The sequence below is a fragment of the Primulina eburnea genome, unplaced genomic scaffold (assembly GCF_022965805.1).
Source record: "Primulina eburnea isolate SZY01 unplaced genomic scaffold, ASM2296580v1 ctg567_ERROPOS1600000+, whole genome shotgun sequence".
Classification (NCBI taxonomy): domain Eukaryota; kingdom Viridiplantae; phylum Streptophyta; class Magnoliopsida; order Lamiales; family Gesneriaceae; genus Primulina; species Primulina eburnea.
The window spans coordinates 273,154-345,242 of NW_027331355.1; the positions used below are offsets into that span (position 1 = coordinate 273,154).

At 38.3% G+C, this 72,089-nt stretch overlaps 3 protein-coding genes and 1 pseudogene across 5 annotated transcripts; 2 read left to right on the forward strand and 2 right to left on the reverse strand.

The window, feature by feature from the left end:
- Positions 1-13,546: 13,546 nt before the first annotated feature.
- LOC140821452 (uncharacterized) lies at positions 13,547-15,240 on the reverse strand. Its single transcript, XM_073181956.1, has 2 exons — positions 14,230-15,240; positions 13,547-13,960 (listed from the first exon to the last, which is right to left on the reverse strand). The coding sequence occupies exons 1-2, from the start codon at positions 15,238-15,240 to the stop codon at positions 13,547-13,549; spliced, it is 1,425 nt and encodes a 474-aa protein (XP_073038057.1).
- Positions 15,241-22,343: 7,103 nt separating this feature from the next.
- LOC140821444 (calmodulin-binding protein 60 A-like) lies at positions 22,344-42,599 on the forward strand. 2 transcript variants are annotated; one of them, XM_073181943.1, is made up of 5 exons: positions 22,344-22,707; positions 23,425-23,468; positions 23,628-23,646; positions 41,418-41,885; positions 42,459-42,599. In XM_073181943.1, the coding sequence occupies exons 1-4, from the start codon at positions 22,624-22,626 to the stop codon at positions 41,754-41,756; spliced, it is 486 nt and encodes a 161-aa protein (XP_073038044.1). In that variant the 5' UTR covers positions 22,344-22,623; the 3' UTR covers positions 41,757-41,885; positions 42,459-42,599. The 2 variants fall into 2 exon arrangements, with proteins under 2 accessions (XP_073038044.1, XP_073038045.1); XM_073181944.1 differs by having other exon boundaries at positions 23,628-23,640; positions 41,412-41,885.
- Positions 42,600-50,678: 8,079 nt separating this feature from the next.
- LOC140821443 (uncharacterized) lies at positions 50,679-52,871 on the forward strand. Of its 2 annotated transcripts, XM_073181942.1 has the most exons (3): positions 50,679-51,245; positions 51,345-52,066; positions 52,236-52,871. In XM_073181942.1, exons 1-2 carry the CDS (start codon positions 50,934-50,936, stop codon positions 52,038-52,040), a joined length of 1,008 nt encoding a protein of 335 aa, XP_073038043.1. In that variant the 5' UTR covers positions 50,679-50,933; the 3' UTR covers positions 52,041-52,066; positions 52,236-52,871. The 2 variants fall into 2 exon arrangements, with proteins under 2 accessions (XP_073038043.1, XP_073038042.1); XM_073181941.1 differs by having other exon boundaries at positions 51,345-52,871.
- Positions 52,872-67,332: 14,461 nt separating this feature from the next.
- The window catches only part of LOC140821453 (uncharacterized), a 21,668-nt pseudogene continuing 16,911 nt past the window's right edge, over positions 67,333-72,089 (reverse strand).

Consider the following 72,089-nt stretch of genomic DNA (forward strand, 5'->3'; position numbering starts at 1 on the left):
CATCTATTCTAGTATTTCTATCTTGGTTTTCATCTTTTAAACATTGTTGAGTCTATCTTACTATGAATTCTAGTAGCTAAACTTAATATTTGTTGGGATTTAAGGGGAGCCTACCCCAAACTTTGATTTGAATTAATTTATATTCGATTGATGCGTTATTCTTGATTATACTATTGTTTGATTGTGATGTTAGAGCGTAGATAACTTTAACAACGTTTTTATATTGCGAGTGAGTTCGAGAGAATAACTTGTGATAGGAACGAGTAGTATAATCCGTGGATCTACAATTTACATAGATATATGAAATTGGATACGCCCCGATAGTCATAGTCCTTAGGGTCGAAAACTAGGGGATTTCATAAATCGAAATGTGATTCACTTTTGATAAATAATTAAAGACATTTAATTACTTCATTGAGTCGAATTAGTTTGGCATAGCTCGAGAGAGCATGTTCAATTGAATAGGAAATCCTGTCGGAAGCATATAATCACTATCGAACGAATTAATAAATTAACGAGGGGTAGGTGAACTGATATTCCCAACAAATTCATTTCTCATTGAATTTTACTCATCATTTTAGATATTAATTTTCATTCATTGCTTATTGAATCATTTTATTTGCATATTTATTTGAGCATAGTAGTATTAATCACTCAATCAATTTTCGTTGCTAAAGATCTAATAACTGGAAAAGAATAATTGTTAAATACAGTCTTCAGTGGAACGATACTCGCACTCCGGTACATTATACTATTACTTGACATCGTGCACTTGCGATTAATTTTGAGCATACAAAATCATATTTTTATTGAGGATTCCATAGTGCAAGTTTTGCTCGATCAATCACATCTTCAACTGATCTAGAATTGTCCAGCTGAATATCAGAGGTTACTGATTTGATGACCTCATCAAGATTTGCCAGTTATTGTTCAGCTTCAGTATATAGATTTGGATCAGGAGTGGAAGATTGAGGTGCTGAATATGGAGATGTAGGTTAGGCACCTGAAATGGAAGGTTCAGTTGCCTGTTGAGTAGCTTCAGCAGCTGAGTCTTTGGGTGGCTCTTGAACTTACTGTTCAGCTAGCTTTTCTTCAGATGACGAGTCTTGGGGAGCCGCTTGAATGATCAGTTCTTGATCCATTTCCTAGTTCTTGATTTCCATATGTAAAGAAAGAAGATCCGAGTCCAACTGGTCATGCACAGCTGTATCAATAAAAGTAGTGGGACTGGTAGGATCAAAATTTTGTCGCAATTCAGCAACTATCTTTTGAAGTCTCTTGGCTCTCAGCTGATTGAAAAAGTAATTCTTGGGCTCTAGAGCCTCAACAACTGTTGATGTCTTGACTACTCTCATAACTACAGACTCCAGTTTAATAAATTTATGCAGTTTGGATTTCTTCTGAAGCTGTTTGGCGAAGACTTCTGTTCTAAACTTCACCCATTCAGTGTAGGCCTTGAGCATATTTTTTGCAAATTCGTTGATCTCTTGCCAGATGAGATCAATGTGCGTTTATATCGCATTAGTTGTCCTGGGCTCTTCTTGCATCTTTCCTTTGCCCTTAGAATTAGTTAGTGCATGAGAAATGCTTAGTCCTGAGGTAGTCGCATCAATATTCTCTCTGATCACTATTCCCTTAGGTCTTGCAGTAGGAAGGGAAGTGTATCCAACAATGGTGATCAGTGGAGCCTTAACTCCAACAAGCTTCTTCTTGTCACTAGATTCAGTGAATTTCTTCTTTGGCATGAAGGCAGATAGATGCAACTAATCCTCAGTTGAAGGTTCAGTTGGAATAGCCTTCAGTGGCATAGCCTTGATAGGCTGTTCAGCTCCTGACTGCATCAGTCGATCAGTTGGGATGGTTCCAACTGCAGCAGTAGGCTCGGTCTTCAAAGTTCATGGCTTCTTCACAACTTTGGGAGAAGGAGTCTTCTCAGAATCGCTTTGGTTAACAATCAGCTTGCGCTTGATTGTTTTCTTCTGAATAGTCTTCTTCTTTTGAACTGATTTGGGAGCCTCCTCTGTCCCATAATTTAAATAAATTATGGAATTATGCATGTTGGTTACGTATGTGTTATGTATGGAACAATATGCCTCCTAGACGCATTCTTGAGCGTACGAGAGATGATGAGCCTTGCCAGGAGGACAGGGAAGATCTAAGGCAGGAGAGGAATATACCTTCACCCCTCCACCTGACATGAATGCCCAGATGCTAGTTGGGATGACTCAGTTCTTTGCACAGTTTGCGGGGAACAATGCTGTAGCAGCCAGGCCGACAGGGCCCGAGGCTACTTATGAGCGCTTCATAAAGATGGGTCCGAAAGAGTTTTCAGGGACGACAGATCCCTTAATTGCCGAGGGCTGGATTAAGTCCCTCGAGGTTATCTTCGAGTTCATGGAGCTTGGGGACGCAGACCGAGTTCGTTGTGCGACATACCTATTTGGAGGAGATGCCCGCTTATGGTGGGAAGGAGCATCAGTAGCTTTCAACTTGGCTACTATGAGCTGGACGCGCTTCACGGAGGTATTTTACTCCAAATATTTTAATAACGAAGTGCGATCTAGATTGACCAGGGAGTTCATGACCCTGAGGCAGGGAGACTCGACTGTTCGGAGTTCATCCGTAAGTTTGAGAGGGGTTGCCATTTTGTGCCCCTGATTGCGAACGATGTCGGTGCCAAGCTGAGGCACTTTCTGGATGGTCTGAGGCCGATCTTGGGCCGTGATGTTAGGGTGGATGTCCCTACTACTTATGATGTTGCTGTCTCCAGAGCTCTAGCTGCAGAGCAGGACCAACATGAAATTGAGAGGGATCATCAGGGTAAGCGACCAGTCCCAATACCACACCGCCCTCCTCCTCCTCAGCAGCAACATCAGAATAAGAGGCCTTTTCAGGGCCCGCCTAGAAACAGAGCTCAGCAGCAGCGGGGACACCCAGCCTCGAAGACTTTTGAGCATGCACACGCCGCCATGCTGGAGCGTGTATGTGTGGCTCAGGGAAGTGTTACAAGTGTGGTAGTCCAGACCACTTGCTGCCACAGTGCCTTCAGAGGAATCTGCCTACCCAAGGCAAAGTTTTTGCTCTCCATGCTACGGAGACGAAATATCTCCCACTTCATTATCATGGGATTATTACTTCACCCGGTGGTCACTTACCGGTTCAGTTCAGTTCATTTATTGGTACGGATATCCAGGCCAAGGGCTGCGATGATCTCTACCGCCCAGTATACTTTGGTTTAGTCTGATCAGGCGATCCAGTTCAATTCAGTTCAGGGGCCACTTGCGTAGAACATATTCTCAACATAAAAATTATGACATGTTATTTCATGACAAGGCTCTATCGAGCAACAGTTTACTTATGATTTTCAGTTCAGTTATGCACATATTATAATTACTCATGGCATGATATTTTTACGTTACGCCATACTCATGATATTTTTACCATGCATGCAATTTTATTATTATTACTTGTTATTTATGATATAGGCATGCTGAGTCTTTAGACTCACTAGACTTGACTGTTGTTGAATTATTTTAAATTATTATTTTGCAAACTATAATTATTTCCGCTGTGCTATTTTGAACATTAAACTCTATTTATCAATTTATTTTACGAACGAGGCATATTACTTATTTTAATAGAAAATTTTTAGTTTTTCCGCAAATTTCCAAATACGAATTTCGGGCCATTATAAAATCTTACTCTGGCTAGACTCACTACATTCACTAGACCCGCTGGACCTCTCGGAACCCCTCGAAGAGCTAGACTCGAAATCTGAATCGGAAGAAGACATAAGTGTTTTGGATAATCAAACAGGAAAAAGAGAGAACTTACCCGGACGGGACAAGGAAAAAAGTGCTCGAGGGTGAAGACCACAAGAGCGAGCAGGTGAGGAGCGCGTGCTGGGGCGTGCGGGACGAGAGGCACGCCGGGCGAGCATGCGGTTGGGCTGTGGTTCGCTGGTGAGCGCTCGTGCAAGGGGAGAGGCGCGACGGGCGAGCGCGGGGTCGGACGAGCAGATGAGCGGGCGAGGAGCAATGGGCTATGGCGCGCTGGGCGAGCGCTCATGCGGGGTGAGAGGCGCGCCAAGAGAGCGTGCAGCTGGGCGAGCGTGAAGGAAGAGACGAGGGCGTGATGGGCGAGGCGAGAGCGGCGAGGGCGAATAGGTGCTCGGCAGGGGCGAGCGTGTAGCAAGGCGAGGCGCTTGGCAGGAGCGAGCATGCAACATGGCGAGGCACTCGGAAGGGGTGAGCGTGCAGCAGGACTCGGCGGGGGCAAGCAGGTGAGGTTTGGGGCAAGGCGCTCGGCAGGGGCGAGCGTGCAGTAGGACTCAACGGGGGCGAGCAGGTGAGCGTGGGGGCATGGGCGAGGATGAGAGTGTCGGCAGGGGCGAGGCGAGTAAGCATGGGGGCAGGGGCTCGACGAGGCTGGGGCGAGGCAGTTTCTTGGGGCGATGCAAGGGATGTGGCGAGGAGGTGAGGCTTGGGGCTCGGCTAGGGCAGCGTGGTGAGGCATGGGCGAGGATGAGCATGTGGGCGGGGGCGAGGGTGAGCGTGTGGGCTGGGCGAGGGCTCGGCTGGTGCGCCAAGCGTGGCGAAGCGGTGGGTAGGGGCGAGGCTGAGGGTGAGGCCGTGCGAGAGGGAGGCGATGCAAGGGTGCGTAGACGAGGGATAGGTGCGCAAAGGCGAGCCGACGTGTGTGCGAGGGTGCGACGACAGAGGAAATTTTGCAGGGAGAAGTGAAAATGAAGTGGGGAAGGAGTCTATACTTATAGGGGGAGCCCAAATTTGCCTTTTCAAGACAAGATTTTGATTTGATTTCCTTCCCTTCAGAACAAGATTGCGATATGATTTAATTTGTTTCCAAAATTTTGGAGACTGACGAACGGCTGAAAGAAAATGCACAACTCGCACCCGGTACCCCGAGGACAGCACAACTGATCGAACTTCGAACCTGCGATTCAGTTCGACTCGGGAGGGGGAGACTGGTGATACCACCAGGAATGGGCCCACTACCCCTGTCCCATCCCAAGCCCAAGTGGAAGACAGGCCCATCAAGGGCCCATGTATTCTCCTATAAATATCAGGTTTAAGCGTATGTTAATTCGTTAACTATATTGTTTTCAGCAGCACCCTTAGCTGCTCCCCCCACATATCCTCAGTCACTGACTTGAGCGTCAGAGGGGCTACGCCAAGACACCCTCCTGGCTCTCTTTTAACGGTCTTTTTCGTGATTTCAGGCTCGGGACAATTTCAAAACTCTGCGTCTGTACTAGTGACACTTGCTAGGAGCGGACACTAAATTTTCCGTGAGTATCAATATATATATATTTATTGAATAAACTTTGGAATGTATTTAACGTAATCATTGCAGGCTTAACACAATCAAATCGAATGAAACGTCATTTATATTTTCATGATTTTCTTTCATGCTTTATAAATGAAAAAACTAAACTGAGTTGTACATTGAAATTGATTTTGGGTTTTAAATTCTAAGACTATATATAGGATTTTTCTGTTTTTACAAAGACTATATATAGTTAAACAACGTGATTTGTATCCCTATTTTTATTCTTTTTCTAATTATAACCAAAGCAAAATTCATGATAAGTAGTAATATAATTATTAAATAATTAAATTTAGTTAATTTTTAAAAGTAAACATTAAAATTCCGATTCTATATCAATTTGAACTAAGACCATCAATTGTAACTTGTAAGAAGTGTTTTAAAATGTTTCCCCTAGAGTTTGTCTGGGCGGTATATAGGCAATGAGCAGTCATTTATTGTCTTGATTTTTATAAAGGTGACGCGTTTGGACATTGCTGCAAAAATTGACCTAGGCATATATATATATATATATATATATATATATATATATATATATATATATATATATATATATATATAATCGGATTTTAAAAAAAACTTAAACAAGATTAGTGCAAGAACTAGGACAAAAGAGTTGATTGTTGATGTTGAAGATGAAGATGTTGAGATGAAAGTTGAACAAGAGGGAGATTCCATGGAGTTAGCTACCGATGTAGTGACGGTTGTCAAAACTGTGTGTAACGAAATCACCAAGTTGCAAACTTTTTTTTTTTTTTTGTTTGTAAGAAGAAATATTGAGATGAACAAAAAGAAAATTAGAGATATAAGCTTAAATAAAATAGGCTAGGCTGTTGCTCGCCTACCACCAAGCTCTTTTTAGATCACTATTATAAGTAAAATTTTGTTCAAAAAATTAAGTTAAAAATAAAAAGTTTACTATTTTTTAGAATTAAAACATTTTTTTAATTCAGACCAAAATCAACCCTTTTTCCAGTAAATTGTTCTATTTTCTTTCCAAAGTTTACAATTTTTTTAACAAAATATTAACATATAACATAAGAACGTTGCTGAAATTTGAACGAGAATGATTTCAACTACTGAAATCTGGACTGTAAAACATAAAAACTGCTTGAACTATTACTAAGATTTCTACATGGATTTGCAAGAATTTGTGCGTGATGTGTGTTGTGTCTTTCATCTTCTGCCGACGAATTCTTTTGTTTAAAAAATTACGAGCGGTTCCCTCATTCTTCCATGATCAACGTTCTTCCCACGATGTAGCCCATGATCTTCCCTTATTTGATTAATTCAAATCATTTTAAATTACCGATGAACTCATATCCAATCTTTTACCTCTTATTCCTAGGGTTTGAGCTTTACAAACTTTGGGCCTAATTAAAATATAGCCCCAATAAATGCGTGGTAAGCTTGTTATAGGCCTATTTACTCTTATTTATCTGTAACACTGAAGCCTAGGGATGTAAATGATCCAAACCAAGCCGAACAGTATCAGACTTGAGCTTGGCTCGTTTAAGATTAATTCAAGCTCGAGCTCGAGCTCGAGCTTGATTCGAGCTTTTATTATCTGGCTTGAGTTTGGCTCGCTTAAGATTGATATAGCTCGAGCTTTATTCTAGCTTTTATCATCAGGCTGGAATTCGACTTGTCTTGAAATTACTAAGCTTGTGAAAGCTCGAGTTCGACTCGTTAAAAGCTCGTTTATCATGTTAATCAAGCCGGGCTCGAGCTTGGTTTATTAATAGCTCGTTTATCATATTTAACAAGCCTGACTTGAGTTCGACTCGTTTTCGACCTCGTAAAACATACAATTGAGCTCGAATTTGAGCTTGATTCGAACTTGTTAAAATTAAATATATCTATGAACTAATTTATATTAGACATAAAAGTTTAAATTTTATTAGTACAAATATTTTTATTTGTCAACTCAACAAATGAGTCAAGCTCGAGCTGACGAGCCACCTAAACGAGCCGAGTTCGAGTTCGCGAGCCTATTAACGAACATGTTTGCGAGCTCACGAGATGTAACCCGGGCTAAACGGACGAGTCGGGTCGGGAACTCTGTCAGATAAACTATCAAAATATCGAAGGAAATATGAGTTAGACGCCGGACTTGGATTGTGACTTCTTGAGCTCCTTGCGAGATCTGCGAACAAGAAAATAACCACGAGAATAGGCGCCGGAGGGGTGTCCAGCGTGGGCACTCTGATGCTTAAGTCAGCAGGGTACTCAAGCAATAAAACCAATGTAGCCGAGTGATAGCTGTGATGATTGGTGTGTTGTAAATGAGAGTATTAAATGTTAGTTAATATCTGAATAGATAGTAAATGCGAATAAAGGACCTGGTATTTATAATAGGAGAAGTAATGATGACCTCGTTATTTGTGTGAGAGCATTGATTATAATAGGGTGGCTGATTATACCCTATTGTTCTGACATGTCAAATCGCACACTTGTCAAATCCAGGCCACTTGATTTATTGACCACTTGTAATAATGTCAGAGATAGATCGGCTATAAACACTGTTTTATCGGCGATATTAAATGCTTCACTCATATCGAGGTGGTCAGGGTGAGGTATTTCCTGGGATTCCTCATAAGAGCATAAGTGTATAGCGTCTCAGGGAGGTTATGTTTCGGATGCTCACATGGCCTGGTCTCTGACTGACCGACCTTTTCGCGGGTTCCTCCAGCCATCCTCTCGTTATCCCGGGTAATTTCATGACTCGGGTGCTGATCCATCCAATCACTTTATCGGTATAGTTAGAACCTTTTATTTTCCTGACCTCGGCATTAACCGTGTATATACTCCATGTCCCGGGAAGTCCCAGGGCTTATCTGTGTCCCGGGATATCTCGGGGCATCATCACTCCTTCCTTAATTAGTCGGGCTAGAGTTATACTCGCTGTCCCGATAAATCTTGTGTGCTCGGTCAGGAAAATTGCCTTACCACTCGTTCTTCTCCGAGATAGTTTGTAGCGTATTGACACGTGGGTAATGATGACGTAAACCATAGGGTTTGTCAGAGACTCTTCTTTTCCCAATAAATCATTATGGCACCTTGATTCATGGACTTGTCTTTCAAATACCTTTACGTCTTTTCAAATACCTTTACACGATTTCCTAAGTAAATATGGACCATTTGATTCATCGTCGATCAATGGTGTAGATTGGTTTACCTTTCCTATATAATAATCTACCTCCTGTCCAAAGATATCAACAAACTTATTATTCAAGGAATTTTAATGGCAAGCGCAAGCGGTTCGTCGTCCTCGGATATGTCTACGTCCTTCAGGAAGTCGGCCTTAGAAACCCGAAAGGCTGCTATAGAAGATGAAGTTTTCCGCAAAATTCTTTGCTACTGGGAAAAGATTCAGAGATTGAAGTTTCTTTACGAGACCGGGGAAGCTAATGCTTCGAGACTGGTGGTAAAGATGGAGGAATACCGGGAACGCCTGCACGTTTCCGAGACAGCAGATCTCTTCGAGGATGACTATATCTACGAGCTGCTGCTTTACAAAGAAAGGATCTTACGGACATGGCCAACTCTAATAGCTTTCTTAAGACGTCTACTAGAGGAATAAAGGGATGGATGACCCTGTAGATGGCTTTCGTAGAGGAGGCATATTATGATGTAGTCCGCAAGAACTTTTTCAAATAAATAAAGACTATTTTTGTTTTACATTTCCGTTGTTTTCTAGCACCTTGGAGTGTCATTTGTCGACATATATATTATGTACAGAATAACAGATAAAATTGAACGACCTTAATCGGAGGTAAATAACGGATAATTGACAAACCGAGATGCCGGGATCTCACACGTCCCAGTTTTAGAACGAGGTGCCGAACCTTATATCTCTGGCTTAAAATAGATCACTGAGCTCTCTCATAGCCCGGAATAAGAATATAGTACTGAGACCTGATTTTTCCCGTGTTGACATGTTTCTTCGGTGAGTATTCCCAAGAATTCCACGGGGGTCTGTAGCATGCTCTTAGTATCTATAGGGTAGGAGACCATTTCATATTCCGAGAACCTGATGATTATAACACATTGATATTCGTGCACGTCTTTTCGTCTACTTAGCTCTATTTCCAAGATCGATCCTGATCGTTCACGTATCCATCCAACGGTTATGATAGATTTTTCTTCGGGATGGGTGGGAAGGCGTTTCAACTGCCTCGAGCCTCTCCCACTTCTCGTTACTAAACGTCACTCGTCTATAAATAAGATGATGGGGCGGAAATGTGAATGTTAGTTTAAGATGTCCAGCTCAAGTGATTCCAGTGCTTGTAGCAGCACGGTCTCTTCCCTTGGCGCTCATAGCCAGATACCGGTTGAACTACGCCCTTACGTGGAGAATTTGAAAAGGACTATCGCAGAATATATCGAAGTGAAGATGATGTCTACCTGGTACAAGATCCAGGAGATTAGTATTGCGCATCAGAATGGCCTGGTTCTTACTCGTGCACAGAGGGCGGTGGCGAGGAAATACAGGCGGGAGCTCGGAGTAGCCCAGACTGCAGACCTAGCCAACGATCAAGTTTTGTTGCACGCGATGCTATGGAAAGAATGGCATCATTTGAACAAGATCTCCACTGCTGAGTCTTTCATCAATCTTTATCTTCAGGAAATGACAGATTGGATGAATGGCTGGCAAGATTATGTAGCTTCGAGAATAGCTGTAATACGGCAACGACCATTTCCCTAATAAAATTTCATTTACTGTATGTAGCGTTTCTTTAAGTTGTTGGCAAATGAATTGGTGCTCATGGAAAATATGGACCCTCCTTAACGAATGAAGTTAAAACGCTAAGACTTGATATCTTTTGAACTTAACATAAAGTGCCAGGGCTCACTTTTATCCGGATTTGATAACATGTGCCGAGGCCTTGTCACACCTGGATTCAATAGAATGTGCCGGGGTCTCGTACCACCCGGACTCAATAGAATGTGCCGGGGCCTCGTACCACCCGGACTTAAGACAATACTCCGGGGCTTAGCCTTCCCTGATCATTTAATGCGATTTCAGAACGACGCATCCCCCTCTGACAAGCTGTCAGGAACTGTTCGTATTCCGAGCAAGTAAATGATTGTGGTTCCTCGATTTGTGCACGCGTCTTTTCAAATATCCCGCCCAATTATGCCGCTCAATTTCCGAGGCTGATATGGTCCGTTCGATCTGCTTTAGATCAACGGTATAGATCACCTTCTTCCCTTATATATAGTAGATGACTGGTTTTCAAAAATCACTTGCAAATTCCCTTGTAGCGAAGCTCTGCCAAATTCTTCTCTCGAGCTTTTCCGTCACGCGGATGTTATTCCGGCGATCTTTCCGTTCATCGACAACCGGTCACCATCTCCATCTCTTCCTAGTAAGTCTCTTCTTTCCTCATTTACTCTTTTCATTATGTCAAACTCAAACTCCACATCTTCCACGTCCGGGAAAAATGTCAGGGGCCGGTCGGAGGATAACTCCCCGACCTCTTCCGAGACCTCCGTTCGCCTTCCAGTAGGCATTCCCATTTTCCATCCCCGACCCCTTAAAAAATCCAAAGCTTCTTCTTCTCAGCCTTCTGATACCCAGGGCAAAGGAAAAGAGAAGGTCACATGTCCCTTGTGGTTTTCCACTGTGACTTCTACCCTTCGCCCGGGTAGTATAGGGGAGTTGAGATTTCTGGGCTCCATCCCTTCTACTTATGACATCAAAATCCCCGGACCGAACGATCACCCAGATACCTCTCCCCCCGGATATCATGCTTTCTTTCTTGAGCAGCTCGAGAGTGGTCTTCGCTTCCCGGTACACCACTTCTTCGAAGGAGTTGCCCGATTCTTCAACCTTACCCTCAACCACCTCCACCCTAACGCTTTTCGCATTATCGCTGCTACTTTTGTATTGTTCCGTATGAAACAACTTCTCCTCAATTCTCCAATTTTTCATTATTTTTATTCTTGCCGGTTTAATGATGTGGTCTTTTCTTTTATTGCCCGGATGCATTACCGGTTCTTGACTGATATCCCTTCCTCTCTGAAGGGATGGAAGACAAAATTTTTCTTTCTTCACTTCCCAACTCTCCCTTCAAGTGCCCTGGGCTTTCTTTCTGCTATGCCCTCCCAACCTGAGCTTCCCCGGGACTACAAACTCCTCCCCCCTTTTGTCCAAGCCTGGGAGGCCCTAGAAAAACAATCTTATCCTTCCTCGGTATTGATTGGGGGGGACAACTTGATTCATTATGAGATTGGGTCCCGGCCTGAAGACCCCATGGACCAGATAATAGATGAGTTCAATCACTCTGGGTCGCAGGCTGGTAAATTATTATCTTACCATTATTTCCCTGGACGTATCCTTCACATTCTTGGTCATCTGACATGCTGATTTTGTAATGTAGCCGAAGACATGATCAGGACGAGTTTCCAGGAGGCCGCGGCCAAGAGAAAGGCCGAACATAAGAAAGCCCGGGCTGAGAAAAAAGCTCGAGAAACCCAGGAGGAGGAAGAACGCCAAGCCCGGGCGTTGGCTGAAGCCCGGGAAACTGAAGGACACCGGGACGAAACAGAAATGATGGTTCGGGAGGAACCCATTCTTTCCCGGGAAGAATCCACCGTCCCCGCTACCGAAGAGGATCCGGCTCCTCTTAATCGGCAAAAGAGGAAGGCCATCCAAGAGCCGGTGGTGGTAGTAGAGGATGAGGTCGAGGAGGTCGCCCGGTCTCCTCCTATGACGGGTTCTTCTGCCGGGCCCTCTGGGGGAAGGCCTTGGGTTATCCCCAACATCTCTGGGGAAGATATTAGTTTGAACCTTCTAAAAATGATCCGGAGCCTTCTGCGCCCTGACGAGTGGCACACCTTCAGGGACTCCATCCCAATATGCTTCTCTACGAGGGAACGTCCCGGATTTTTTCTGTAAGTTCATGAAATAGTAACCCCCCCTTTTTCTTCTCTCTTTTTTTTTTTGTAAGCTCTGTAGCTTTAACCCAAATTGGAACGATATTTTCAGGGCTTGCAGATGCTCATACATTTTTATGAGCGAGTAGCTAACGTAGCTAAAGGGGCCAATGCTCGGGCTACCTCGGCTCAGGAGACGCATGCTAAACTCCGAGAGGAGGTGGGTCGCTTGAGCGAGCTTCATGAGCATGTGTTGGCTCGGGAGAGGGCTATCTGGGAGCAACAGATGGATCTGGTACGGGTGGAACTGGCAGTGGCCCGAGCAGAGACACAAGCGTTAAGGGAGGAAGCCGAGTCCTCTCGTGCCCGAGCTGATGATCTCCAGGCTGCTGTATCCCTTCTTAAGACTTCTCAGGAGGAGCAGATGACCAATTTTTTAAAATCTCCTGAGTTTAAGATGATGCTGGCTAAGAAGGCCTTCCCGTACTTTGAACAAGGCTTCAACAAGTGCCTAGAACAATTCGAGGAGGCGGGTTTGGTTCCAGCTGACCGGGAAGATTTTCCAGATTTAGAGAAGGCAGCAGGTTCTCTCCCAGACGAGGAGAAGGAGCAAAACAAAGAACAGGATCCCAAATAAACCCAGTTTTTTTTTTTGGCACCCGGGTTCCGGGCACTTTGTAAATATCTTCTTTGTTAATGAGATCTCCCATCGCATTTGATAACGGCTTCCCCGATATTCCTCGAATTATCTCAAACTTTGTATTAACTTTGAATTTCATCAATCATTAACCGATAATTTTCTTTTACCAAGACAAAAATCTACGGGCCCGATACAACATTAATCTTTACTAAGATCGATAGACGACTAGAGTACGAGTTTCTGGACTTGGTAGTTAACCGGAGTACAGGTCCGCCGGGCCAGGGCACGGGTCCCTGGGCTTGAAAGTATATCCGAGGTGTGGGTCCACCGGGCCAGGGTACGGGTCCTTGGGCTTGAAAGTATATCCTGGGGACGGGTCCACCGAGCCAGGGTACGGGTCCCTGGGCTTTGTAGAGGACCAGGGTATGGGTCCCTAGGCCAGGGTACGGGTCCCTAGGCTTAGTAAATAACCACGGTGCGGAGCCCCGGACCAAGGTACGGGTCCTTGGACTTAGTAAATAACCAGGGTGCGGAGCCCCAGGCCAAGGTACAGGTCCTTGGACTTAGTAAATAACCAGGGTGCGGAGCCCCGGGCCAAGGTACGGGTCCTTGGACTTAGTAACCAATTTCCTGAATCCATTTCTTTATTTGAGGAAGAAGCAACAAATACATGTGCTTTTAAACATAATATTTCTTTAAATGAAAAGGATTCCATGGCCTCTTAAGGGTATGCCCCTGAGAGTCTTCGAGGTAGTAAGCTGATCCTGAGCTGACTCTTCGAATTATTTTGAAGGGTCCATCCCATCGGGCTTCTAACTTCCCCACATCACCCACTGGTTTGACCTTTTTCATGACCATGTCTCCTATCTGAAAGTCTCGTGCCCGAACATGCTTATTATAAGATTTCATTACCCTGCTGCGATAAGCTTCCATCCGGATGGCTGCTCTATCTCTCTTCTCTTCAACCAGATCAAGTTCAAGGGTCCAGGATAGGTCATTGTTGCTCGAGTAAGATTCTACCCGAGTGGAAGATTGCCCGATCTCCACCGGCAGGACTGCTTCTGAACCATAGACAAGGCCATACGAGGTTTCCTGAGTGGATGATCGAGGTGTAGTTCAATAAGCCCATAAGACACTCGGTAATTCTTCTATCCAATTTTTTCCTTTCCCATGGAGCCGAGCTTTTAAGGCTTGCACAATGATCCTGTTAGTCACTTCAGTCTGGCCATTAGCTTGAGGGCAGACTACTGAGGTGAAAGATTGCATAATCTTCATTTTTGACACCAGGAGGTGATCTTCTTTCCTTGGAATTGTCTCCCGTTATCTGAAATTAATTTCCTCGGGATGCCATATCTGCAAACAATGCTCTTCCACAGGAATTTCATGACCTCATCCTCAGTGATCTTAGCTAATGGCTCGGCCTCTACCCACTTGGAAAAATAATCCACAGCCACCAGGAGGAATTTTTTCTGGGCACGAGCTATGGGGAAGGGACCCACAATATCCAAACCCCATTGTTCAAAAGGGCATGATGCAGAGATTGGTTGCATATTTGCGGTCGGGCGATGGTGAAAATTAGAATGATGTTGACAACTCTGACATTTTTGGACGAATTGAGCAGCATCCTGGCTCATTCGAGGCCACCAGAATCCAGCCAAAATAGCTTTCCGAGACAGAGCCATTTCACCAAGGTTTTCCCCACAGCATCCCTCGTGTATTTCTCGGAGAACGTACTCTATCTCTTCTTCTGATAAGCACTTGAGTAATGGGCCCTGAAAGGATCGCCTGTACAAAACATTGTTCAAAAGGACGAACCTGGGCACCTGTTTTTTAATTTTTATAGCCTGGGCTCGATCTTCTGGGAGCTTCTCATGTCTTATGTATTCCATTATAGGAGTCATCCATGAGTTTTTCTGGTCCGGGGGTGTTTCTGCTTCAATAGAGAGCACCAGTTGGGTAAAACAGAGAACCTCCCGGGTACTTATTTCTGTCATGGAAGCAGCCAGTTTGGCTAAAATATCGGCCTCTGCATTTTCTTCTCGGGGAATTTGCTCGATACTCCAGTCTGTCAAGGACGACGCTTGAGCAGTGATAAGCTTTAAATACTTGAGCATTTTTTCGTTCTTGACCTCGTACGCTCCCTTAATCTGTTGGGTAGCCAATTGGGAATCAGAATAGATAATGACTCGGGAAGCCCCAACTTCCCGAGCAGCTCGTAACCCTGCAAAAACGGCTTCGTATTCTGCTTCGTTATTTGTAACCCTAGAGTCAATCCTCGAAGCCAGTTTGATTTTTTCTTCTAATGGGGAGATCAAGACAACCCCCACTCCACACCCTGACAGGTTTGATGCGCCATCAACAAACACCCTCATACCTCTTCTTCAGCCGGTTGAATCATCTCTGTTAAGAAATCCGTTAATGACTGTGCTTTTATTGCAGCTCGGGGTTTGTATTCAATGTCGTATTCCATGAGCTCCACAGTCCATTTTACCATTCTTCCGGAGATTTCAGCATGAGTCATGATTCTCCCGAGGGGAGAGTTGGTGAGGACTGTAATAGGGTGCGAGAGAAAATACGGCCTCAACTTTCGGGCGGTCATTACCAGGGCTAATGCTATTTTCTCCAACTCGCTGTACTTCAATTATGATCCCTGAAGGGCGTGACTAACATAATATATGGGCTTCTGATCGGTTCCTTCTTCTTTGATGAGTACGGAACTAACAGCGAATTCAGTCGCGGAGAGATAGACCCATAATTTTTCCCCGGGCTCAGGCTTGGACAGAATAGGTAAATTGGCCAGGTGTTTCTTTAGATCCTGAACCTGTTCACATTTGTCGTCCCAGCCAAATTTCTGCGCTTTCCTTAGGACCTGGAAGAATGGATAAATCCGATGGGCCGACCGGGAAATGAAGCGTGACAGGGCAGCAATTCTCCCAATTAATTTTTGCACATCTCGAGCAGATTGAGGAGAAGGAATATCCATTACTGCTTTGATTTTCTCCGGATTAACCTCGATTCCCCTGTCTGTTACCAAAAATCCCAAAAATTTACCACTCTTGACCCCGAATACACACTTGCTCGGGTTGGGCTTTATTCCGTATTGTTTCAAAGTGGTGAAAGTTTTAGCTAAATCATCAATGAAGTGAGAGCCTTCCCTAGTTTTGATTAGAATGTCGTCCATATACACCTCCACATTCCGGCCTATTTGCTTTTGGAAGACAACATTCATGAGGCGCTGGTACGTAGCCCCCGCATTTTTTAATCCAAAAGATATAACAACAGAGCTAAAGGTCCCCCCGGTGGTAATAAAGCTGGCTTTATCCTGATCCTCCAAAGCTAGAGGGATTTGATGATACCCTTGATATGCATCCAGAAAGCTCAATAACTCATATCCAGAAGTGGAGTCTACCAGCTGGTCAATCCGGGGGAGTGGATAACAATCTTTTGGGCATGCTTTGTTTAAATCCCTGAAATCAACGCACATTCTCCATTTTCCTTCTGATTTTGGGACGAGAACCACGTTTGACAGCCAGGTAGGGAATTGGACTTCCATGATATGCCCGGTCCTTAGCAACTCCCCCACTTGCTCTTCGATTATTTTATCCTTTTCGGGGCCGAAATGTCTCTTCTTTTGCTTCACGGGCCGGGATCCCGGGAGGACGTTTAATTTATGCTTGGCCACTTGGGGCGAGATCCCGGACAATTCCTGCTGAGACCAGGCAAAAACATTGATGTTAGTTTTTAAACATTGCAAGAGATTTACCCGGGTGGTCGTGCAGATGTCTCGGGCCACCCGGACGTTCTCTCCTGGCTCAAATTCCACCGCTTCCTGTTCTTCCTCAGCCACAAAGTGCACTTCTCTTTCCTGGGTCTCCTCCTGACGTTCTTTCTCCTTCCCTTCCCTTTTTGCCTTCTTTTGATCTATCCTGACTGTCTCCCCATAACACCTTCGAGAAGATGGCTGATCTCCTTTAACTTCTCCAACTTGTCCTCGTACTGGGAATTTGATTTTTTGGTGATAAGTCGAAGCCACGACTTTCATCTCATTCATGGACGGCCTTCCTAATATGATATTGTACGAAGATGGGGCATCCACTACTGTAAAAGCAGTCATCACAGTCTTCCTTCAATCTCCGGTACCCAGGGTCAAGGGTAGAGTGATTTCTCCCTCCGGATATACAGCGTGCCCAGCAAAACCAAATAAGGCAGTCTTAACCGCATCTAGATGATACTCCTGTAGATCCATTTGGACCAAAGCTTCCTTAAAGATGACATTGACCGAGCTGTCATTGTCAACAAATGCTCACATGGCCTGGCCTCTGACCGACCGACCTTTTCGCGGGTTCCTCCAGCCATCCTCTAGTTATCTCGGGTAATTTCATGACTCGGGTGCTGATCCATCCAATCACTTTATCGGTATAGTTAGAAATTTTTATTTTCCTGACCTGGGCATTAACCGTGGATATACTCCATGGCCCGGGAAGTCCCAGGGCTTATCTATGACCCGGGATATCCCGGGGCATCATCACTTAGGCTTGAGCTTGGTTTGATTAAGTTGTCGAGCTCAAAATCGAGCTTGAGCTTGGTTTGATATGATTAACAAACGAACTCAAACAAGCTTTTTATCGAGCCGAGCTCCGAATAACTCACGAACGGTTTGGTTTGTTTGCATCCCTACTAAAGCCCAACTCCATTCCCCGATTGGATTTCAAAATGGAAGGCTTCCCTCTCACCTGTTGTCTTCATTAAATGGAGCCCGCTCGCCATTGTCGTCCTTTCCCCTTCGCTGTTACCACTCGAAGAAACAATATGGTTCAAAAATCTTCTCCGGCGCACCTCTCTGGATCGGATATCGCGAGCACCGCTTCCACCCAATTCGTCGCCTCTGTCTCGCTGCCAGTCACGTCGACCGATTTTGCTATTGGTCCTAACCCCTTCGCTGTTGCTTTTGGATTTTCCACCGTTGTCCAATCGGGTTTTAGTTTGCCCTTCCCGGCATGAGCAAATGTTACTCGCTATGAGCCCTGTTTTTGTGACTACCACGGTCAGTCAAGATTTCCCTCGTGCTGTTTCTGCTTTTCCTATAGCCCAAGCCTCTGCTATCTACAACCAACCACTGATTGCACCGGCCTTCGTTGAATCTTTAGCTCAACCTGCTGCCCATATGAATTCTTCATCATCTACAGCTATTTGTAGGAAAGATGTAGATTCTTTGGAATGTTTTTGATAATCTTCTGGTTTATGGTTGAGGCTTCTCAGCCTCAGAAAGAGGGACTGGTCTCTAAGGAGAACAGCGATTCTAATTTCAAAGGAAGGTAAATGTATTCAAAAAGGAAAAATTTTAGCAGATGGAATCAAGCCGAGCACAAAACAGATCTGGGCAACTGCAAATGAACACCCGCCTGCACTTTTAGACGGAATGATCCTCGGGGCAGCCCGACCTTGTCAGCGAGACAGGAATCACTCGACTGGGCATGAAAAAATGACAAAAAAAACTTACCTTCTTAGCTAGAAAAGTGAATTTCTATATAATCTCTTTCCCTTCTTTTTGAGTCTTACGTGATGCTATTTGGTTCCCTGTTCTCGTAGAATTGATTACAACATTATTTGGACTTGTGCGAAAGATGATTACTTGAAATTGCTTGTTGTCACGAGCCGCGAAGACGACGTGGGCCGAGAAGGGGTTGTGGGCAACAATGTAAAGAACGAAACATACAAGCCCAAGGTGTATCAAAGTTTCACTTATGGGAAATTTAGGGTTAAAGATTGAGGAGAAAGAAGATTTTTTCCTTAGTTAATAAGGATAATTATTTCCTTTTCTTTTAAATTTTAGCACATCTTTTAAGATTTGGTAGGATTTTCTTTCAGTTTGTTTTGGATTGAGACGTTGGTATATGTAAGAACTTGGTGAAAAGAATTAGGTATAGAGAAAATATCAATAAAAAGTTATTTCACAAGATCAGATGGTTCTCTTGTTTTCACAAGCTCCAATTCTTCAACTAATCATAGGTCTTCAAGGTCGTAAATCAAAACGGCAGGAATCCTATTCTGAACTAAGAGATTTCATTGTCCAACGACCCATAACACGATATCAAACTGGGAAATCAGCAAGCTGGAATAGCAATTCGAGGCATTCATGAACATGTATCAGGAGGATAAACGTGCAACCGAACGACGACAGTGAGAGATGGCCGCACAATTCCAGGAACTTTCACTGAGCTTGACAAACATACGTTCTGAAAATCCAGGTGGGCACAGTGGGGAAATTAGCTACAAAGACTCACGCATGCCACCACGCGAGTACTTGAAGCGCATCGACGAGGGAGAAGGTCGTAGGTATATTCCAAAATACTCAAAACTAGAATTTCCTAATTACAATGGCCGTTAGGCATACTTATCGGTTCCACCGGACCGGTTCCTATCGGTTCTCGGTCCGGTGAGTTCGGAACCGGTCCGAACCGGTTAGGAACCGGTTCCAGTTCCAAGATGAAAAACTTAGAACCAATCCAAACCAAGACCGGTTCGGCTTCTAATAAACCGGTTCCGGTTCGGTTTAAACCGGTTCCGAACTCTAATTTATTATATTTTACTATATGATTAAAATTAGTAATATTAATGGACAATTTTTTATTTAGTATTTTGATTGCAAATAATTGTGATTACATAAAAAAAATTTAACAGAATAACATAAACATTTATTTTTACAAATGAACATCTAAAATTCATCACGATTTATTAAAATATATTTGGAATATTCTGGATCTTCGTCGGAATTTGAGCTTTGGAATTCGTCGATCGCGCCAGAGGTCCTATTCTTTTTTTCTGCTGCAATTCAATCTTGTAGGCACGTTAGCATGCAAAGTGTTTCTGACTTTAAATTAGTTCTTTGGTCACCAATGATCTTTCCACATACTGAAAATACTGATTCGGAAGCAACACTTGAACTTTGAATGGGTAGGACATCTCTTGCAATTGCAGATAACACTGGATAAAGTTTAGAATTTGCTTTCCACCAATCAAGAACATCGAAATTATCCGTAGTATCAATATATTGACTTAGATAAATTTGGATCTCATTGTAATTGGTTGTTGTCACCAATTTTCCTTTGAACTTTTGTCGTTTCAAAATTTGAAAAAAGTTCAGTGCTCCGCTTTTGCTCTTATATGTCGGCATCTCCTCCGGCTGCGCACTCGGTTCATCACATTGTTCACTAGCATACAAATCAAACAATTCTTGGAGAGAATGCATGATTGACTTCTTTTGATCGTTAACATTCTTCCCAAGAAATTTAGCATAATATTCAAAAAACACGTCTAATCCTCCTTGATTTTGAGTAGGATCAAGTAATGTTGCTAAACCATGCACAATAGGGATAGTTTACCAATATTTTAAAAATTTGTTTTCCATATTTGAAACAAAATCACGCATAACAGAATCATCGCGATAGTCAATAAATTTATAAAACATATTGAAAAGAAAAAGTAGAAACATGGTTGAAGTAGGGTAGTTAATGCCAGAAAATTTTTCGGTTGCTTCTTTAAAAATTTCTAACAAAGAATCACATTTACGCAAAATATTCCAATCGTCGTCACTTAGCATTAAAGATTGTGTTGTAATATTATTATAATATGGAGTAACTAAATCTTGAAAACGTAATAAAGTATGAAGCAAGTGATATAGGGAATTCCATCTAGTTTCAATAGGACGAGGAAATTTTTTAAATTTAATTCCGATTGATTCGACTAGTGTTTTCCAGTCACGTCCATATCTTCTTTCACGAAATAATTTCCCACATAATTTGAATTTTTCTATTACAGTGGACATTTGTTCATCACAGGCACATTTAACACATAAGTTGATAATATGACACGCACATCTAACATGAAGCAAATTACCTTCTAAAATTGGTTTTAGTGAATCTTTAAGATATTGAATTGCGAGAGTATTGGCACTCGCATTATCTAATGTTATCGACATTATTTTATTTTGTATGCCATAAATCTTAACAACATTTAAAACATATTTGGCTATAGTGTATGCATTGTGAGACGATTCTAAATGATCTAGCGCTAAAATTCTTTTTTGCATAGTCCAAGTTTCGTCAATCCAATGACATGTAACAACAAGATATGATTCATATTTTAAATTAGTCTAAATATCATTTGTTAAACTAACTCTACAAAAAATATTTGAAAGTTGCGATTTTAGTGTTTCTTTATATTCTTTGTAAATATCAAAACAATATTTCTTAAGTGTGTGCCTAGAAATATTGTGAAAACCAGGTCAAATAGTACTAGTAAATTCAACAAAACCTTCTTGTTCAGCTATTATAAAAGGTTGACAACATTTGGTAACAAACTTTACGATGTCTTTCCGAGAAATTTCTTTTGTAATTGTAAAAGCTTTACCACTAAAAGGATTAATTTGTTGTTGTATTGGTTCCCTACCGAATGGTTGTAGCGTATCAGGGTCAAGTTTATGTACCTTAACTAAATATTTTTTCAAAGTACCGGTACCACCGGAACCACCACCCGTTTTGTAAGAATACCTCGTTTTGCAAATTTTACAAACGACAAAAGAGTTATTCGTACCTTGTTGTTCAATATCAAAGTGATCCCAAATTTTGCTTCGCTTTGCACGGGCTGTCTTCGTGCTCGTTGACATTGTGTTGCTTGCTCGAGTAGACGATGGCGTCCCTACATCTTTGTTGGGGAGTTCAATGGCTTCTTCATCCTCGTGGCCAGGTTCGACTTCATCAAAGTCGTGGATGTAGCCAAAATGTTCACCAAAGTCGGGAGCGTATTCGCCACCACCACCACGACGGTTTGAAGATGATGCCATTGAAATTCGAATTATTTATTTGAGTAAATTACGAAATAATAAATAAATAACAATAAAAATAATACGGATTATAGATAAAATTATAACACAGTTATTGAATATATTTGGAGAAATGATAGAAAAGAAATATATCGATTGTAGAGAAATGAGAATTTGAGAGAAAATTGATATGTGAAATATAAAAAAATGACTTGTATTTATAGATGATTTTGAGGGTAAAAAAAAAAAAAAAAAAAATTGCAGATTTTGGGGGCCAAAATGAAAAAAAAATGGCACATTTCATTAGCCATTGAACGGTTACTGAAATGTGCCAACGGCTGCTGTAAATGCTGCATTTGACAGCCTTTGGGCCAACGGTTGCATTTGCAACCGTTGGCCGAAAGGCCTTTTTTTATTTTATTTTTAAAAAATTCAGTTATCGGGTATGGGTCCGGTTCCGGGTCGGTTCTGAGTTCGGCCCGGAAACGGTTCAGAACCGGATCCGGAACCGGTTCAGAAAAATGTTGAACCGGTTCAAACCATAAATTAATTGGTTGTACGTGGTTTCGGGTCCGGTTCTCATATACCGGATCCGGTTCCGGGCTTATCGGATCGGTACCGGCCCGAACCAGTCCGTTAGGCATGCCTAATGGCCGTGGAGGCCCGTTGGGATGGATTCATAGGTGCGAACAGTTTTTTCGACATCAACATACACTGGAAGAGGAAAAGGTGGAGTTAGCATCCTTTCACATAGAAGAAGAAGCGCAAGTGTGGTTATTAAAATTAGAGAGAGGTAAGCCGAACTTACAGTGAGAAGAATTCTAGACACAATGTAATATCCGATTTGGCCGACGATCCGCAACAATAAATTTGGAGAATTATCTAAGTTACGCCAAACAGGAACCATAAGAAAATATCAGAGCCGATTCGAACAATGGCTACTCATGCCTGTGCTCTCACCAGCGAACAAGAAGTGGAAATATTCATCAGCGGGTTAAGGGAGCAAATTGCAATTAAGGTGGAAATCCATCAGCCAAAGTATTTAGCGAGTGCAATGAGCCTTGTGCGACTATTCGAGCGAAATTTTAATAAGAATGATTTGAACTATTGGAATCTAGAATAAAAAAACGTGAAAATTGCTTGAACTATGACTAAGATTTTTGAGAGAGTTGCAAGAATTGGTGCGATATGTGTGTCGTGTCCTTCATCTTCTGTTGATAAATTCTTTTGTTTAAAAAATTATTACCATGATCCACGATCTTCCCATGATGCAGCCCTTGATTTACCCTCATTTGTACGCCATTTGACTAATTCAAATCAATTTAAATTACCGATGGGTTCTTATCCAATCTTTCACCTCTTACTTCTAGGGCTTGGGCTTGACAAACTTTGAGCCTTATTAAAATATAGCCTCAACACAAGTTATATGGATTTTTATTAATGATTTGAAGTCATGTACTTCTCCATCCAAATGAAATCTTATTTTTTATTAGATTAGATGTATATAATTTCAAGACTTTTTACAATCACCTTCCTTTCCTTTCAGAAAATTGTCCTTTGATGTTTATGCTGCAATTTATTTAAAAAATCTCTGTAGAATTATTGAAAATTTATCACTTTGCATAATAGGGCATGAGTTAGCAGATAGTTAAATGAGATATCATGATTCTACCCATAAGTTCAAAATTCTTCGGCCCTTGGATTTACTGGTACTCATCCCATTATTCTTTTCCAGGTCAAAGAAGAAATTCAATCTGAACTTATGACTCATGGCTTTGGGTGAGTATAGTTATATGATGAGTGAATTCACTTTATTTTCTTTTTCCAACTGAAAATTGTGTAACTGGAATACATATACTAAGTGAGACCAGTAACATAGAAAGACGTGCGCATGCAGAGGTGATTGTAACCATTCTAATCTCATTATGCATCCGTCAGGAACCGTACACATGAAGCTGTTGGATCTCGGTTTCTACATGCCCAAACGCAGCGGAAGTTTAAAATTTTTATTTTATTTTGAAAAACAAAATAACTTTTGGACACTCGTATGGTTTTCATGAATCAAACATATATTCATAGGATGTTAGAATCGTTATACCTTTGGTGAATTAATCACGTGGCTCCAACTATTCCGGGGTTAGCGGAGATAGCTCTTGTTGAAAATCCCTACGAACTTTCTTCGATCTCCTTCTATTAAGTCCACGACCAGAAGATTTGTTCCTCTTCCAAATAGCACTAGAATATTTGGAAGAACTTTTAACGTTGGAGATTGAACACACTTTGATTCAAAATCTTTTTTTTTTTGAGAGCACAAAACATTGGAAGTGCCGAAAACCTTTTTAGCAAAATTCCTTGAAGGGTTTCGTATGAATCTTGTACAAATCAGAATAATATCCTTAATTATTCTTTTATTATCCTTTACTTAATTAATTTAATTAATTAAGTAAACTCAAGATTTTGGAGGAATTGTGGTATTTTAACTTTCGAAAATCACACAATATCAAAATTAGTGGAAGTTATGATTTTAGGTCAAATATTTTAAAATAAAAATTCCATGACCTAATTAACATTAATGGGCTTGATTAATTAATTGGGCTAGTCCAACTAGTTTAATTAATTAATCAAAGTCCATTAAAACTTTAATTATTTAGTATGTTGGACTTGTACTCCTACAAGCTCATTAAACATACTTCTCACTTATTTAATTTAATATTTAATAAACTCAACTTTTGAGCTTAACAAATTAAATCGATTATAAATTCAACATTTGAATTTATTATTTAAATTATAAATTCAACTCTTTGAATTTTATCACCTCCAAAATTTAATATTTAATAAACCCAACTTTTGAGTTTAATAAATTAAATTATCAGATTTCATAAATTCAACTCATTGAATTTATTCTCCCAAATTTTATAATCATAAATTCAACTCCTTGAATTTACTATATCATAATATAAATTCAACTCCTTGAATTTATTCTCTCAAATTTTATAATCATAAATTCAACTCCTTGAATTTACTATATCATTATATAAATTCAACTCCTTGAATTTATTCTCTCAACGGGAACAAACGATCCAGTACTTGTGTGACCCTCAATGGTTCAGGGATACAGCTAGCAGTGGATTCACAACTCTTTGTGATTCAGGACATAATCCTTTATTCGGGCTTACCCTAGTTAGCCCCATTCTTTCATCAACACCTTGATCAAGAATGTCAGAACTCATTTCTGATTGCACCCATCGGATCATGTAAGAGCGTCTAGTAGCATCGCCCCATGATCCCCTAGGCATCACTGATAGTGCCTGCAAGAACCAGTCGATTATGATTAACGTACAGTACGGTCCCTTCATCTCATATATCCCGATCGAATCTGCAACCATTGGTTCATCGAGGGTTGCATATTAATTCGATAACTATGTGATAACTATAATAGTGGCATCGCGTGTACTATTTTGGAGAACTCCTTCTCCAACGTACATCTCGTACTCTGGCCAGAGATTCCATGCACTATTATTTCATTAGATCACATAGGATATCCACACCCGTAGGTGAGCGGTGAATCCCCGACTACAATGCACTGGCTCCTATATGTGTCGCAACTGTACCCAACCTCGCCACCTGATGACTCTCCTGGAGCCGGTAAACGAGTCAAAGCACAGCCCTAACATATAGAGCCTCAGTGTTGTCTCGGGTCGTAAGTATTAATGGTGTACAATCATAACCACGGACTTATCCTCTCGATGAATGATAACCACTTGGAAAGTTCGAGGGAGGGTTGTTCAGTATAATCATCATATGACTACCCATCTGCATGTTTGGACATCTCTATGCCCTTACCAAGAAACGCAGTACACAACATCACAGATGCTAGTCTCGATCTCAAGCGGCCTTTATCCCTGTTTTAGGCGGCTGAATCGACTAGGAACGAAATTATAATATGCAGTGTTTACAAATGAGTTTCAACATCGAATTACGATTCATTTGTATTAAAGCATAATCAAGGACTTTATCTATGCTGATTGCATGGGTATACAGATAAAGTATAACAAGACCATAAAAAGTTAAATTATATTAAAATAAAGATTGTTTATTTCACTTGAGTCAATAAATTCCCTAGCCAACCGTTGGCTTGCAGGGCATTTACTCTAACAATCTCCCACTTGCCCTAGAGCCAGCTACACATAAACTTTAATCTCATTGCTTCGCGATGCTACTCAAACAATGGTCCTGGCAAGGGCTATGTAAGTGGATCAGTAACATTATCTGCAGAGGGGAGTCTTTCTACTGATATGTCTCCTCTTCCCACAATCTCCCGTATGATGTGGAACTTCCTAAATACATGTTTGGATCACTGATGAGACCTTGGTTCCTTTGCTTGCGCAACGACACCAGTGTTGTTCCAGTACAACGGGACTGGATCAACTCCATTAGGAATAATGTCCAACTCTTGGACAAAATTCCTCATCCAAACTACCTCTTTGGTTGCATCAGATGCAACATTGCATTCAGTTTCAGTGGTGGAATCCGCAACGGTGTCTTGCTTGGAATCTTTCCAAGAGACAGCCGCACCATATAGCATGAATACAAAATCAGAGGTCGATTTCGAATCATCTACGTCACATTGGAATCTATAATCCGTGTAGTTTTCCCATTTCAATTCTCCACCCCCATAGACCATGAACAAGTTCTTAGTCCTTCTCAAATACTTAAGAATATCTTTCACGGCCTTCCAATACATTGGACCAGGGTTTTCCTGATATCTGCTTGTAACACTCAAAGCGTAAGCAACATCAGGACGTGTCTATATCACACCATACATGATACTATCAATGGCTGACGCATATGGAATACATGTCATCATCTCTATCTCTTCATCAGTTTTGGGACACAAAGCTTTAGATAGAGTAATACCATGACACGTTGGTAAGTATCCTCTCTTGGACTCTTCCATAGAGAAACGTTTTATAATGGTATCGATATAGGTGGCTTGGGTGAGTCCGAGCATCCTCTTTGATCTATCTCTATAGATTTGTATTCCCAATACGTAGGATGCTTCACCCATGTCTTTCATGGAGAATTTACTGGCTAACCATACTTTAGTTGATTGCAGTAATCCTACATCATTCCCAATGAGCATGATATCATCCACGTAAAGTACTAGAAATGTCACTGCACTCCCACTAATTTTCTTGTACACACATGGTTCCTCAGGATTCTTAGCAAAACCAAACTCTTTGATAGTGCTATCAAATCTGAGGTTCCAACTTCTTGACTCCTGCTTGAGACCATATATTGATCTCTGAAATTTGCATACCTTATGCACACTTCCTATTGATGTGTATCCCTCAGGTGGAGACATATAAATTTCCTTTTTGATGTCTCCATTGAGAAATGCAGTCTTTACATCCATTTGTCATATCTCATAGTCATATCATGATGCTATGGTTAGTAGTATTATAATGGATTTAAACATAGCAACTGGTGAAAATGTTTCCTCATAGTCAACTCCTTGTCTTTGAGTATAATATTTTGCAACCAGCCTTGCTTTGAAGGTCACTACCTTCCCATTCGCCCCAAGTTTTCTTTTGTAGATCCATTTGCACCTTATAGGAACGATTCCCTCAGGTTGATCCACCAATGTCCAGACTCGGTTTGAATATATAGAGTCCATTTCTGACTGCATGGCTTCAAGCCATTTGGTTGAATCAGTATCAGATATTGCTTCCTTAAAGTTCATTGGATCATATCCAACAAAAGACTCATCATGGTCTTGTTCATGAAGAAGCGTATATCTAGCAGGTGGTCTAATAACCCTATCAGACCTTCTAAGAGCTTGTACTTCAACTACTGGTTGTTGGAGATTAGGTTCAACTACTATAGTTGAGGGAGTATCTTGAATTTCTTCAAGTTCTATCAACTTCCCTTTTTCTATCTAATAGAAATTCCTTTTCCAAAAAGATGGCATTTCTTGAAACAAACACTTTTGCTTCATTGGGACGATAGAAATAATACCCAACAGAATTCTTTGGATATCCTACAAAATAGCACAAAGTGGATCTACTATCCAATTTGTCTCCCACTGTCTGCTTCACGTAAGCAAGACATCTCCATATTCTCTCGTAAGAATATTTGGGAATTTTTCCTATCCATATCTCATATGGGTTTTTATACACTGCCTTAGTATAAACATTATTCAACAACATTGCCGCAGTTTCAAGCGCAAAGCCCCAAAACGATGTAGGCAATTTAGTGAATCCCGTCATTGATCGAACCACGTCCAACAAGGTTCACTTACAATGTTCAGAAACACCATTCAATTGTAGTGTTGCTGGTGGAGTCCACTGTAAGAGAATCACATTCTCTTTTAGATAACCCAAAAATTCAGCACTCAAGTATTCTCCACTTCGATCAGATCGAAATGCTTTAATACTTCTTTCTAGCTGGTTTTCTACTTCATATCTGAATTCTTTGAACCTTTCAAATGCTTCAGATTTGTGTTTTATCAAATAAACACACCCATACCTCGAATGGTCATCAGTAAAGGTAATGAAGTAGGATTGCCCATAAGCTAACACTTAGCGGGCCACAAACGTCTGTGTGGATCAAATCCAGTAGATCATGTGCACGTTCCACGTTTCCATTGAATGGAGTCTTGGTCAATTTTCCTTTTAGACAGGACTTACAAGCATGTAGAGAATTTATGTCTGACAAGTCAACATGCCTTCTCCCACTAGCTTGTGCATCCTTCTTTGGGAAATATGACCTAGTCTAGCATGCCATATTTGTGTGGGATTTGGATCATCTAACTTTCTTTTGTTTGTTGTTGAAATCATGTTTACTCGGACATTCACTTATCATTTCCAGAACAATTCTGGCGCATATAATTTCTTATGTCCAGACTTCTTGCAGTGAAATAAATATGTTCTAACTTATCGGGCTTTGTAGGCCTTTTAAGTGTCTTTCAGAGTTTGCTTCTTATTGGGATTGTTTTTCTTGTGAGGGGCAGAACATTTCTTTCCCTTACCTTGTGGACCATTTTCGTCTGACGAGAGGGCCATAAGAAAAACAACAATTCCATGTTTTATGGTGATCTCATAAATTATAAGCGTATTGACTAGCTCTTCAAGGCTATCATCTATCTTATTCAATTCACCATAACCCCGTCAAATGAGGAAGAGAAATATAACAAATTGATGTTATCTAGGAACTCATTAGGAATCACATATTCCAGACACACCACATTCTTAGCAAGCCCAGTCATACGTACACCATGCTCATGGGCCAAAGCCCTGTCTTGCGTGCGTGTGGTCATGAGCTCATTGAAAGTGGTGTGCATAGTTTCATGCACCATGCAACTCTTGCACGAGCATTCGAATGTCAGCAGCATTCAAATTTTCCTCAAACTGTCCCTACAGTTCATTTGACGTAAAAGCGAGCATGTTACACTTTAGCTTGCATACTATGGTCCTACCATCTTGCATGTTTTGTCAGTTCAACAGGACTGACATTAGTGTGTATGCCATTTTCTCTGAATTCAGAACAATTTTCCCAACCAGTCTTGAAAATTAGATTCGGTTAGCTTGTTAATAAAAAAACTTATTACGTGACGAAATCGAAAATATACTGATACGGAAACAGAATAATGGTTGCTGATTATTTTAAAATAATTTTAAGATATAAAATATGGATTTCATTTTATAAATTACCCTCCTACTATTTTGACATTTCCACCACCCTCTGATGAAAAAGGGAAATCGTATTTCCTTAGTAGGCACGTAGAGTCCAATTAGCCAATTATAATCCCGAATAATATCAGCCAATTATAATTTCTAAAAGGTAGAGTCCAATTGAATCCCTATGCAACCTCCGCGTGTTTTGCCCCACGTTTAATAAGGACCCAATAATATGACGTCGTTTATTTTCGCGTGTCAAACCAACCCATCAATATTGAATTGTAGTAGACGGTCGCCATGAGTTCCTCCAATAATATGAGCCGAAGTCATGGGAGTTCCGCTCAATTCACATCATATGTCCGGTGGAAGTCACAGCTTTTCGGCGTACAGGCCTCCCCAATAATATGAGCCAGACAGTGTCCGCGGGTAGCGATCAACATGCAACCACGGTTGATGGAAGGCAAGGAAAAATTAAACTCCTTTAATTTTTACTTTTTCGGTTTGATATAAATTTTGAATCTTATTCAAAATGAGGGATTTTAATTTTAAAATTATCTCATCATTTTAATTTAAAAATCGCGTGCCACGAGTTTGTATGTTTGCTGGATTCATGCAACTATATTATATAATAATATACATACATGCATACTACTATATATCACATATATCATAATATGACATTCAACAATAAATAAAGATGATCGATCGCCAACACTATTAGATCCATGTGAGCCAAACATGGATCCAGGTCTAAAACCTAGGTGAATGCAGGGATGCAAATGCAACTATTACAAGAGCTTCCAATATTTTACATTTCTTCATCTCGTTCATCGGGCCCACCATCTTCCAGTCTTGATCTCCCACTATTTCTAATAATTACATTTAAATAGCCATGGCACATAAGGGATACATCTCATGGGGGTGGGAACGGTGAAAGCGGACCGGTTACGGTGGCCGGAAGCGCAACGGAAGTCAAAAAATTAATTTTCTAGCTCAAAAATTTCGGCCACCTCCATTTTGTGCAATATTTACATTTCAAACACAATAAATCATACATAGGGTGTTTGAAGAAGGTTTACCTATCAACCCCTTGAGGTTGATGTTTGGCTCCAACTAAAGTGTAAACACTTTAGCTCTTGAAGGTTGAAAAGTCTACAAGCTCCTCCTCCAACTCCAAAATAAAGCCCACCACTAACAAGGTAAACCCCCTCAAATATTGCACTAGAAATATTTGAGGATTTATCAAAGAGAAGTGAGTATTCTCCAACAATTGAAGAACACAAGACAGAAGAATTTTTGGGAGAAAAATCCCCTAGAATTTTCGGCCAAGTGAGTGGAATGAGGAGGGAGAGTTGAGTCTTGGGGTTGCAAAAAGTTAGATAAAAAAGTTGCATGCCATGCAATATTTTATTCAAAAGTAATGCAAACCCCTTCACCTCCCAAGCATGCAAACCCTAGTGGGCTTGCAACCTTTTGCAAGGCCCATGGACTTTTAATTGTCTCAAACACTTTTGAGCCCAATTAGACTTTACTTGATTTTACTCAAGCCCACTAGTTAAATAATTATTTCCAATTGCGCTCTACAAGGCCCAATGTTATTTAATTAATTCAACACTTGAATTAATTTAATTATTTGGACTCTACTAGGCCCACTAGTGTTTAATTAATTCAACACTTGAATTAATTTAATTTAGTCCATAATAATGTTTATGAAAATCACAATTTTCAAATACATTATTCACTTGACCAAATTTTAATCTAGGAACACTTCCTTAAATTAAAATTTATATTTCTCTCATAGAAGTCATACTTCTATTTTTCTTTACGCTTATAAACACATTTATAAGCCGTTCAACACATTGAACTATTTTACTTCTCATCGGGATTTACAAAGCTAGTACTTGTGTGGCCCTCAATGGTTCATTGATACAACTAGCCGTGGGTTCACATCTCTATGTGATTCGGACTAAACATGTCCTTATTCGAGCATACCCCAATTGCTCCATTCTTACTTATCAACTCCTTGATAGTAAGAACGTCAGAACTCAAGTCTGATAGTACCCAACCAATCACGTTAAACGCCTAGCAGCATCGCTTACGTGATTCCCTAGGTATCACATGATAGTGCCTGCAAGAACCATTCAATTATGGTTAGCGTACAGTACGGTCCCTTCAAATCATATATCCCGACCGATTCGACAACTATTGGTTTATCGAGAGTTGTCAATGAATCGATACTATGTGTCATGTTGTGGTTGCATCGATGGTGTAATCTATGAAACCCCTTTCATAATTACCACCATACTCTGATCAGAGATTTCAACCCACACATACATGAAAAACACATAGGATATCCATACCCGTAGGTAAGCGGTGAATCCCCGGCTACAATGCATCGACTCTTATATGTTTCGCCGTAACACCCAACCTTGCCACCTGATGACCCCACAAGAGTCGGTAAACAAGTCAAAGTGAAACGCTAGCACATAGAGTCTCAATGTTGTCCCGGTTCATAAGGACTAATGGTGTACAACCATAAACTAGGACTTTTCCACTCGATAAGTGAGAACCACTTGGAAAGTCCTTTATAGAGGGTTGTTCAGTGCACTCTACAAGGAGCACCTATCTGCATGCTCGGACATCACAATGTCCCCTACCAATGAAACATGGTACTCACAACGCAGATACTAGTCTCTAACTCGAGCGGCCTATATCCTTCTTAGTGGCGGCTGAATCGACTAGGAACCGTTTAGAATATACAGTATTACAAATATGAGTTTCATGATACTCATCATATGAGCATCTCATATTCTTTCTACTATTTGTATATTCAAGGACTTTATCTATGCAACTAGCATGGGTATACAGATAAAGATGCGCCAATATAAAAAATTCATATATTATTAAAATAAAGATCGTTTATACAAAGAGTTTCATCATGAACAGTCGGCCAACACTTGGCTCGACGTGCACCTACTCTAACAATCTCCCACTTGCACTAGAGCCAACTACCCATATACTTTAGACCCATTGATTCGCGATGCTTCTCGAATGATGGTCCTGGTAAAGGCTTATTTAGTGGATCAGCAACATTTTCTGCGGAGCCGACTTTGTCGATCGACACTTCTCCTCGTTCCACGATCTCTCTGAGGATGTGGTACTTTCTCAATACGTGTTTGGACTTCTGATGAGACCTTGGCTCCTTCGCCTGAGCTATGGCTCCCGTGTTGTCACACATCACCGGGATAGGAGCAACTCCATTAGGAATGACGCCCAACTCTTGGACGAAATTCCTAATCCAAACAGCCTCCTTTGCTGCAGCCGATGCAGCAATGTATTCTGCCTCAGTGGTGGAATCCGCAGTACTGTCTTGCTTGGAACTCTTCCAAGAGACAGCACCACCATTGAGCATGAATATGAATCCGGAGGTTGACTTCGAGTCATCAACATCGCTTTGGAAGCTAGAGTCGGTATAGCCTTCCAATTTCAGTTCTCCACCCCCATAGACCAAGAACAACTTATTGGTCCTTCTCAAATACTTAAGGATGTCTTTCACAGCTTTCCAGTGTGGAAGACCAGGGTTGGATTGATATCTACTCACTACACTTAGTGCAAATGCCACGTCAGGATGTGTAGATATCATCCCATACATGATACTACCAATAGCCGAAGCATACGGAATTCGTGTCATCGTCGCTATCTCTGCATCAGTCTTGGGAGACATAGACTTGGATAGGGACACGCCATGACACATTGGTAGATGTCCTCTCTTGGAGTCATCCATTGAGAACCGCTTCACGATGGTATCAATGTATGTGGACTGGGTGAGACCAAGCAATCTTTTTGATCTATCTCTATAGATCTGTATTCCAAATACAAAAGATGCTTCTCCCAAGTCCTGCATCGAGAACTTACTTGCTAACCATAACTTAGTTGATTGCAACATTCCTACATCATTCCCAATGAGTAGAATGTCATCAACATAAAGAACAAGGAATATTACAGCACTCCCACTGACCTTCTTATACACACAGGGTTCCTCAGGATTTCTTAGTAAAACCAAACTCTTTGATTGTACTATCGAATCTGAGGTTCCAACTCCTAGATGCCTGCTTAAGACCATAAATAGATCTTTGAAGTTTGCATACCATATGCTCACTTCCGATAGATGTAAACTCTTCAGGTTGAGACATGTAAATCTCTTCCTTAATATCCCCATTAAGGAAGGCAGTCTTGACATCCATCTGCCATATCTCATAGTCATACCATGCAGCTATGGCTAGCAAAATCCTAATGGACTTGAACATCGCAACTGGAGAAAAGGCTTCCTCATAGTCAACACCTTGCCTTTGAGTATACCTTTTTGCTACCAATCGCGCCTTGAAGGTCAATACCTTCCCATCCGCCCCAAGTTTCCTCTTGTAAATCCATTTACACCTTATGGGAACAATTCCCTCAGGTGGATCCACGAGATTCCACACTTGGTTCGAATGCATGGAATTCATCTCAGATTCCATTGCTTCAAGCCATTTGGATGAATCGGCATCAGATAACGCTTCCTTGAAGTTCCTTGGATCACATCCAAGGTTAGGCTCATCATGGCCCTCTTCAAGAAGCAGACCATACCTCATAGGTGGTCTCGAGACTCTCTCGGTTCTTCTAGGAGCTTGTATCTCCTCACTTAGCTCATTGGGTGTGGGTTCTACAACTTTGGGTGTCTCTCGAACCTCTTCGAGTTCTATCATCTCGCCTTTTCTATCCAATAAAAATTCCTTTTCCAAAAAGGTTTCATTCCTAGAAACAAACACCTTTGTTTCTTGGGGATGATAGAAATAATATCCAACGGAATTCCTTGGATATCCCACAAAGTAGCATAAAATGGATCGACTATCCAATTTATCTCCCACTGCCTGCTTCACATAAGCAGGACACCCCCATATTCTAAGATAAGAATACTTGGGAGGTTTACCCATCCATATCTCATATGGAGTATTGTCAACTGCCTTTGTATGGACATTGTTCAACAACAGTGCCGCTGTCTCAAGCGCATATCCCCAAAAGGATGGCGCAACTCCGTGAACCCCATCATAGACCGAACCATGTCCATCAAAGTCCGGTTACGACGCTCCGAAACACCATTCAACTGCGGTGTAGCGGGCGGAGTCCACTGCGAGAGAATCCCATTCTCTCTAAGATACTCTTGGAACTCGGCACTCAAGTACTCACCACCTCGATTCGATTGAAGTGCCTTGATGCTTCGTCCCAATTGCTTCTCTACTTCACTTCTGAATTTTTTGAACCTTTCAAAGGCTTCAGACTTGTATTTCATCAAATACACATACCCATACCTCGAAAAGTCATCGGTAAAGGTGATGAAGTAGGCATGTCCATGCTTAGTAGTGATGCTAAGCGGACCGCACACATCGGTATGGATCAAATCCAATAACCATTTGGCTCGCTTCACATGGCCCTTAAAGGGAATTTTGGTCATCTTTCCTTTTAGACAAGATTCACAAGTCGTGAGGTCGTGAGAGCATTAATATCGGACATATCAAACATGCCAACTCCCACTAACTTGTTCATCCTTCTTAGGGAAATATGTCCTAATCGAGCATGCCATAATTGTGCCGAATTTAGAGTATCTTGTTTGCGCTTATTTGTTGTTGTTATTGCTTGGACATTGTTAAGTGGAATATCTTTCAATTTTAAGGTGTAGAGATTGTTTTCAAGTTCTCCGATACCAACTAAACATTCATTCTTGTAAATATTGCAAACACCTTTGCTAAATAAACAAGAAAATCCATCAATATCAAGCATAGAAATGGAAATAATGTTTTTGATCAAGTCTGGTACGAACAAAACATCTCTTAATACAAACTTAAAATCATTGTTCAAAATTAAACAAACATCTCCTATGGCCTTGGCAGCAACTCTTGCTCCATTGCTCATTCTCAAGAAGGTCTCACCCTCTCGGAGCCTTCTACTTCTTCCCATCACCTGCAAATCATTACAGAGATGTGAGCCACAGCCGGTATCCAATACCCAAGAAGTAGAGTTAATCGAGATATTTACTTCAATAAAGAACATACCTTTGCCAGAACCCTTCTGCGCAAGATATTCCCTGCAGTTACGCCTCCAATGTCCAGGCTTCTTGCAGTGATGACAGATGTCAACTGTCTTCTCAGCCTTGGCTGGCGCGGCTGCCACTACGGGACTCGGAGTCTGCCTCTTCAAGGGCACGCTCTTCTTGGGGCGCTGGAAAGAACGCTTCTTTCCCTTCCCAGGTGGACCGGTCTTCGTGCCAGATGAAGAGCCCACATAAAGAACCGGCTTCTCCTTTTTGATTGTGGACTCAAAGGTCACAAGCATGTTCACCAACTCTTCAAGGCTTGGCTCAAGCTTGTTCATACTGAAATTCACCACAAAAGGATCGAACGAGCTCGGCAGTGACAACAGCAGCACGTCGGTGGTCAAATCCGAAGGCAAGATCAAATCCATGCCAACGAGCTTATCCACGAGCCCAATCAACTTTAGGCCATGCTCATGGACCGAAGCCCCATCTCGCATGCGTAAAGTGATGAGATCCTTGACTGTGGCATGCCTTAGAGGCCGAGTCTGCTCACCAAAGAGCTCCTTGAGGTGCATATGAATGTCAGAAGCATTCTTAGCATCCTCGAATCGCCTCTGCAGCTCATCGTTCATCGAAGCCTGCATATAACACCTCGCCTTCAAGTCATGGTCGCACAAATCCTTGTAGGTCTGCAATTCCTCAGGAGTACAGCTAGTCGGAGCCTCAGCAGGGGGCGACTCAGTCAGTGTGTATGCAATTTTCTCCGAGTTCAAGACAATCTTTAGATTTCTTAGCCAAGTGATATAGTTAGGTCCGGTTAGAACGTGTTTTTCGAGAATAACGGAAAACGGGTTGCGAATTGATGACATTGTCAAAGATTTGTACTGAAAAGTAAAACAGATAAATGTTAATGACTATTTTAAAATATTTAATAAGATATAAAGTTTGGACTTTTACTTTATAAATTATCGCTCCCACTGTTTTGACATTTTCACTACCCTCTAGTGAAAACGGGAAACACTTTCCTCAGAAGGTACGTAAGGTCCAATTAGCGAATTGTGATCCCGAATAATATCGGCCAATCACAATTCCTAAAAGGTAGTTTCCAATTGCATCGCCATGCAACCCTCTACGTAAAATTTTGTCTCACGTTTGGTTAGGACCCAATAATATGACGTCGTTCATCTTTACGTGTCAAGCCTAACCCATCGATATTGAACCTTAATGGACGGTCGCCATGAGTTCCCTCAATAATATGAGCCGAAATCATGGGAGTTCCACGTAGTTCACATCACTATGTCAATGGATGTCACAGCTTTCCGGTACCCAAGGCTCCCCCAATAATATGAGCCGAGCCCCGAGTACGGGTAGCGTTCAACATGCACCCATTGTCGATGGAAGACAATGAAATTATAAACAAATTTATAATTCCCCTTTTCGGACTTGATATTAATTTTGAATTTAATTCAAAATGAGGGTTTTTAATTTTGAAAGGTCTCATCATTAATTTTATTTTAAAAGCTCGCCATGTTTGATCGTATGTTTGCCGGATTCATGCAACTTTGTTATTATAATAATAATAATAACGCACATACTCATTATTTATAACATATCATGCATATATTATAAATAGAAAACAATACAAGGATGATCAATCGCCCCAAAACTAATGGCCCGTGTGAGCTAAACACGGGTCTAGGTCCAATCCTAAGGTAAATGCACGGGATGCAAATGCAACTATATTATTACATTAGCATCCAATATTACATGTCTTCGATCTTCATAATCACCAAGGCCACCATCTTCCAATCTTGATCTTCCACTATTCTAATATTTACAATTAAATATCCATGGCAAATAGGGATACATCTCATGGGGGTGGGAACGGGCCATAAACCAAGCCCACTTTAAATTGATAATTATTACAATCATACAACACAAATATCCTAGCATACACCTAGCAAATTGGGCTTGGGCTTTTGATCATCCTTCATGCACAATATCACATATCATACACCATCAATTAATTATCACTATAATTAATTGATCCAATATTATATATCTTGATCCAATCACTAACCGCCACAATTATAAATTAAATTAACAAAATATACAAACACCTTTGTCTACTTTCAAATTAATTTATTTATAATCGAATTTCTCGTAAATCACAATTTACTATAAATAATTAAAGTCCAACTTCAATTATTTATTTTATGAGAAAATATATGCAACAATTGTAAATTTAAACTTAAGGGCCCAAAACTCACTTTTCACCAAAAATACTTTGGCCCATTTAAATTTCAGAAAATATGTTGACCATCTAATGGCCCAACAACTCAAGGCCCATGACAATAAGATTGTCCAAAACACTTTTGGAAACCCTAGTCGTCATCACCGTCGCCGGAGCTCCGTCGCCGGATTCCGGCAACAAAAATTTTTTTTTTATTTAAAAACTGCAATTTTCGGGCAGCCCCTCGGGCAGCAACATGCTGCCCGAAAAATGTGTTTTTTTTTTTTTGTTTTTGATTCAAAAAATTCGGCCTTCATGATTCCTTGCACCAAAAATTTCTCAAGAGGTTAGAAATCGATCTCAACATAATATTATGCAAATATTACACAAAAACCGTAACCTTAGCTCTGATATCACTTGAAAGCGGACCGGTTACGGTGGCCGGAAGCGCAACGGAAGTCAAAAAATTAATTTTCTAGCTCAAAAATTTCGGCCACCTCCATTTTGTGCAATATTTACATTTCAAACACAATAAATCATATATAGGGTGTTTGAAGAAGGTTTATCTATCAACCCCTTGAGGTTGATGTTTGGCTCCAACTAAAGTGTAAACACTTTAGCTCTTGAAGGTTGACAAGTCTACAAGCTCCTCCTCCAACTCCAAAATAAAGCCCACCACTAACAAGGTAAACCCCCTCAAATATTGCACTAGAAATATTTGCGGATTTATCAAAGAGAAGTGAGTATTCTCCAACAATTGAAGAACACAAGACAGAAGAATTTTTGGGAGAAAAATCCCCTAGAATTTTCGGCCAAGTGAGTGGAATGAGGAGGGAGAGTTGAGTCTTGGGGTTGCAAAAAGTTAGATACAAAAGTTGCATGCCATGCAATATTTTATTCAAAAGTAATGCAAACCCCTTCACCTCCCAAGCATGCAAACCCTAGTGGGCTTGCAACCTTTTGCAAGGCCCATGGAATTTTAATTGTCTCAAACACTTTTGAGCCCAATAGACTTTACTTGATTTTACTCAAGCCCACTAGTTAAATAATTATTTCCAATTGGGCTCTACAAGGCCCAATGTTATTTAATTAATTCAACACTTGAATTAATTTAATTATTTGGACTCTACTAGGCCCACTAGTGTTTAATTAATTCAACACTTGAATTAATTTAATTTAGTCCATAATAATGTTTATGAAAATCACAATTTTCAAATACATTATTCACTTGACCAAATTTTAATCTAGGAACACTTCCTTAAATTAAAATTTATATTTCTCTCATAGAAGTCATACTTCTATTTTTCTTTACGCTTATAAACACATTTATAAGCCGTTCAATACATTGAACTATTTTACTTCTCATCGGGATTTACAAAGCTAGTACTTGTGTGGCCCTCAATGGTTCATTAATACAACTAGCCGTGGGTTCACATCTCTATGTGATTCGGACTAAACATGTCCTTATTCGAGCATACCTCAATTGCTCCATTCTTACTTATCAACTCCTTGATAGTAAGAACGTCAGAACTCAAGTCTGATAGTACCCAACCAATCACGTTAAACGCCTAGCAGCATCGCTTACGTGATTCCCTAGGTATCACATGATAGTGCCTGCAAGAACCATTCAATTATGATTAGCGTACAGTACGGTCCCTTCAACTCATATATCCCGACCGATTCGACAACTATTGGTTTATCGAGAGTTGTCAATGAATCGATACTATGTGTCATGTTGTGGTTGCATCGATGGTGTAATCTATGAAACCCCTTTCATAATTACCACCATACTCTGATCAGAGATTTCAACCCACACATACATGAAAAACACATAGGATATCCATACCCGTAGGTAAGCGGTGAATCCCCGGCTACAATGCATCGACTCCTATATGTTTCGCCGTAACACCCAACCTTGCCACCTGATGACCCCACAAGAGTCGGTAAACAAGTCAAAATGAAACGCTAGCACATAGAGTCTCAATGTTATCCCGAATCATAAGGACTAATGGTGTACAACCATAAACTAGGACTTTTCCACTCGATAAGTGAGAACCACTTGGAAAATCCTTTGTAGAGGGTTGTTCAGTGCACTCTACAAGGAGCACCTATCTGCATGCTCGGACATCACAATGTCCCCTACCAATGAAACATGGTACTCACATCGCAGGTCAAATATTTTAAAATAAAAATTCCATGACCTAATTAACATAATTAACATTAATGGGCTTGATTAATTAATTGGGTTAGTCCAACTAGTTTAATTAATTAATCAAAGTCCATTAAAACTCTAATTATTTAGTATGTTGGACTTGTACTCCTACAAGCTCATTAAACATACTTCCCACTTATTTAATTTAATATTTAATAAACTCAACTTTTGAGCTTAACAAATTAAATCGATTATAAATTCAACATTTGAATTTATTATTTAAATTATAAATTCAACTCTTTGAATTTTATCACCTCCAAAATTTAATATTTAATAAACCCAACTTTTGAGTTTAATAAATTAAATTATCAGATTTCATAAATTCAACTCATTGAATTTATTCTCCCAAATTTTATAATCATAAATTCAACTCCTTGAATTTACTATATCATAATATAAATTCAACTCCTTGAATTTATTCTCTCAAATTTTATAATCATAAATTCAACTCCTTGAATTTACTATATCATTATATAAATTCAACTCCTTGAATTTATTCTCTCAACGGGAACAAACGATCCAGTACTTGTGTGACCCTCAATGGTTCAGGGATACAGCTAGCCGTGGGTTCACAACTCTTTGTGATTCAGGACATAATCCTTTATTCGGGCTTACCCTAGTTAGCCCCATTCTTTCATCAACACCTTGATCAAGAATGTCAGAACTCATTTCTGATTGCACCCGTCGGATCATGGTAAGAGCGTCTAGTAGCATCGCCCCATGATCCCCTAGGTATCACTGATAGTGCCTGCAAGAACCAGTCGATTATGATTAACGTACAGTACGGTCTCTTCATCTCATATATCCCGATCGAATCTGCAACCATTGGTTCATCGAGGGTTGCATATTAATTCGATAACTATGTGATAACTATAATAGTGGCATCGCGTGTACTATTTCGGAGAACTCCTTCTCCAACGTACATCTCGTACTCTGGCCAGAGATTCCATGCACTATTATTTCATTAGATCACATGGGATATCCACACCCGTAGGTGAGCGGTGAATCCCCGACTACAATGCACTGGCTCCTACATGTGTTGCAACTGTACCCACAATCTCCTCTTCCCACAATCTCCCGTATGATGTGGAGTCTTTCTACTGATATGTCTCCTCTTCCCACAATCTCCCGTATGATGTGGAACTTCCTAAGTACATGTTTGGATCGCTGATGATACCTTGGTTCCTTTGCTTGCGCAACGACACCAGTGTTGTTCCAGTACAACGGGACTGGATCAACTCCATTAAGAATAATGTCCAACTCTTGGACAAAATTCCTCATCCAAACTACCTCTTTGGTTGCCTCAGATGGAACATGGCATTTAGCTTCAGTGGTGGAATCCGCAACGGTGTCTTGCTTGGAACCTTTCCAAGAGACAGCCGCACCATATAGCATGAATACAAAATCAGAGGTCGATTTCGAATCATCTACGTCACATTGGAATCTATAATCCGTGTAGTCTTCCCATTTTACTTGAGTCAATAAATTCTCTAGCCAACCGTTGGCTTGCAGGGCATCTACTCTAACAGAAGCAACTATGCCCACAGAAAGCAGAACTTTACAGCTGAAGTTTTTAGATGGAGTTTCTGGTCCTGTTCTGACGGGCAAGGAGATTGAAGGAAAAGGAGGCACTGCCATGAGGTTGGATGTCGTCGATAGTACGACGGGAAAATTATTAATTCCGGTCCCGAAGCCTCGCAAAAGGTTGAGATATTACTTCTTCAGGCAGATGATGACAATGAACACAATTGGAGCACCGAAGACTTCAATAATAAGATCATTAGGAAAAGTGAAAAGGAGAAACCTCGTGTTGCTAAGGGTATGTATGTGCGCCTCAAGGAAGGGGTGGGCATCTTATCTGATATCAAGTTAGGACATGGATCTAGTTGGAAGAAGCGCTGTTTGTGCCGACTTGGGGCAAGATTTGTAGATAATTCTAATGGGAGTAAGGTGAAGGAAGCATGGACAGAGTCATTTATGGTTGAAGACCGCCGAGGGAAATGTAAGTCTCTCTCATTTTATTTTCTTGCTATTGTCTGTTCATTCTAAGAATTTCATTTTGCATAATCGTGAGTTGTAGACTCAATCTGGGTGTTTAGAGTGGTTCACATGTTATTCACATTAGAACCATATGAAACTAGTAGGAATTATGTGGCGCAAAATCAAAATGTAGATGGCAAATGGAAGCAGAATCTAAATAGTAGAATTTCCCTGTTTTTCCCAAAATTCCTTGGATGTAATTTAGTGAATATTGCAAGTAACAGACATTTTTTTAAAAAGTTTTGTTTCCAGCTGCCCTTTAGGCACCTCCATCCATATTATATGTCCTCAATTTTAACATTATACTGAAAACCATGTGTTACGGGTAAGTTAAATGAATGAAGACAAATATGTTTTTAGTTCAGCTTACCATTTTTTTGGCACCGTCTTTTCATGGCCTTCCTTTTTGCAATGATTATATGGTTCATGTTACTAGTATTCTGTTATGGTCCCCAACTGTACTAAAGTGCAAGCAGGCCACATTTAAGAAGATAGCTGATGGAACATTTGTGTTACTCCTGTATCCTGTTTGCAGTGTATGGAAAGCACTACCCACCATCTCTTTTAGATGATATTTGGAGATTGGAAAACATTGGCAGAGACGGTGGCCCCTGTAAGGATTTGTACAAGGAAAAGATTATTACAGTACAAGATTTTCGGTTTTTACTCTCTATTTGTAGAATCCGAAAAAATCAGATTACGTATAAGCCATGCATAATTTCTATTATTTAAACTAAAAATGAATTTTTATGAATATATGAAGTATTTTATTTATTTTAAAAGTAGATGTTTAGTTTTAGCTTTTCAGGATAAATACGAGAGGTCGGACCGGAGTTTGGAGATTAGAGATAAGATTAATAATAAGAAAATATTCCTAAATTTAATTTTAGTCAAAGAATAATTTAATTTAAAGAAATAAAATGTTTTAGGATTCATTTAAATTAATTAGAGCTAAGTTGTTAAATAAATTCTTTTAGGTTCAATATTTAATTAAGGCTTAAATTAAAATATGTGAACAAATGAAGGTGAATTAATCTAGGTATAAAATATTCAAGAAAGTAAACATAGCCTTAAAGCATTTAAATTTGAAGTCATGAATGCCATGCAATATTCTTAACTAAATTAATTGGTTAATGCATTACAATATATATATTTGAGGTTTAAAATCTTAAACAATTAAAATGCAAATTTAAACCATAAAATACCATTCAAAATAAGTTGGAATTTGGTCAATACAATTCAAAGGTATAGTAACTTTTCCTTTCAAAGTACCTATAATAAGACTTCATGGTGTGTTCATTCCTTTGACCATTTTAATTCACAAATAAATAAATTCAAACACTATAATTCACATAATTTTTCCTCAAACCATTACCTTAGCAAATTATAGTGCAGAATAATAAGAACAAAACTCATGGCAACAAGGAAGGAGAATCATTTCAAACCCATTCAAATTCTTGACTTGTAACCCCCAACTTAATGTGTATTATAGCATCTTTAACACCTCCTATATCATTCACCCTCATCCCTTACCTTCCCTACAACCATAAGCTTCGAAACATATCAGATTTAGCAGCTTAGAAACGTGATAACAGCAGCTAAAGTAATCGAGTATAGCAGCAGAAAATAAGAAGAGAATCCAACTCGGTTCCGTCGCTCGTCTTCGTCGTATTGATTTGTGTGATTTCGAGAATAAAATCTCTTACTCCATTAATCAGCGAAGGTCAGTTAAATAGAGTTACAAAGTGCAAGAAAATAGGATCTAAAAAACAGCCTAACTAAAGTTCCTAAGTATAAGGTAACAACTAACAACCTATGACTAAGCATCACTCTAATCTACACTCCCCCTCAAGTTGGTTCATAAATATCATACATGCCCAACTTGTTTACAAGAAAATCAAATGTAGGTTTGAATAAACCCTTTGTTAGGATGTCTGCGGTCTGATCTTCAGACTTCAAGAAAGGAATACAAATGACTCCTGCTTCCAACTTCTCCTTTATGAAATGTCGATCAACCTCTATATGTTTGGTCCTGTCATGTTGAACTGGGTTGTGTGCAATGCTTATGGAAGCTTTGTTGTCGCAAAAAACTTTAATAGGAAGATTGGCTTCCAGTTTCAGTTCCTCGAGAACTCGTTTTATCCATAGAATCTCACAAATTCCATTAGCCATTGCTCTGTATTCAGCCTCTGCACTACTCCGAGCAACAACATTTTGCTTTTTACTTCTCCACGTTACCAAGTTTCCCCATACGTAGGTACAATATCCCGAAGTTGACTTTCTGTCTGTGATGGAACCAGCCCAATCGGCATCCGTAAAGACTTCGATGCTCCTATTATCTCCCTTTCTGAAAAAAAGATCTTTCCCCGGACTACTCTTTAAATACCTCAATATTCGATATACGGCCTCGAGGTGCTCTTTATAAGGACAGTGCATAAATTGACTCACCATGCTTACAGCAAATGCAATATCAGGCCGTGTGTGAGAGAGGTATATAAGTCTTCCAACGAGTCGCTGGTATTGCTGAATATTCACCAAGTTGCCTTGGTTGACATTACCAAGCTTCTTGTTCGGGTCTATAGGAGTATCTATAGGACGACAACCACTCATTCCTGTGTCCTTTAAGAGATCCATAATGTACTTCCGTTGAGAGACAATAATTCCCTTTTTAGACCGTGCAACCTCCATAGCTAGAAAATACTTCATTTCTCCTAGATCTTTGATCTCAAATTCTTTGGAGAGTTTGTTCTTCATTGCTTCCAATTCTTCTTGATCACTTCCAGTGAGAAGTATATCATCTACATAAACAATCAAGATTGCAATCTGTCCATTGTTCGAGTAGCGAGTAAACAAGGTATGGTCAGATTGTGCTTGAGAATATCCCTGTTTCTTTACCACTTGCGTGAATCTCTCAAACCACGCGCGCGGAGACTGCTTGAGTCCATACAACGCCTTTTCCAATTTGCATACTTTAGCTCCAAATTTGTTTTCGAAACCTGGTGGTGGAAGCATATAGACTTCTTCCTCCAATGTACCATTCAAGAATGCATTTTTTATGTCGAACTGTCGTAAAGGCCAGTCTAAATTTGCTGCAATAGATAACAATATTCGAACGGTGTTGAGTTTGGCTACAGGAGCAAAGGTCTCCATGTAGTCAATGCCATAGGTTTGTGTAAATCCTTGGCTACTAGTCGAGCTTTGTGTCTTTCAAGTGTTCCGTCGACATTGAATTTTGGTGTGAAAACCCATTTGCAGCCAACTGTGGGAGTATTCTTTGGAAGTTCTTCAAGTTTCCATGTCTGATTTTTCTCAAGTGCATTCATCTCCTCAAGAACAGCCTGTCTCCACTCTGGAACATTTAGAGCTTCCTGTATGTTGTTTGGAATCTGAATATTTGAGACATTGGTTGTGAAAACAGCAAACGAAGATGAGAGTTTCGAGTTAGATACAAACTGAGTCATAGGATATTTAACACAAGACCTTTTTTCTTTTCTAAGTGCTATTAGCAAATCAAGCTTAGAGTTAGAAGAGACAGAAGAGTTACCAACTTCATTTTCCGGTCCTGATTCAGATTCTTGACACGGCAAGGGTGCAGCGGCTTCACTTTGTCGATGAGGGAACTTCCTCTCATATATTTGCCCAAATAGTTTTCTATTCTGATTATCGCATTCTGCTTCCAGTAGCTGTTGAGATTCAATATGATCTAGGCTGGAGGAAGTGTTACTTTGGTTAGCTAGCTCTAGATTTTCTTTCATATTTATCTCTTCTGTTTGCATTAAACTTTCACATTTGCTGCTAGAGGCAGAATCTAGAAAGTCTAGATTTAATAAGGGATCACAGCTTTTGTTATTTGCAATGTCTCTGAGGTTGTGATGAAGATTAAAACTATTAGTTGATATTCCTAGATTTTTCAATTTTGAATCTTCAACCAATTTCTCCCCCTGAAGATTAGGACGAAAAAAAGGAATATTTTCAAAGAATTTAACATCCATTGAGACAAAAAATTTTTGAAGAGTGGGGTCAAAGCACTTGTACCCTTTTTGATTCGGAGCAATCCCAACAAACACACATTTTCGAGCTTTTGGGTCAAGTTTACTAGTGTTCCTGACTGGATTCCTAGTAAATACAGTGCATCCAAATATTTTCAAGGACATAGTATCATTAAACAGACGAGATTGTGGAAACAGATTTTGAAGACAAGTGATTGGTGTTTGAAACTTGAGGATTTTAGATGGCAATCTGTTCATTAGATAGGTGGCTTGCAAAACCGCCTCTCCCCACAAATATTTAGGAACTTTAGTAGAGAAAAGTAAGGCACGACTTATCTCAAGAAGGTGTCTATTCTTCCTCTCGGCAACGCCATTCTGTTGAGGAGTGTCATTACAAGAACTCTGTTGAACAATTCCTTTTTCGTCACAAAATTTTCCTAAGGCTTGGGAAAAATATTCACGACCATTATCACTTTTTAAAATCTGTATACTCGTATTAAATTGATTTTGAACCATATAATAAAATGTTTTGAAAACGACTTCGACTTCAGATTTGTCTTTGAGTAAATAAACCCAACTGACTCTCGTGTGATCATCGATTAGAGTAATAAACCAACGTTTTCCATGACACGTAGACACTCTTGAAGGACCCCAAAGATCACTATGTACTAGAGCAAAAGGTTTTGAAGGTGTATAAACTCGTGGAGGATATGTACTGCGATGATGCTTGGATAACACACAAATTTCACACTGAAAAGAAGAAGGATTTTTATGACGAAATAAAGCAGGAAACAGATGTTTTAAATAATGAAAATTTGCATGACCTAGTCTAAAATGCCATAGATAAATCTCATCATTACTGAAATCTGAAGCAATTTGCAGGCAAGAATTCTGTCGAGCCTCCTTATTCGAGTACATTCCCTCATCTAAAATGTAAAAACCATCACACTCCTTAGCACTGCCAATCATCATTCTCGAGGCCAGATCCTGAAATTCACAATGGGAGGAGAGAAAAGTGGCATAACAGTTAAGAGTGGATGTGAGTTTACTGATAGAGACAAGGTTATATGATAATTTAGGTACATGCAGAACATTAGACAAGGTTAGCACATCAGAAATTTTGATATCGCCTATACCAGCAATAGCAGAAAAGGAACCATCTGCTATTCTAACTTTGCGATTTCCTGCACAAGGTTTATATGAGAAGAAAAAACTAGAGCAACTAGTCATGTGGTCAGAGGCCCCTGAATCAATAATCCAGGTGGTCTTTGATTGAGAACAAACAAGGGATGACAATAGTTCAGTGTTACCATTGTGAACAAGAGTGCAGGAAGATTTATCTTGAGATGGCTGCAATAAATTCAACAATTGCTCTATTTGTTCCTTTGTGAATTGAGACTGCCCCGAGTTGATAAGGTGCTCTTGAGAAGGATCAGCCATGGTTTGAAAAGCGCGCTCAGGATGAGGTGGCTTCCCACCAGGTGGTTTCCCATGTATCTTCCAGCAAGTTTCACGTGTATGCCAGAATTTTTTGCAGAAGTCACACCAGGGCTTCCGTTTTCTGTCACCACTGGACTCAGCCCCTTTTTCACCCATTTTTATGAAAAGTGCGGACATATCAGATCCAGAGACCTTTGAGATATCGGAGCTGGTGTCTGTTTCAGAAGGATCATTGTTGTTCATGATTTTTCTGCGACTCTCCTCCAGTCGAATTTCAGAAAATACTTCTCTGATAGAAGGAAGAGGATGGCGGCCGAGAATTCGCCCCTTAACATCATCTAGGTTGCGATGAATCCCGACAAGCAGCATGAAGATTCGGTCATTCTCTTCACGTTTCTTCTGTTTAAGAAAATCCGCTAGGCTCTCCCATATATCATCATGATATTGATCTAGTTCTTGCCACCATGCCACCATCTCATTATAGTAGCTGGTGACGTCACGATTTCCTTGCTTGGATTGCCACAGGCGAGTCTTCAACTCGAAAATCTGGGAAGAATTCTCCAAGTCAGAGTAAGTTTCTCGGACAGAGTCCCATACCTCCTTAGCAAACCGCATAAATAGATGAGGCTTTGCAATTGAGGTGTCCATGGAATTGAGCAGCCAAGCCATAATGAGGGAGTTTTCCGAACGCCATGCTATGTAGCTAGGATCTTTAGACTCCGGCTCCTTGGTTTCTCCTGTTAAATAGCCCAATTTTCCCCTACCATCAATGGCAAGTTTCACGGATTGGGACCATTCAGGATAATTCTGACCATTCAATTTATGCACAGTGACTTGCATCGATGAATGAACAGAATCACTCGGCATATTGGATTGACCAGGTGTATAGGGGGATGTGGTTCCCGAATCGGATTTGTTAGCCATAGGATAGAAACCCTAGTTTGCTGGCTCTGATACCATGTGATTTCGAGAATAAAATCTCTTACTCCATTAATCAGCGAAGGTCAGTGAAATAGAGTTACAAAGTGCAAGAAAATAGGATCTAAAAAACAGCCTAACTAAAGTTCCTAAGTATAAGGTAACAACTAACAACCTATGACTAAGCATCACTCTAATCTACAATTTGTTTTGTGTCAAAACAAATTCCAGGCATGTATATGTTGTTTCTTTTCTCTTCAATCAAGTCCTATAAATATTTTTAAACATTATAAGTTCAAGATTCATGAGGCAAAACGAATTTGTGGCAGCAACATTTTCAAAAAAATCTGCACAGATTTTTATAAACTCTTTTGTTTCCAACTTCACGGTTTGAGATGTTTTGTTGATTACAGGGTGTTGCTTCGGTTCCAGGCTCACATGGCTGCTACTAGGCATGAATTATAATGTGTTAGGGTGTTTTTTGTTCAATGGTTCAAGCCCATACACGCATAAACAAATAAATGACAGCAACTTTTCCCTTAAGTGCAGAATTGGAGTCAAGGTTTTATCATTTGGTTGTTTTGGGTGAGAGTTCAAATCATGGCTGTCCTAGGGACTGTAGCCATGATTATAACCCTTCCATATCATGTCTAGGACGTGACCAAGGTGTCCTTTCAAAGCTTGGTTCATGGTTCCATAAGATTTTTAAAACAACAACACAAGCATCACTCGAAAAATTTCTGTTTCTGGTTTGTGTGAGTAACTTCGGTTTTGAGGTGTTGGGATGGGCTGTGGCTGGCTTGTAGCCCATATCCATGGTTCATACAACACTCCATCATGTCTAGAACGAGCCATGGTTGACCATACAGCCACTGGAACGATCCAAGACAGCAAACATTACAAACACATCACAATGCACATAATTTGGGTTCTCAGTAGGAGCTTTGGAATGACATAAGTATTTGCTGGGTTTGTGGTTGGCTTTTAGCCCTTAGCCATGGTCCAAGCCATGCCTTAGGATGTTGGTAAGAGTCCTTGAGCGGTGGTCCAATCCCATATTCATAAAATTCAGGATTTACACTACAAAAGACACAAGCTGTTACTGCTGCCTTTTTGACAGCAACTTTGCGTCGCGGTTTAGGAGGTGGTTTGAGTTCTTGGTTGGCTTTTAGCCCATGGCCTTGAACTGGAAACTACCTTAACAAGTTAGGAAAGTCATGTTTTTGGCCGTTCGTGATTTGATCGAGTTTAGAGGTCGTACGAGAATTTACGGTGAAAGGTGCCAAAATGACTCTCGAAAGAGTGTTTTATGTTTTTGGATTCCTTTTACCCATTTTCGTGTTTTACAGTCATTATGCATATTTTTCAGTATGTTTGGGGTATTTTAATCATGGTTAAACGTCGGTTTAATGTTGGATCGGGTTGGTACAAAGCCATGATTAAAAATCAAGTTATTGGTTCTATTCGTCTCGTTTTTAGTTCGATTGTTAAGTTTTTGTCAAGTTAAGATTTATTGCATGTGTCACATATTAGAATTAAGTCGCAGCAAGCCTGGGAACGATCCAACTCATCCGGTAAAAATAAGGTTATAATTATAGTACATGCATAAAAATATAAAATGTTTATTTTTGAGATATATGTTATATGTCTTGTGGCCACCTTACGTTTATGGGTTTGGAAGTCAGTAGGCGCAACCGAGGACCTCTCCACCCGGTGACTTCAGACCGGTTTATGATTATGTATGGGTACGGACATCCAGTCCAAGGGCTGTGATTGATCTCTACCGCCCAGTATATTGTGGTTTAGTCTGATCAGACGCTTACGCTATGTTATGGGCCACTTGTTTAGAAACATTATCTCTACCAGAAAACTATGATATGTTATGACAGAGCTCTATTGACCAAATCTTTTACGTATGAATTTTCAGATATGCACGTAGTTATAATTATTCATGATACGATTTTCACCGTACGTTTTACGATACTTTATTTTTACGTTGCATGCGATTTCATGATATATATTACTTGTTATTCACGATATATATATGTTGAGTCTTTAGACTCACTAGACTTGATTGTTGTAGGTATTGATGAGGTCGAGAACGCGGGCGGAGACCAGTGAGCGATCTTGGGACAGCAGTAGTAAACCCGAGGACCTCATGATTTAGTTTATGCACCTTTTATTATTCAAACTCAGTTTTAATACGTTGGATTATTTTTAAATTGATGTTTACGTTGGATTATTTTTAAATTGTTGGTTGAAAACAATATTTACTTCCGCTGTTATTTTAAAGTTAAAATTATTTACATGTTTATTTTAATTAAATGAGACAAGATAATTATTTATTTAGAAATTTTTTAATAATTCTGCAAATTTATGAATACGAAATACGGGCCTTTACACTATTGGTCGATAGAGGCTAGGGAAAGTTAGTACCTCTGCACTATCCTATTTTTCATTATACTTCTGGAGTAAAATCATAAATGCAGTCCTTTTGTCTGTCCTTTGTACATTATTGAGTAAAGGGTGCTAGATATTAGTCAGCTAAAGGTGGTTCAATAATCAGTTCTTGATTTTTACTCATTGCAATTTAGTTTTCTGGAACTTCTGCTCATGATTGGTGGGTCACTTCTGAAAAAGTAAATACATGTTATTTTAAATTAATGAAGTTGGTGTTTATGTTATCTGTCATTTTCTTTTTCAAAAGGAAATTTCGCACATCTGAACTGTCTTCATCCTTTGGCACGATCTGTGTAATCTTTGTGGGATATCTACAGATTTTCAAAGGTTCTAAGGTGTGGAAGGCCATAGTGGACCATGCTCATACATGCATTATTGATGATAAAAAGATCTATTTGTATAGCTCTCCTTCTAAATTTAATTTTGTTGTGGCATTTGATGTTGTTGGCCAATTAATGGGGATAGTCCGCAACTCCAATTATGTTCATCTTGACAATCTATCTGAAGTTGAACAGGTCTTCTTTTATTATATATAATTTTCATCTTATTTAAGAGGAATGATTGAATTCAGGTTAATGGTCATGTTTTACTAATTGATATTTGTCTTCTAACAGGCTAGTGCACGGGAGTCGCTTTTACTTGCATTTGAAAATCGAAAGGACATAACCTTTGTTGATGATGAAACTTCTCTTGTGCATCAATTTCCTTATGAATCCCATGACATTTGTGTTGCCACAGACTCTGTACGTAATGATGCATATGCTACAATAGAACCAGATACTTCATCTCCGACAATCGGTCCTTTTATGTGTCCTTCAAGCAATTTTAGCTATATTGGCTCAGAAAAAATGCAACAAATACGTGATCCATCTTTGCCAGTGCCTGATCAGGGCCCAAATTCTTCACCGATTGCTCTTGGTTCTAATCAGGCGTTTTGTGCTATCACTTACCAGGGTCCAATTCGTTCACCAAATGATCTTGGCTTCTATCCCTCGTGTCATCCATCTTTGACTGTCCCGGATCAAGGCCCAGTTTATTCACCGACCCATCAGGCCTTAAGTGACATGTTAACTAATCCAAATTATTTATTTGAACATCTTGTTGACCGTGAGAGTGTGGTATCTCTTTTTTTCCACCATGACACTAACCATTCTGAAACTTGCGTTGAATCATGTTCTGTTCAACAAAGTAATGCTGGCAGTATCCGCTTCTTTGCGGTTGTGGGTCTCACGATGTGGGTGTCTCGGGTTAGAAAAAGGGTTATGGATTTGTGTGATTTTAATGTTCAGAAGAGGCAGAGGATTGGTTAACAAGCTGCTGATATTGTGTTTTCACGGTATTCTGATATTCTATGGAAATGTTACTTGTGTCTAGTTGTAACTTGGAGGCAATTATTTGAATGTTACATATGTGTGTCATGAGTAATTAGTAACACTTTCACGTTTGTTCTCTCTTTATATTCATTTAGTTGCCTGATAGTGTTATATTATTAAACCGATACACAGAGGGTAACACGGTTGCAGTGATCTGTGGATGCATTGCCACAAGAAAACAATTGTTGAAACGTTATCAATAGAACCGTCGAGGATGCGTGGCACCGTTTGGTGGATTGAAACGAGAATGCTTAGCTGCGGTGACCAACTGGTTTACAATTGCTCCAGATTTGAGGCCTGGGTCAGTGTAAGACTGTTACTGGTCCATTGGTACATGCCAAGTTTGCCATCTTCCAAATTGGTGCATAAAGTGTTGATTATGTGGCAAACAGTAGGAAATGGATCTTTGGAATTCACCAAATAGTATGCTACCATTTTTCATGCCTGGTTAGGAGTGATTGCGTAGGCTCGCGAGGCTGTGTCAGGAATCTTGAAGTCAGGAAGCAGTCACGTGCCTACTGCTATTCAATTCACACATAAACATCGGCGTGGCTCCGGGAAACAAAATCTATGATACGCAAGCACTTCTAAATGGAGAGAGATATGGACCATCTTTTGGGAAATAAAGATCTATTCATGCCTTAAATTTTGTTAAGAAGCAGTGTACCAATCAATGTGCAGGATTATAGCAGCTTTCATGGAGTCTCTTGTATTTGTTTCAATAAACACTTTTGTCTTCGTGCCGAAAACATCTGTATCTTACCAACCTTGTTGTCTACTTGTCTTCACATTGTTAGGGCACCAATTTCTCGCACCTAATGTGTGAGGCCCGGGGCCGAAGAGGGCGGGAGGTTATCGCCGGTGCCATGAGGTGGCACGAACAATGAGCGGCTCCTGGCAGGTTTCAAGGTGGAGGGAACATGAATGAACGGTTCTTACACCGAAAGGAGATGGATTCCGAGACTGTTCAATGTAATGGACTGTACAGTTGAAGAGGGCTTAAAAGATTTGATTGATACTACTCATATCACGAAGATGCATCTTCTTTTCGGTAGCTTATCACATAAGAACTTCAAATTTAAGCGTGCTTGACTTGGGGCAATTTTGGGATGGGTGACCTCCTGGGAAGTTTCCTATGGTGCATGTGAGTGAGGACATAAACATGCTGGAAAGACCCATCTTGATACAGTGAGGACAGTCGTCGAATCTGGGGCGTTACAAGTGGTATCAGAGCCGACCTCTCCGAGTAGGGTATGGTTCGGGGACGAACCAAGCAGAAGCTGGTGGGCATGTGAGGCCCGGGGCCGAAGAGGGCGGGGGCTGATCGCCGGTGCGATGAGGTGGCACGGACAATGAGCGGCTCCTGGCAGGCTTCTAGGTGGAGGGAACATGAATGAACCGTTCTTACACCGGAAGGATAGAGATTCCGAGACTGTTCAATGTAATGGACTGTACAGTTGAAGAGGGCTTAAAAGATTTGATTGATACTACTCATATCACGAAGGTGCATCTTCTCTTCGGTAGCTTATCACATAAGAACTCCAAAGTTAAGCGTGCTTGACTTGGGGCAATTTTGGGATGGGTGACCTCCTGGAGGTTTCCTAGGGTGCGTGTGAGTGAGGATATAAGCACGCTGAAAAGACCCTTCTTGATACAGTGAGGACAGTCGTCGAATCTAGGACGTTACATAATGAGCAGCAGAACATTAAAATTTTAGTTTCGACTTTCGAAATTTTCTTTGGGCGTCGTATGTTACTCAAACATCCATAGAGCGTTTAGATTGTATATCTGTGTGTTTTAAACGTTGGACTCCAAACCAGTTCGAGATTAACGAATATGGCTCTTATTGTATCTCCCGTCGAACGAATCTCTATCTTTTGATCGTCAAATTGGGTCCATGATCGGAAACTTTATTCTTAAACAAACTTATGTTGAGACTGAGAATCTCGAATTTAAAAAATCTTGAGACTTCACCACCAAAAAAATTTATGTATCGAAGAGAGGAGGAATTTTGTGTTGTGTATTTTGTGTATACAGACAGTGTGTTATATTTATCAACTTTTGATACCATATTTATAAATACACAAGTTGAATGTCATCAGGACTCTTAATTTTCATTAATTAAAATTCTCATATTATTATTATATTATGTATTTATCAACTTTTGATAATACACTATATATATAGTATCTATATACCATCTTCAACTCAAATTGAGCTAAGAAAAGGAGAAATTTAAACTCCAGAATAATAATGAATATAATATTCTTATTTGGAATTTTACGAAACATAAAAGGATTTACGAAAGATATTCCAAAGAAATTAAACAACAGAGGATTTACCAAGGGCCCAAAGAATCATAAATTCATAAAAAATCACCCAGAAACGCCTTAAACGCCATTTCTCGGCTAAGCAGGCTGAAGGGCTACAACATGAATTTATTTTTCTCGGATAAACTCGAACCTTGTGTTAACCATTTCTTGGTTCATCTTCTTACCTTATGTTCTAACCAAAGACTCTTATATTACATTAGATTCCAGAAATTTAAATAAATATTTTATTATATCAATCTGATTCCAAGTTACAAATAAATATAGATCATGTCATAGTAAGGAAAATAATTTAGCACGAATGCTTTAGCCTGTCATTCAGGCTAATCTCTGAAATATAAAATTTAAAATAATAAATAAAAACAGAAAATAAAAACAGTAAACTTACAAAGTTGTAAACAGAACTTCAAACTTTTATTGATTAACTTCATAAGGGTTGTGTACAAGAGAGAGTAGAGAGGGGAGCAAACTCGACCGTGTCCTCCTAAAGACACAGAATGATCCTATAAATAGATAGAAGAGCCGGACATGAAATCCCGGATTCCATCTTAAAATAAAAACAGTACAATACTTTATTAAAGTAAATAGTACAAGCTTTATTAAAGCAAATAATAACATGCTATAAATTCAAAAAGTCTACAGTGTTATGCCACCCACTTTTTGTCACGATATGCCATGATGAGATGTGATATTCCACCAGCTTCAGATTCTTCATCTGACAATTTTAATCTTCTTTAATATTTTCTTTTAAAGAATTCTTCAAATTCTCAAAAATATCATTTATTTGAGAAAATTGAGGAATATCATCCTCAGGGTCTTGAGCATCATGCATCTTCATTAAATGAATAAATTGATTGTCACTTGATTCGGAAGCCATTGATTTATCTGATTTTGAATCTGAACATCCAATGTTGGAGTATAAATCCTTTTTCATTTCCTCAATATAAACTTCAAGCATCTTTTCTTTGGAATAGATGTCAGAATATTTCTGAGTCAAAATCTTGAAAGGACTCATAGAGTCTTTCTCTTTTTCCTGTTGATTATGGAATTCTTTCTGATATAAAGAAATTTTTTCCTCCATAGTTAGAAGAGTTTCATGACCATGAAGTTTTCCAGTTGCTGGATCCTCTCGTAACATTTTATCCCATAATTTAGTATAACTGACTCTTTTTAAACAAGGGATACCTTCCTCAGTATAATCACATTCTGGTTGCCATCTCCAGATCCATGGAATTTCAAATTCCATGAAGAATAGACATAGAGTCTTGCCGTCAATCCAATGTTCAGAAAAAGATTTCTTTATGCATGGGGACACATTTAACCATGTGTTCATAGGTTTTATAAAAACCTCTGGCAAAATCTTTGCAGATGGACCAAATATTTTCCACCATATATAAAACCAATTTGGAATAGTATGATGAAAAATATTTTCACATATCTTCAGAAACCAAGTATGTTTCTTCTTCTCATTTTCATAAAATAAAGTTTTATTAAAACTTTCAACGTAATCCCAAAAATTGAATTTGAAACTCATTTTATGAGGTTCAGAATAAAATTCTTTTTCAACTAATGGAGATATACCCCATTCTTCAATAGATATAATCTTTTTGATAATGAATTTTGAGAAGTTATAACTTCCTTTTTGTTGAGTATTACTAAAAAATTGAGTTATATCAACACTTTTTGTAGATATGAGAAGATTTTCATAAAATCCTCTTTGCTTATAAGCACCATATACATATGATGTATTGGTTAAATATCTATCCATGATAGTCCATGGAGTTTTTTCCCATTGAAGATCTTTTTCTTCTATAAGAAGAATTAATTCACGATGTTTTGTCTCTGTATAAAGAGCTGAATTATTATCATCTTCTTTGATGCTATTAGCATATGATGCTGAAGACTGAGAATCTGTATTATTCTTTTGTTTCAAAAATTCTGGAAACTCATTATATAATTCAGTATTCTGCTCAGTATTACTGGCTGATGAACTTGATAAGTTCTGGGCTATTAGCCTCTGTTTGCCATGCTGTGCTATAATATTAGGGGGTTTTCCCCTGCCACCTCGCCCTCTATAAGAGGACTCTCCTCTTCCTCGGGAATACATATCTGTGAATGAAAACATTAGGATAAATATTCTCGAGTTAAAAAATCAGGTAGATGATTATCTTCACCTTTTTATAAATAATCTCAAAATCAAAAGGAGCTAAATGAGCCTGCCATCTTGCAAACATTTGTTTAGATACATCATATTTGAAATCTTTATTAAACATAAATTTTTCAGATTTGCAGTCAGTTTTTATAATAAACTTTTGATTGTATAAATCATCTTGAAATTTTAAGATACATCTAACAATAGCTAAAATTTCTTTTGCTACTGTGGAGTAATTTTTCTGGGCATTATTCCATTTCCCAGAATAAAATCTTATAAGATATTCTTGTTTATTTTGGGGATCTTTTTGTTTTAAAATTCCACCAAAACGTATATCCGAGGCATCTGTTTCTACAATTTTATCCCATAAAGGATTTGCCAGCATAAGACAAGGAAGATTCTTAACTTTATCTTTAATAATCTGAACAGCTTTAGTATGCTTATCTGTCCAAGGTAAAGGATTTTTCTTAAGTCTATCATATAAGATAGCAGAATCTTTAGTAAGATTTTGAATATAAGGAGAAATATAATTTAGACTCTCTAAAAATCTTTGTAACTGAGTTTTATCAGTTATTATATCAGGAAATTTTGAACCGAATTCAATACTTCTTTGAATATGAATTATTTTTCCATTTTCAATCATATGACCAAGAAAACGATTATTAGTTTGAAATAAAATCATTTTAGATTTTGAAATAACTAATCCATTTTGAATAACAATATTTTTAAACATTTCTAAATGTTTAAAATGTGTTTCAATGTCATTAGAAAATTCTAAGATATCATCTATATAAACAATTATAAAATTGCTATAGTTATAAAAAATATCATTCATTATTTGTTGAAATTCTGAAGGGGCGTTTTTAAGGCCAAATGGCATTACTGTCCATTCATAATGTCCTATAGGAACATTAAAAGCAGTTTTATATCTATCAGATTCTTTTATTTGAATCTGCAAAAATCCTGATTTTAAATCAAATTTTGAAAATATGATTACATGAACTAATCTGTCTAATAAATCTTTTTTATTAGGAATAGGATGTTTAATCCATTTTAAAACCTTATTAAGGGGTTTATAGTTTATGACTAATCTAGGAACACCTCTTTCTTGTTCAGAATGTTTATTAACATAGAAAGCAGTACATGACCAAAGAGATTGAGAAGGTTTTATTAAACCTTTATCTAACAAAGAATGAATTTCATTCTTGCATAATTCTAAATATTCAGAATTCATTTGACAAGGATGAGCCTTAGTAGGAATATTTCTTTCCTAAAAATCATCTTCATAAGGAAGAGAAATAATATGTTTTTTTCTATCCCAAAAAGCATTAGGAAGATCATTACATATTTCTAATGAAAATTTATTATAAATAGTTTTAATTTTTTTCCTGTAATTTAGGATTCTGTAATTTATCATCTATTGTAAGAAATTTTATTTCTTCTTTTAAAGAATTTATTTGAAAGGTTTTTCTTTCAATCTGTTCTTGTAATTCATTTAAAATTCTATGAACAGGTTTAGTTATAAACTTAAAGGAAATAGGATTACCTTGAAAAGTCCCTATAATACCTGTTTCATCAACATAGGTTAAAGGATATATTTGATAAATAAAAGGAAGACCAAGTATAAGTTGGCTAGAAATATCTTTCGCTAGTAAAAAACTGGTTTGAATACAGTTTTTATCTTTGCAAATATAAGCTTTAGGTAATTTATAATTTATTTCTAAAGGTTCTCCTCCTGCATGCGAAAGAGAATGAGTAGTTTTATGAAAATATTTTGTAGGAATTAATCCTTCCTGTATAACATTTAAATCTGCACCACTATCTATTATAGCAATGAAATTCTTTTTATAAGACTTATCAATTAATAAAGTAATATTAGTATACAATTTTTGAGATATTATCATACTCAAAACAGATAAATGTTTCTGATTATTATCAGGAAATGAAATATCTTGAATATTTTAAAACTTTCAGAAATTGAATTATTATTATTTTCAATAACTGAAATACGATAATTTAAACTATTATTGTTATTGTGTAAAATTTTTACTTGTTCTTTAAGATTATCAATCTCTTTAACTAAATCATGTATAGTAACTGGATTTTGTTGACTATATTTTTTCTGTAAAAGATTTTTAACTTCTTTCATAGAATAAGCTTGTTCTTGTTTAACAAGAGTATTATTTTCATTATTACTTGTTGAAGCAGTATTCTCCATTTGATCTATAATAGTAGATTTTAATATTGGGTCCTTAATCATTTTAAGGAATTCTAAAATATTATTGTTAGTTAAAACATTAATATTTAAATCTTGAAATTGAGACATAAGTTTATAAAACTCTTCATTTTTATTATTATCCTCTATAGAATTAATACAAGATTTTCCTATTATACAGTTATTACATTCTTCTAAATCTGAAATATCAGACTCATTATCCAGAATTTCTTCTGAATTGTAGGATTCTGAAGAATTCTCAGTTTCACTATCAGAATTATTATTTGAATCCATTATTATTTTAAATAATATTTCTTTTAGATTATCATCTATATCTAAGTTATTAATTTTGTTTTTAGCCCAACATTGATTAGCATAATGTCCTGGCTTTTTACATTTTCTACAAATTATTAATTTGTTTTTGGCTTTATTAGCTTTTCTTTCAGCTTTCCATGATTCACGGATTTCTTTTCTTTTTCTTTTTCTATCTTTTTGTCTATCAGACAAATGTCTTTTCTTATAAATTTTTTCATTATTATCTTTAATTTTCTTCTTACCTTTATTAGGTAAGTTCATACCAAATTGATCACAAAATTTTCCTAATTGTTTTTTCTCTAGTAAATTCTGTCTTTTAATTTGATTATTTAATTTTAATTCATTATAGAGAGCTAAACCCTCTTGAATACAAATATTTATTAAATTACCATAAGTGTAATTATCATAAGAGATATTTATATCATCTTTTCTTAATACTTTTCTTGCCCTTTCAGCAAATCAGAAAGGTAGACCATCTATAAATTTGGCTTTCCAAAGATTATTATTACAGTCTGGAATCTCATAAATTCGAGATAAGAAAGTATCTTTATACCATCTAAAATCAGTAAGTGTTTTACATTTTAGATTACTTAATAAAGTTCTAATTTGTTCACTATTATCAGTGAATTTTACAGTAAAATGTTCAATCATAGTCAATATTAATGTATAAACTACATTTTCTGATTGAATATTATTTTCCATTTTTATAGAATTAAATATTTCATATTTTTTAGAATAATGTAAATAATTATCCCACCAACCTTTAAGTTGGCCAGTGAATCCTGCTGTTATCATTTTAGCAATATTTTTATCAGTATTACCTGATGATTTACACACAGTACTATACATAAACATTTTGTGAGCAGTATTATAAATTTGCCTATCACTATAACCATTAATATTCCATTCATAAATGTTTTTCCCATTATAACTATTAGCGAAAATATATTCATTTTCTTCAATAAGAACATCCATGGGAGTAGGTTTATTATAATAATATTTGGATGTCGTAGGTCTATCAGCCCATTTAATTTTATTAATTTCTTCCTCAGAATGATTATTAATCTTATCTAATTCTTCAAACTCTTTATTAAGAGTATTTAAATTAAGATTTCTAAATTTTTCTTCTAATAATTTTTCTATATCAGAAATAGAAGATTTAAATTTAAAATCCTTAATATCAGGAGGGGATTGTATCGATGAAGTAGCAACATAAACAATATTATTTTCTGGTTCTTCTATATGAACATCTGGTTTTATTTTATTAATAGCTAAAATAATTTTATCAATGCGATCTTTAAGATAATTTATTTCTTCTCCTATAATCGTAAGATATAAATTTGTATAATTCTGTTTTTCAATTATCTGATTAATATGTTTAACAGTAATTTGTAACATATCATTCTCAAATAATTTTGAAAAGGCAGTAAAATTTAAAATTTTATTATTCTTTTCTATAATAAAAGATTGTTGAGGAGGATAAACAGATTTTTGAATCTGTCCTGAAGAAAGTTTATAATTTCTTTCAAGAATAGAAATATAATCTATAATAAATGTTTTGAAAAACCAAGGAACAAAATGTATTAATTTATTCTGGTTTTCACAATATTTATAAAATGTTGAAACAATATATTCAAACTCTTCTTCAGAGAAACTTTTAAAGTACCAATCTCTGAAAGATTCCCATTTGGGTAAATAAAATTCTGCATTAATCTTTGCTCTAGCAGAAGATCCTTTAGTAAAATCAATTTTTGATTTACTATCCATTAAATACTAAAATTCATTTCTGAAACTGTTTCAGTTTCTCTAACTTTTTGAAAGTTACTTTTATTAACAATATTGTTTTGATTTATAATTAAATCATCTATTGTATTAGTAGATTCTAATTCTTCTTTAACTTGAGAAGTAGATGCTCTAGAAGTTTGTGGTATATCTACCATATAATCTAGAGGTGAAATAAAAGAATGACTAGATCTTGATCTAGCATATATAGAAGATGGTAATAATCTTCTTTGTTCATTATTAAACTGTATTTGACAGATCCTTCATTATGAAGAGGTACTGATGATTCTGTAGTTTTAACTACTTGTTTAAAACCAATTCTTTCAAAGGTTCCTAACTTATAGATCATTTTAGATTCTATCTTAGGAATTGTCCATTTATTTAATAAATCTAAATTTTCAGGTAAATCATATTCTTCATTTAAACTGTTATGAACAGTTTCTTTTAAACTTAAAATATTCATTTGAATAAAAAGTGCTAAATTATTAACCAGACTATTTCCATGGCTCTGATACCATCTGAGGCTTGGAATCAAAGAGGAATCTGATATGTGGCATTGTTTTACCAAACTTTTCCTTAGTGGCTTTCGCACACATGGAGTTTATTGGTTTTCAGCCTATATACCATCTTCAACTCAAATTGAGCTAAGAAAAGGAGAAATTTAAACTCCAGAATAATAATGAATATATATATATATATAAGAAAGTGTATATACAAACATTAATATATTTACACATGCACATTTAATACAAGTATAGCTATATTAATTAAATTATATAATCATTATTCTATTTATTTAATTAACTTATTAGTTAATTAATTATCTACCTCTCTAGAATATTTATGATAATTTTTTACATATTAGTTGTCATTATTACTGTTACTATTATTTAATTAGTAAATTTCAAATTCACTAAATAAATGATTGTGAAGTCATTACAACCTCGATCGACGATCTGAAAGAGCCGATGTATCAAGTATACAAATCTTGTTCGTACAATGCAAATTAAGAATTCAAATATCAAAATTTTCACTGTCCATGTTTGGCAGCAACCAGTTTTGTGAACTCTTTCACCAAAATAGACATTTTCACTCTTCTTGCTCAATTAGCAATTAAGCTAACTTTCATTTCTTCCATCTCATGGAATCAGCTTATAAATTCCTTTATAAGTATCTTGTTTGATCTCCATCAAACTACAGTCGCTAAATTCATCCTCCTTGAACTTTGATTATTTCAACAGGAACACATAATCTGATATTTGTGTGACACTCAATGGTTCAGGAATATAGCAAACCGTGGGTTCACATCTCCATCTGATTAATAATAATATTTATTCTTATTCAAGCTAACCCTAATTTAGCCTAATACTTCTCATCAACTCCTTGATCAAGAATGCCAGAACTCATTTTTTATTGCAATCATCATATCATGGTAAGAGCGTGAAACGTCCACTATTCGTTTTTCTTAAAAAGTACAACAACTTTTTTCTTTCCAATTCATTCGGCTGAAATATACGTAATTATGTTTTAAAGTACTTTTCCACAATTAAAAATAAACCAACCAGCTATTATTTGAAAATCCAAAAGAAAGTAATTCAAAGCACAAAGTAGTAAAACGTCAACCAACCTAACCCCACATTATTTTAAAAATAAACTTAACTCTAATATCCTCTCAAAAACCTTTCAAAAGCATCATAATAATAAAATCTTTAAGTAATCATAAATCATAAACTTATTATATTTGCGGAAAACTAGCGACGATCCTCAGGTTGTGTGCACCTTCAGTCCAGCAGAGTGGTTTATGGATTCAACCCATATTTTTTGGGCCTTGAATTAAGCCCAACCAATCCTTTATTTATATAGGATTCATGTGCAGCTAGGGGCGGAGCTACAGTGAGCCAACATTGTATATGAAATGCCAATCCACAGCCGAGGGAAAAAACTAGAAGGCAAGGCTTCAAGATCAACCATCAAGACCTCCATTAACATCAATCTCATACTCACCTGCATCGATCAAACCTAATGAGTCTATTGACTCGACAAAACTTAATCTGATAACAAATAATACATATACATTCACAAGCAAGAGTGAAAACACTTTTATTTAAAATAGCTTTTTATGACCATAAACTTTAACGTTTTCCTTTCAACATATCATTTCATATTTTCTTTCATTATATGCTTATATGTTTTCTTTTTTTATTGAATTCAGATCCTCAATTGTGACTTTCGTATTAACTGTAGGTCGATGGATCCATCTACGTATTACCACGGTACCGGGCGGTGGGGACATTAGTGTCACTCTCACCCGTCAACTGAGCCTTGGCCTTACATATCATCGTAGTAGTCACAATCAATTCACCTCCTTCAATTTTTCATATTCCCATCACTTATAAAAATTCATGCATGTATAAATCATTTTTCTTTTAAACCAAACATGCAACATATCTTTTAGCATTATTGTTTCATCCTAAAATTCCATAAATATTTAAAATAAATATTTTAACATTTATTACAGCACTCAGGGCACTGCCAGGACGTCTAACATTTTTCAAATGTAAAATGACCGTTTTGCCCCTGTAACTCTAACTTTCCGTATTTGTCCTTAGACTTTAAAACGACGACCCAATCATTCTAAACTTAACATCACCTTAAACTGTCATGCCCCGAGCCCGAGCCCACGCCTGCATGACTGGACAATGGACTCCATAGCAACTACTTCGTATTCGTATTCGCTTTACGAAAATGATTAACCCAAGTTTCTATAGAAATCCATTGTAAGCCATTATAAACTCATTTTAAATCCTTAATTTTTCAGATGTGGGACAAGGGTATCACAATCACCCCTCCTTCAGAACGCGACGTCCTCGTCGCGGCCTGACCCCTCGATCCACCATCGCCGAGAATCTAGAGGTGGCTTCTATAGGTTCAAGAGGTGGCTCCCGTCATGTAGCACTTGGCCCTGCATAGCACTTATTTCCCGGTGTTCCATGCTGGTGACCGGCTCTGATACCATTCTGTCACGCCCCGAGTCGAGCCCGAGCCCGCGCCTGTGTGACTGCACAATGGACTCTCTAGCAACTACTTCGTATTCTTCCTCGCTTTACAAAAATGATTAAAGGATCCACTCTTGGTATTTTAATAAAGTTAACATTAATGAACATTATTGAAATCCACTGAATAAAATGGTTCCAATATATATTAAATAATCATAATTATGTTATATATTATTATCTTATAAGTATATAATATATACCAAAAATTGTAAACGTTGTCAAGTATTTATTGTGCTATATATATATTTGTAAACACTAAATCAAGATTACCACTTTAAACGGTTGGTAAAACCAAACAAACATTTAAATAGTACCAAGAAATTAATATTATGATATTAATATATAATAAATCAAGACATCCACTTTAAATGGTTGGTAATACCAAACTAACATTTAAATGGTTTCAACAATTTTTAGTGTAACATTTAACAACAATAAATCAAAACTCCCACTTATAAGGTATAATAATACTTAAAGAAATAAATATAACATAAACAATATAATGATTAAATAATATAAAACATAGATTCTTACCTTTTAATAACCTTATTATCATGCCAAGAGCTTCACCTTTTCATCTCAACTTTGGGAAGTTAGGTACTCATTATTCAAAGTGTAAAACTTTGAATATGGATTTAACATATTAATTATATTTAAATGAAGAAATAAAGGGAAAAAAAGAGAGAAATATTATGAACTCAAAGGTTTGTTCATAAAATGAGGGATATCTCAATACATTACAATGCACCCCTATTGATGACCAAATTTGGGGAGACAACCACAAATAAAATATTATTTTTTATACATAAGTCTTCATTGTTGTTCCAATAAATTGATATTTTAATACACATCACTTTTGAAAATCTTCTCATCTGAATTTTCTTCTCCACATAAAAACAAACATGTAGATATCTGAGTTGTTTGAATTGTGGTATTTTTTTAACCATTTGACCAAGTAATTTGAGAGATATGGTCAAAATACTAGAGCATGTTAAAACTGTCATTTCTTTGGTAATTTTATTGTTGCTTAATTTGATCCCATTGTGAGAAGATTTTTATCTCATGCTTGCCACCAATATTGTAGATATTAACATCAACTTTCTACATCCAAGAATCATCTTAATCCCATTTGCAACGCCAAGTTTATTTTTGTTTTATCGAACCTGTAAAAAATAGTAAAAACATATAATTACACAACAACTTATATTTTATACAATTTATTATAAAACATATAATATTTAAACATTTAATAAAACAAAAACTATATATTTATATTATAAAACATTTAATTAATATACAATTTTTTATCTTTATGACACTCCCCAACTCGCTTATTGCTAGTCCCTAGCAATTTAAGCGTTAATAGCAACACAAAACATATTGATTAATTTAAATAAAAATGTAATCAGAACTATCAAAGTGTTGAAATTAAATTTGAAAACTGTCAAAGTTATATCACGATCATTATAATTATAATTTATGAAATAATCTGAACTGATCAATTCAAAGCTTATCTTCAGGTAGTTAAATGTACATGGCCTTCAGAAATTTCTAGTAAGAGTCTCAACTCCATATTCTCACAGGTTAATAATTGTTTCCATTTATGGGAATGATTTCTCTCATGGAGTTGGAATACAGATAAATGCTCAGGAAAATGGTTTACAGAATGCAGACAGACAAACGAGCCAAACTAATCAAAAGATAGGAAATTCATTGATTTAAAATCCAGTTGTTCTTATTATATATTTTCTCCTGATTTTTTTCACATCGTCGAATCAGACTAAGTTTATGCTTCTTGACCACATATTTATTTAATTTGTACAATGTATTTCTCTCTTTCTTTCGTTTTTTTTTTCTCTTTTTTTTTATTTGTATTTTTATGAGCGATAAATGGGTCGCAACATGTAACATAAAAATTATATATATCTTCAACATCTTTCTTTTTTTTTTTATTTTTTTCAGGAAATATAATTTTTTTTTTCAAAATAAGAACACAAGATCTAAACAATAGATAGCCTCTCTGATGATCAATAAAGGCTCGCAATATTTTTTCTCAATCCTCTCCACTTACTCACAAAATATGTCCGAGTTTAAAAATTTTAGGCACTCTTATCAGGTAGATCTTGGGCAATATACTTTAATAACTGATTTTATCATAATTGTTAATCATTCAAAAAGATTTCATAAATCATATTTTTATAGTGATCAAAATATTAAAATTGACTTTTTTTTTCAAATAAAAATTTAAACATCCTTATATAGATTATTACAATTTCTAATCTAAACCTTTCAAACATTTAATGTATGATATTTTTGAAAAAATTGCTAAGATACAAACAATAAACATGTTTTTATTTTAAAATAATTTTTTTTAAAAAAATTTTAAGTTTGTTCTCCCCCCAATCAGAATATGACATTGTCCATAATGTCAAAATAACTATTAATAAAGAGTACATAATGAAAGTGATATCACCTGGAATTTTATTGAAGATAACAAACTGAAACAAACGCAAACCAATCCACGATTTTAAATCAATGATCCAACTTTCTTTTTTTACTGCTTGATTGCGACCAATTGATATTTTTTATCATCGGATCAGGCTTATGAACAAAAGCTTCCAAATCATCAATTAATTGGTCGGTAGTCGAAGCACAGATGAGCATCCGTCGTGAATTTTCTGAAATGAAATTCTGTTCCACAGCTTTATCAAGAAATGTCAACAAACTGTCAAAATAATTATTTATATTCAATAAGCCCACATGTTTATTATGGATATTAAGTTGTGCCCAAGAAACAGTATGAAAAATTTCTTCTAATGTACCAAAACCACCTGGTAGTGTGATAAAAGCATCAGAATTTTCAAGCATTTTAGTGATTCTTTCATACATAGAAGAAACTTTTAATTCCTCTCCAATCGTAACACATATAATATTTCCTTCAGCTAAAGCTGTAGGAATAATACCTAAAATCTTACTACCTCCAAGATGAGCAGATGTTGAAACAGATCCCATTAACCCAATATTACATCCCCCATATACCAAGTGAATTTTTCTCTCAGCCAATATCTTTCCAAATTTATTCGATGCTTCTACAAATACTTCATTTTTTCCAGAACTCGACCCACAAAATACACAAATATTTTTCAATGTTTGTATAGAAGATCCAACCATGTTTTTACTTTCTTTTTGGTCTGCGAAAATAGAGAGAAAGATGAGAGATTTTATAGGAGTAATATGTTATCATGACAAAACTATGGGTCATAGCTGTAAGCAGAATAAACAGTAAAAATAATAATGACACACATGCATATAAACAGTAGTGTGATTGTGGCTCACAATTTTCCTCTGGTTTTACGTCCAGAAACGACTTCAACGCCTTCTATGAGCCGAGGATATGCTTCCCATCCAATTTTCTTATAAATTGGCAAACAAGGTATTTTTTAGTCGGATTCCCAAGACTATGACGCTCATCTTGAAATTGTTTCCATAAACGGAGAAGTTCAATATGCACATGTCCACTAGAATGCGTCTCAAGAGTCAATAAGATGTTATCAAAAGACTCCTTAATCAGCTCATTCTTAATGAAACCAATTTTATCTTCTCTGTTATCGGAAACACATCCCAAAGATCTGCATCGTTTGTCACAAGTCCATATTGCACACTTATGACAAACCCCTAACCTTTTTGTAACGCCCCAGATTCGATGACTGTCCTCACTGTATCAAGACTGGTCTTTTCAGCGTGCTTATATCCTCACTCACACGCACCCTGGGAAACTTCCCAGGAGGTCACCCATCCCAAAATTTCCCCAAGTTAAGCACGCTTAACTTTAGAGTTCTTATGTGATGAGCTACCGAAAAGAAGATGCACCTTCGTGATATGAGTAGTACAAATCAAATCTTTTAAGCCCTCTTCAACTGTACAGTCCATTACATTGAACAGTCTCGGAATCCCTCTCATTCCCGTGTGGGTCGGTTCCTTCATGTTCCCCCCACCTAGAAGCCTGCCAGGAGCCGCTCATTGTCCGTGCAATTGATGGCACCGGCGATCACCCCCCGGCCTCTTCGGCCCCGGGCCTCACATGCCCACCAGCTTCCGCTTGGTTCGTCCCCTAACCACACCGTACTAAGAGAGAACCTGGCTCTGATATCAACTGTAAAGGCCCGAAAATCCTTACTTGAAAATTTGCGGAAATAAAAAAAATTCTTTTTTTTAAAAGAACTTAAATGGCCTCATTCATAAAATCGACTGATGAATCAAATTCAATGTTTAAAATAATAGCAGCGGAAAAATAAAGTTTGCCAACAACAACAATTTAAAATTTATCCAACGACTGATAAAATTGTTTGCGGAATGATAACAACTGCTGCACTGAGGTCCTCGGGTGCCACTACTGCTGACCCAAGCTGGTGAGCCTAAAGACTCAGCATGCATATATTGCAGGTAACGAGTAAAATCTGAAGTAAAATATGCATGTGATAAAATATCATGTCATGAGGCATGCTGAAAATAATCTGTACTGAGCAATTATGATACGTGCATAACTGAACTGAAAATCACAGTAAAAATATTTGCTCCTTGGAGCCCTGCACTGAAATAATTGGTAAAATTTTCTGTTGAGATTATGGTCTACGCCTGTGGCCCCTGCACTAAGCTGAACTGATCGGTAACTGGATACCGGGGAGTCTGAAACTGAACTGAGCTGGCCGGTCACTGGCGACCGGGTGGTACCAAACTGAACTGAGCGGTCACTGGCGACCGTAAAAAATAATACTCCCACATAGTGAATGAACCACGAGCCATATCCCATAAATATAAAAAAAATCATTTTCTATTTAATGCACGTAAAATAATTAACTGGCATAATGAAAATTCCTATATATTTTACCAACTGGATTGGATTGGATCGTCCCCAGGCTCGCTGCAACCTAACGGTGTCATGAAAATATGCAATATATTTTTCTTGACCAAACTATGCAATTAAGTTTGAAAATGCGACAATCACGTCTAACGTCTTCGTATTTAATCATGACCCCGAACCAACCCGAACCAACACTGAACCAACGTGACGTCATGATTAAAATACGCCTAAAATTATGAATTTATGCTCCTAATATGATGAGGGTCGAAATCTAGGTGAATGGAGGCCAAAACATGAAACGCTCTTTCGAGAGTCAATTTGGCACATCGCACCATAAATTTCTCGTACGACCTCAAAAATGATCCAAATCACGAACGGTCAAAAACATGACCTTCCCAACTCGATGAGGCACTATCTAGTCCAAGGTCATAGGCTAAAAGCCAACCAAGAACTCAAACGAGCCTTCGCACCGACACAACAACTTGCTGTCCAAAAACAGCAGCTGTACATGTGCTTTTCTTGTGTCGTTTTCGAGTCCGCCGGCCATTGGGGCTTGCACCACTGACCAGAGACCCTTGCCAACATCCAAAGGAAGGAGTCGAACCATGGCTAAGGGCACAAGACCAGCCACAATTCGCACCATACCAGAAACAAGACTACACACCTAGCCGAGGAAGAAAATCTGCGCGCTTAGGGTGTTTGGTTCCGCTTGCTGTCTCGTGTCGTTCCAGTGACCATTTCATTGACCATGGCACGATCTAGACATCTAGGGGCAAGGTGTAAACCGTGGCTAAGGGCCCTAGGCCAACCAAGATTCACACCACGCCACAACAAAACGACTACACTTGCTGTCAAATGAAGGGGCCGAAAGGGGAGGGGGGGCTGTTCTGATGTTTTGATTAAAAACCGGGGAACCATGGACCAAGCCACCAAAAAGGGCGACTTAGTCACGTCTTAGACATGCTAGGGAAGCAATCTAACCATGGCTATAGGCCCTTAGGGCAGCCCAGATCAGATCCCTTTCCCATGACAGCAGAACAGATTTTTCGAACACAACTCTGTACCTACGGGTTGCTTGCTGTCATATCGTTTTTCCAGCAAGCATGGGGGCTGAAAGAATGGACCATCATGGTCCTAATGCATCCTACTACATGTCTATAAGTCGCCTTGGGAGCCTGGAGTCGATCCAATACCTGAAACTCACAAACCAAAAGAAACCGTGAAATGCATCTTAAAATCGAAAATTCTGCATATGTAAGTTTCTGAAATTTGCTGATATAATTCAGTTATAGCATGATGAAATCTGATCATGTACTGAAAAATACTTGATAATATGACTTGATTGAGGTTTAGAAAAAGTATATACATGCCTTGGATTTTTCGTTTGAAAGAAACGAACGAAACAAAGACGACGCGACGCGGAGGAGTGGAGCGCTTTCTTCTCTTTCCTTCTACTCGATTTCTCTCCCTTTCTTTCTAGCTAAGACTCAAGATTTTTCTCTCTGGTTTAGGCTCTGGAAATCTCGAAATTAAAGAGGGGAGAATGGTTGGGAGAGTGAGGGAGAGATCCACTAAAAATGGGATACAAATGCAAGATCAAGTCTCCACTATTTTGAAATTTGAATTTTTGTTGGGTATCAAATGATTTGTTGGGGAGATAATGCATGGGATGGCCGATTATTCTAGCTAGAATAGGGTAGGATAATGCTTGTTAGATAATTAAATGGTGCTCCCAAAAAATCCAAGAATTAATCCACTAATTAAATTCAAAGAAAAGATAAAAAGGGGATAAGGAAAATGAATTGTCTACTAACCAAGGTTTGGCCGATAATTTAACAAATAAATGGAGGGGAATTATTTCCTAACTAGTAAATTTATAATCCTTAAAAGCTTTACTTATCCCTTAATTAATTTAGTGAACTAACCCCATAATTAAGGAACTTAATTAAATTTATTTTTCTACTTACCTCAAGTAATCTAAATAATTCCTTAAACTTCTTTTTAACTTAAATTAACTTACTTTCTAGCTAAATAAAATCCTGGATATATTTTCTGAAATCTTAAATTTATCTCTAAACTCCAACTCCGGTCCGGCCTCACTGAAATAACTGAAAGAATAAAATTAAACTGCTGGCTAAAAATAATTAACTTCAAATAAAAGAATTTAAAAAAATCATGCAATGAAGTAAATTAAATTTAAAATACTAGAATTATGCATGGCTTATACGTAGACTGATTTATGGGTTCTACAATCCTTCCCCCCTTAAAAGAAATTTTGTCCTCGAAATTAAAACTCACCGAATAACTCTGGGTAACGATCTCTCATCTCCGGCTCAGACTCCCACGTAGCTTCCTCCTCAGAATGGTTGAGCCATTTGACTTTGACTCGCTTAACCAGCTTGTTCCGAAGCTTCTTCTCCTGCCGGTCTAGGATCTGCACTGGTCTCTCCTCATAAGATAAGTTCGGAGTAAGCTGCAACGGCTCAAAGTTCAGCACATGCGAAGGATTCGCCATATACTTCCTCAGCATGGAAACGTGGAACACATTGTGTACTCCGGCCAGATTCGACGGAAGAGCCACACGATACGCTAACGTCCCAACTCTGTCGAGGATCTCAAACGGTCCAATGAATCTCGGACTGAGCTTCCCTTTCTTGCCAAATCTCATGACACCCTTCATAGGTGCCACTTTCACAAAGACATGATCGCCCACTGCAAACTCTAAATCTCTCCTCCGCTGATTGGCATAACTCTTCTGTCGGCTCTGAGCGGTCCTCATCCTATCACGGATCTTGACTACTACATCTGCTGCCTGCTGAACAATCTCGGGACCCAACTCTGCTCTCTCTCCTACTTCATCCCAATGAACAGGAGATCTGCACTTGCGGCCATACAAAGCTTCATACGGTGCCATACCAATAGAAGACTGGAAGCTGTTGTTATAGGTGAACTCTACCAATGGCAAGTTCGCCTCCCAACTCCCAGAAAAATCAATGACGCAAGCACGAAGAAGATCCTCCAAGATCTGAATAACTCGCTCCGACTGCCCATCTGTCTGCTGATGGAAAGCTGTGCTAAACAGCAACTTCGTACCCATGGTCGAATGCAAACTCTTCCAAAAGGAGGAAGTGAATCTAGGGTCTCTGTCAGATACGATCGAAACTGGAATACCATGAAGTCGGACTATCTCCCGGTTATACAACTCTGCATACTGAACCATGGTAAAAGTCGTCTTAATAGGCAAGAAGTGCGCTGATTTGGTAAGACGATCTACA

Bases quoted from the DNA above. Each gene is read 5' to 3' on its own strand.
- LOC140821452 (XM_073181956.1), bottom strand. From the start codon at position 15,240: ATGAGGGTGTTTGTTGATGGCGCATCAAACCTGTCAGGGTGTGGAGTG. The intron at 13,961-14,229 runs GTTTGCAGATAT...TCATCCACTCAG, and splicing joins AATTCCTGTGGAAGAGCATT to GAAACCTCGTATGGCCTTGT.
- LOC140821443 (XM_073181941.1), top strand. From the start codon at position 50,934: ATGAAGTTGGTGTTTATGTTATCTGTCATTTTCTTTTTCAAAAGGAAA. The intron at 51,246-51,344 runs GTCTTCTTTTAT...GTCTTCTAACAG, and splicing joins ATCTATCTGAAGTTGAACAG to GCTAGTGCACGGGAGTCGCT.
- LOC140821444 (XM_073181943.1), top strand. From the start codon at position 22,624: ATGGCTACTCATGCCTGTGCTCTCACCAGCGAACAAGAAGTGGAAATA. The intron at 22,708-23,424 runs GTGGAAATCCAT...ATTCTTTTCCAG, and splicing joins GGGAGCAAATTGCAATTAAG to GTCAAAGAAGAAATTCAATC.